Source organism: Megalops cyprinoides, chromosome 11 (assembly GCF_013368585.1).
Source record: "Megalops cyprinoides isolate fMegCyp1 chromosome 11, fMegCyp1.pri, whole genome shotgun sequence".
Classification (NCBI taxonomy): Eukaryota; Metazoa; Chordata; class Actinopteri; order Elopiformes; family Megalopidae; genus Megalops; species Megalops cyprinoides.
This window is the reverse complement of record NC_050593.1, coordinates 7617487-7689575: the sequence shown is the minus strand read 5'-3', so window position 1 is coordinate 7689575 and position 72089 is coordinate 7617487. Positions and strand designations below refer to the sequence as shown.

At 41.8% G+C, this 72089-nt stretch overlaps 3 protein-coding genes and 3 non-coding genes across 6 annotated transcripts in view; 4 read left to right on the top strand and 2 right to left on the bottom strand.

The window, feature by feature from the left end:
- Window positions 1–12686: 12686 nt before the first annotated feature.
- si:dkey-1h24.2 (uncharacterized protein LOC100137117 homolog) lies at window positions 12687–44150 on the bottom strand. The gene is made up of 5 exons (XM_036541021.1): window positions 43612–44150; window positions 27168–27416; window positions 21943–22204; window positions 16542–16669; window positions 12687–13544 (listed from the first exon to the last, which is right to left on the bottom strand). Exons 1-5 carry the CDS (start codon window positions 43781–43783, stop codon window positions 13012–13014), a joined length of 1344 nt encoding a protein of 447 aa, XP_036396914.1. The 5' UTR covers window positions 43784–44150; the 3' UTR covers window positions 12687–13011.
- Window positions 44151–50836: 6686 nt separating this feature from the next.
- LOC118786324 lies at window positions 50837–51002 on the top strand. The gene has a single exon (XR_005005324.1). It is a non-coding gene; the product is annotated as a U1 spliceosomal RNA (small nuclear RNA).
- A 414-nt stretch (window positions 51003–51416) lies between these two features.
- Window positions 51417–51535, top strand: LOC118786330. Its single transcript, XR_005005330.1, has one exon. It is a non-coding gene; the product is annotated as a 5S ribosomal RNA (ribosomal RNA).
- Window positions 51536–53094: 1559 nt separating this feature from the next.
- Window positions 53095–53213, top strand: LOC118786342. The gene has a single exon (XR_005005336.1). It is a non-coding gene; the product is annotated as a 5S ribosomal RNA (ribosomal RNA).
- A 1032-nt stretch (window positions 53214–54245) lies between these two features.
- Window positions 54246–59284, top strand: piga (phosphatidylinositol glycan anchor biosynthesis, class A). Its single transcript, XM_036541108.1, has 6 exons — window positions 54246–54386; window positions 54888–55675; window positions 55871–56003; window positions 56641–56773; window positions 57850–58056; window positions 58772–59284. The coding sequence occupies exons 2-6, from the start codon at window positions 54964–54966 to the stop codon at window positions 59036–59038; spliced, it is 1452 nt and encodes a 483-aa protein (XP_036397001.1). The 5' UTR covers window positions 54246–54386; window positions 54888–54963; the 3' UTR covers window positions 59039–59284.
- A 5739-nt stretch (window positions 59285–65023) lies between these two features.
- The window catches only part of LOC118785803 (cytochrome b-245 heavy chain), a 7420-nt gene continuing 354 nt past the window's right edge, over window positions 65024–72089 (bottom strand). The window contains exons 3-13 of the mRNA XM_036540740.1: window positions 71672–71782; window positions 71450–71534; window positions 70790–70935; window positions 69868–70049; window positions 69335–69467; window positions 69106–69198; window positions 68292–68545; window positions 67343–67505; window positions 66293–66439; window positions 65753–65877; window positions 65024–65243 (exon numbers count right to left, since the gene is read on the bottom strand). Coding sequence (XP_036396633.1) covers window positions 65126–65243; window positions 65753–65877; window positions 66293–66439; window positions 67343–67505; window positions 68292–68545; window positions 69106–69198; window positions 69335–69467; window positions 69868–70049; window positions 70790–70935; window positions 71450–71534; window positions 71672–71782 — 1557 coding nt within the window. The 3' untranslated portion in view covers window positions 65024–65125. The remainder of the gene's footprint in view (window positions 65244–65752; window positions 65878–66292; window positions 66440–67342; window positions 67506–68291; window positions 68546–69105; window positions 69199–69334; window positions 69468–69867; window positions 70050–70789; window positions 70936–71449; window positions 71535–71671; window positions 71783–72089) is intronic.

Below are 72089 nucleotides of genomic sequence, written 5' to 3'. Positions count from 1 at the left end.
AAGGGGTTTACATTTGACTAATTGACTGTGTAGTCATGTCGTGGAGCATAAAATCAAAATCACAGGAACACTTAAAGTATGACTTATGAGATTTGTGGGGAAAAAAAATGCACACACACACTCACACAGGGGGTCTGTTTGGGAGGCCCTGGAGTAAGTCATCAAAAACAGCTACAAGGGCATCCTCAATGGTGCTATCAGTGGAGTACAAGAACCTGAAATAAGACCATAGGAACAGCTTAACAAACCGCACAATGAAGCATGTCGATGCATCTCTCCCAGTGCTGGGCACAACATTAGACAATGAAACCGTTTGTGTGTTTGTGTTTCTGCAGCCCTGTAAACAGCATCTCTGTGTGTCAACAGTACAGTGCAGGCATGAGGTACTTCATCTGTAGAGTGAGTACAAGGAAAAGCCCTCCCAGAAAATGTGGTTCCAGTTACAAAATGGAAGAAAAGAAAATCGCTTCTTCCCCTCGGTGTCTGCTGCATGGGTTGAATATGTGCAAATATCCATGCAGGTGATGAGTACTCTACAGCCAAAAACAACAAGAGGGTGATAGGCTCTTATAAGTACCCTAATATAGCAACTTACACAGAGATATGTGACACAGATCTGTGCAGGAACCTTGGATCTGATTGCTATTCACAGTGGCAGCAATTAAAGCGATTTTTTTCCACCTCTGACACCACTGTTATCCAGGTATGTGTGGAGAGCAGATAAAAAATAAATCAGGAGACCTCTCAAAAGTGAACGTGTATAATTGTCAGAGACACCTGGGCTGGACTGTGTATTGTTTACACAGTGTGTATGAAGTGATGCGATATTTTGATCACCTCAATTCATTACCCAGAACTGTTTAGTCATTAATCATCGGCTTTTAATGAAGTGTCGTGGAGAGGAAGCCCTTGCAAACTGGCCATGCACCAAACTCACTCTGTGAAAATAAATGATGCAAAATCTTGGCAAGAAAGCTAAACAAGCTACGTGACTATGCACTGAAGTTAATACATAATGTATGGAATCATAGGGACATTGCTTCCAATATGAATCAGGTTTGTTCAATAGCTGAGCGCAGCAGTCTTGGTTAAAAAGTACTGCTTAGGTTGGATAGCTTCATCATGCAAGATGCTTAGCTTTCAAGTAAGCACTGTCAGATGTAGCTAACAACCATGTTCTTAAAGTCCTTCTGATGATTAAAGTGAAGATGCACACCGGTAGGCAGTGAAATAAAAAGATAATAATGAGGTGTTTCACTCTGCTCTGTGGAAATCAGACTCCCCATTTACAGTGTGAAACCTCCACCCTGTGAGATGAATCAATTACAGGGTTCTAAATTTAAAGTGCGCATACACACACAGACAAATGCATCGACACCCACACACAAACATATAATACATATGCACTATTTGTATTCGCAATAATTAATATAATGAAATACATATACATATGTAAAGAAAATAAATATGTTTTAAATGTGTATCTATCTCATGCTCAGATTAAAGGCACATCAAGGATGTTGAACATGCCCATTAGCAGACATCTTAAATCCAACATTTGAAGCTTTGACAAAAATGAACATTCCAACATGATAATAATCCAAGACCTTCATTCAAACTTGCAAAAAAATGATTATGGTTAAATAAACTAGAATCCTACTCTGACACAGCATGATGACATTATGTAGATGTAATATGGAACAGGAGGGGGAGTTGAGTTTTAATTCAGTTTATTTCACAGTTTTTTAGCCATTTCATTTTAAATGCGCTTGTCACCCCAACACATTGAGAAATGATGTTGGTAGTGGAAACAGCAATATGAAAAGCACCATTATTCAAACTGTGGTTACTTGTGACATTCCACCTCCTGAGTACCAGACACTCCAGGAGCTACGCACCCACTGCCCCGCCCACCGTCATTACCCAGGAAAAAACACACGCTGATTGAATATTAATCACTCAAATATTCATGTGGCTTTGTGAGGCTCGCCAGGAAAGCGTGACATTTGTAATTTTGCCTAATGAATGATGCTTGTCTGTCCTAAGGCATCATTAAAACAGAAATGGGCTTTGGATAATCTGCTTACAGTTTGCTCCGTGACAGGAGAGTGCTGTTAAACCTGGCTGTCCTTCGCATTTCCATAAATGCCCTCCAATTAAGCGCGGCAAAGGTCCGCTCTCAGGGGACGGTTGACTCCCGGTGTTAAACTCTCAATTAAATTAAGCCGCTGTAGTTGCGGTCAGTTTAGTGTTTCTCTCCATTTCTGTGACCTTGGTAATAACTTTGAGAACTGCTTCTATAAACAGGCCGGTGAAGACAGCCGGGCTTTAATTGTAGATGACAGGGACAGCACTCGCTTTAGCCCACTTACCTCCGTCTCTTTGCGTCACCACGTTTCCATTTTATCCAGAAGGCTCTCCTGGCAAAATGGATTTGATGCCTTCAGATTAAACATTTACACAAGGGCCACTACAACCCGACATCCTCTTGTCACGGCTAAGGGTGGAGGAGAGGCCCTGTTTCCGCCTCGCCAAAACTTTGACTTAACTTGGCATTTCATCACGGCAAAGTGCTGCTCCCAGCTCCCAACTCATTGGCCAAACACATGCTGTTCTAATATCCTGTTGTTTTTTGGGGGTTTTTTTTTTGTCCCTAATGTGACAATCAATATTAGCACTCACAATGTTGTCTGTTTTTCTGAATTGAATTCAGGTTTATTTTATTTTAGGGTTTACGTTTCTCCTTTATGACTGAGGGATGTCTCATGTCACGTAAATTGAAATTGCTGTGTTGTTGTTTTTTTTTTCCTTATTTGCAAAGAATGCCACCTCTTGACATTGCTGAATAGGCCCTGTCTAGGCTGTCTGTTTGGTGGACTGACATATGCAGTGACTTGCTAACACACACACACACCCTCTCTTGCTTTAACACACACACACACACCCCGTCTCTTGTACACACACACACACACACACACACACCGTTTCTCATATACACACACACGCGCGCACACACACACACACACACATACACACACACACCCACACTATCTCTCATACACACACACAGCTGACTAACAGGCCTTCGGTGGATGGCCTCCCTGCTCTTTGCATTTCTGTTGTGTAAGGGGTCAATCTCCCAAACGCAGTGAATTTATAATGCAACAGCCAGAATCCCAGGCCACATCATGCCTCACTGCAGACCCCATCTCCACGAATGGCTCATGAATCAAAGTGTGTCTGAGTGTGACTTTGCCCCCGACGCAGGTCTTGTATTTATTCCGCCACTTTCAACATTTGTCTGTGAATGACATAAAACAGTGTCTATTTTAAATGCCTATAAATATTCATTTAATGAATGATACGTCTACCTGCCAGTGAGGAATGTATGGTGCATGGCTTTTATCATGGCTTCATTGCAGCTAGGTAGACAAAGACAAAAGAAAAGACACCACTTGAAATGGCAAACAAGAATGATTTATTTTCTATCAGCTTTACAACATGGCACAAGTTAGCCCAGGTCATGGGTGTCTGCAGCAAAACACACAAACACTGTTTTTCATTGTGGTATTACTTACATGTAAACTGTAAACAGCAAAAGCTTTACACGTGAGCTGATCCCAGAACAGCTCCCTGTCCCCCTCTTCCCTATGCCTGCACACAAAACTTCATGTCTACATGACGCCCATACAGTGGCGTGAACAGTAAAATTAGCGCAGCTCACATGCGACACACCGTCACGAGCGGCAGGTTCATATGACAGCAAGGTAACTTCGACCTAAACATCACTTCAAAAGCTTAACAACACAGTTAAGGCCACGCTACTTTTTATCTAAATGTACACAGCATTTAACACGGGTGTGCTTGTAATTACGATGAATCTCTACCATCATCAGTTATATATACCTTGTTGTATATATAAATATATACAATATATCTATGTTTTTTTGGTGACTTGACAAGGCCAGTACTTGTGATTTTGTAGAGGTAACTTTCTAGAGGATAGTTCATTTATTTCTGAATGTTTTCAGCACTGACATCGTCTAAACATTTCACACCCTGTATGTTTAGGAAGCTTTAGGAAAAGAGTCACGCGATAACCTCATCCAGGTGGGTAATGCTTGTGGGACTGACTTAAAAGTCTGGCTGTTCTGAACATACAGATGCACACCATGGAGGCAGTGACTATCTCTGGCGTTACAGGCGGATATTACACGTACATAGGAGAAGAGGATGCATTTCCGTTGTACAAGAGATACTGTGTGGGCCAGCCTCACTTAGTCACGGCTGCCTGGCAGTGCGTGTCTCATTTTAACAGGGAGTCACACAGACCTGCAAACTGTCTGCAGTCTCTCTCATGGTCTCTTTTTCTCTTCTACACGCCACACACTCATTCACACACACACACACACACACACACACACACACACCATCTCACCAAACTGATTGCAGTCTGTCTGTCTCGTCTCTTAGTCTTTCTCACTTACTGTGTATCTGAACACCACACGCACACACACACACACACACACACACACACACACACACACACACACACACACACACACACACACATACACATACACACACACACACACACACAGAAAGATGTGTGGAGGCTTGTACCCCCGCAGGGGCTCCCACAGCTCGCACAGGGACCATGCAGGTAAACAAGCCCCACCTGGAACACCAACAGCCTAGCAGCCCAATGATCCAATGTTAGATGCAAATATCAGCATCACGCAATCCAATTGTTGCTTCCTGTTAAAAGTTGCCGTAGGGGAACTATGTGCACTAACCTGTTTGACAGTTTTATTGGACAGTGAATTAAGACTCCTTATATGAATAACATCAAGAGAAACCCCATATACACCATACATAAAACCTCATTTACGTGTTTCATCTTGGTGAGGTCAACAAATAATAACCAACACTAGCAGTAATAACAAGAATCATAAATACACTGGTACACAAAATTAGACACAAAGGCCATGCGTGTTTTTTTTTTCTTTACCACAAGGTTGAAGGAAAAAAATGATAAAACACTAAATCCAGACATCCAAACACGGGCAGACACCACGGCAAGTGCGTTTTCACAGAGCACAGCAGCAGAAGCACGGCCACTTGAAGTGAGTCCGTGCTGGCCCTAAGACACGGGCTGCTTTAAGCAACACTCACTCCGCCCAACCCTCACCACCCCCCTTCCCCCACCCCCACCCCAACCCCCAAGCTGTCACTTTGACACTGACTGCTGTCCCCCCTCCCTCTCCTGACTCAAACTTCAGGGTCGTTGGAGAGCCCATTGAAGCAGACAGGCTTAAATTAAGGCAGCGGTGGCCGGTGGGCTATGAAGATCTGAGTAAATGCGGGTTTTTTTTCCTTCCCCATCCCTATCTCATCTTCCTTTCATCTCCTTTAGGCTTCAGTGCCTGCTCTCCAGCATTCCAAAGGCCCCACAATGCAATGCTGCCCCATGCTGTAGCTATGTGACACATAGGCCAGCTCTCCACTAGCCTTCTTCTGACAGGTACACATTCCTCCCCTCAAACAGAAAAACACATAGTCTATGAGGACTGCTCCTCCTATTGACATTCTGACTTTAGTAAAGACAAGTAAAGAACAACATCCTGTACAACGGTCAACACAAATGTACAACATTAAAATACAAACTAAGGGAGGGGCTTGTATAGCCATAGAGGTAGATATGCACTATACTATATATACTGTAATATATTGAGATATACACAGTATATGTACAGTATATATACAATATTCTTTATATGTACAGATGAATATATGTAGATTTATACTGTACTACATGTACACACATGGGTTTATGCAGATATACATTATGCTACATACATACCCATTGATATAGGTCATGTGACACGTAAAGGGGTGAGGTGGGAACACAGCAGCTCCTGCACTTTTTTGGCAGGCTTTAGGACGTGGTTGTTTCTTATGGTTGCCCTATTTGCCAATAGCCACAAAGTCATCGGTGTTTGGGCTGGTTTGACTGAACATGTTTGCTCTTTTTTTTTTTTTTAAGTTATGCAGTACTGGTGTAGGGAAAATATAACCAATGGTTATATGGTAAATTCAATGGTCTATTTGTCGTGTTCTTGTCCAATCACTGCCATGGCCACCCCTGTCTTCTATATACTCCTACAGTATATTTTATGTGTATGTCCATGTATATACAGGATACTACAAATGTACTCATGAATGTATGTGGATATACATTACACTATATGTGCATATCCGTATATATACAGGATAATACATATGTACACATGAATATATGGAGATATACAGTATACTATATGCATATATCCGTAGATATATAGTATATATAGTATATATATTGATACCTTGGGATATAGGACAGTAGCAGTTAAGGCTATAGAGATTCAAGCAGATCATGCTTTACAGTAAACTTTTACAGCAAATTGATGAGGGATATTTAACTTAATGCACCTGTTAATCACAGAAAATGATCAATGACAGGCTTGTGAGTTAGTCATTTACAAAGTATGTATTCAACTTCACCCTGTTTAATCCCATAAGGCTCCACAGGAGTAAAGGAGTTATGAGGACTAGAGTGTTTCTGCTTCATGTGCGTGTCTGTGTTAAAGTGTGTGTTAAAGCTGGATAATGGAAGTGTGTCCTAGAAACTTCTCTCTGAGCAATCAGCTGGTCCCAATTTTTCAGTCTCTCTATACCTCAGGAAAACAAAAGACTCTAAAATAGTCTTTTTTCTGCTGTCCACCGAAATTATTTGTCATTCATTATATTTTTCACATTTTTTGCTTAAGACAAAAAACTAAACTTTTGTGCAAAACAATAGGATCATTTATATGAACTTACAATTAATTTAACTGTTCAGCGTCTGTAAAATTCAATGTTATATTCTTCAGTTCACGCTGTAACAGCTAGAAATAGCATCTCAGGGCTTTTGAATGTGTTAAGATTATGCACTGGCTCGGTCCTCACCAAAGTGGCGTTCTTGCTTTATGAAATGCAGGTAGCTGTGTTGTAGAGGCTCCGAGAGAATTGAAGACATAATTAGTCTGAGACAGGACAGCCAAGATTAGCGCTGGGAGAGGATCGCATCCTTGGCACTGACTAACAGAAATGTGACAATGATGAATATGTAGTCAAGCTCTGCCGATTCCACAGTTCGATGCAGAGGGATGATTTATGATTTAGCAATACAACGGAAAGTAATATGTCCTCTTTGCTCCGCATCGCACTCGGGGGCTGATCAATTTATCGAAGGATGATGACGCTGGGAATAATAACCAACTCTAAAAATGCTTGAAGCCAGGTGCCTGAACCTCCTCACTTCAAAGTGACTAGCCGGTGGTCTCACGCATGTGTCATCAGATAGAGTTAATGATAAGATGTATTTGTGGTTATAAATACGGTTTATTCTGTTGCAAGCTGACCTAAACCATGTTGCAGTGCTATCTGACTGCTACCACCATGGAACAGGGGATGCAAAAAAATCTGTATTTTTAAGTGTTGACAAAATACAAAAACTGAAAATAAAAGACTCGACGGACAAAACTTGATACCTAATCCTACTAGCCTTGTAATTGTAATGAAATGACACCCAGTGAAGCATCTGTGTGTTTACCCTTAAGATGTCTCCAGTGGTAAAACTCTACTCCCTTGTCTCATGAAGGTGCTCAAGCTCATGCTGGGAAGGTATCGGCTGTGAATTTGTGCTGATGTCAGTGGTAACATCTATTTGGAATTTTAAATGAGCGCTGCCACTAATTTCATGGCTTCTGACTCCTTGCTTATGCTTTCAGCTGCCAGCCAATAATTTCAAGCAGAGCCATCCATCTGCTTTTCCCCCTCATGACATATGTGACCACGAAAAAGTTATGGGCACATGCACACAATTCAGTATTATCAAATTAGTTCAGTGTGATGTGACAAAATTAATGGAGGATAGCCAGGATGGCTACTATTAGCTTAGCAACTACACAGAAACAATGCTGTGGCAGGACATTCTTTTACATATATTAGCTAGTGCTATGACTGCACATATCTTTGCTAAAACTCAAAATGTATTTGGTTTTTACCCCATATATGAATCATATACACATACACACTGACAGTCTAAAGTCCCTGTCAACACAGATCACAGCATGCATAATTACAAACATAATCAGACAGAATGGAACTGTTGGCTATGAGCCTGTTTTTATATCATGTTCAGCATGTCTGAATTCTGCCTGACATCACAGTGCATGATGGGAAAATAAGGGGTGGGCATGTTGAGATAATGACTCCTACAGTGTTACAGTACCCTGTGGCACACATGGACCTTATAAGGATTTGTTAATAGATGAACTCATTACCAGAATGTGTGTGCAAAATGTACACTGGACTGAAAGCAATTCACCACAGCTAACAGTGTGCACATGCTATGCTTGTCACCTTTGTTCCATATTGTATATAATTTTCTTGACCTAAACTCAAGCAGCTTGGTTACAAAATAAATTAATAAACTACAAAATAAATAAATACTAATATTTCATTATTATTAAAGTCCTGAACCATAATGCGGCAGAAAATTGTCTTGCATGAAGCATGAAGCCGAGGTACAACACCAGGGAATGCACAGAAGTTAATGAGACCGACTGTAGATCCCCGGTAAATTAATAACAATGTTCCTTATTAACAGAGGAAAACAAGGTGTGACAAAACGAACACATTTTTATAGATTGCAGTGGATGAGGTGGCACATTCACATGGGCTACCGCATACAGGTTAAAGGGGTTTCCAATAAGCTGAACATGTTCGGCACAAATGAAATTTCCAATTAATGAGCAAACTTGCCTGGGGAAGGACGGATTCAGGCAGCGGGTTGAGCAGGCTCTGCCGTGGCTCGTTTTTGTTTTGATTCAGAATGCAAATCAAAGTGCACATCAGTAATGGAATGAGACAGATCTTTTTTTTTTTGGCCTTGCAGCCATTCACCCAACCAACATCCCCGTGTCTGCTGTGTGTTGAATCTGTATCGTTGCCACAGCGGCAGGAATTTTGATATTGTATCAGTGGGGGTATGGGGTGTCCCTTGTGTAGGCTATGCTGCAGAGAGCCATCTGTCTGCACATCGCCTAGGGCTGGTACTACCGCTCTGGAAAGGGTTGAGTAACGACTACAAAAACGTCCGCTGATACACAGCAGGGAAATAAATCATTCGAGGCGGTCTTTTACTCCAGTTCCGGAGCTGTGTTAAGGCATTTCGGTGAAGGTGTTCTGACAGTGGGCTCCAGTGCTGCCCGTTTCATATGTTAGGATTACCCACTCAGAAGCAGAGAGGCCGGTGGCTGCATGGCTGCTTGCACAGGTGCGGGGACACGAGGGAGCACAAGCCAAATTGACCGTTGTACCGGTGGCTCTCAGCAAAGCGTCTGCTTCCAGTGCAGGCTGACCCTTATGGCCTTAGCTCAAACCTGGCCTTGTCATCTGCAGTCATGGCCAGGATCCCACAGCGGCACAGTGAACTGGCTTTGCTTCATCTATAGGTTTGTCTATGGCAGCCAGGGTTTCCTCGTCTCACCGCTCTCAGCCACCCTGCGTTAGGTGCCTGTGAGGTGCCCATTGGCAGCGTGCGAATGTACTGTATCTGCGGATTACATCTGTCTTGCTTCAGCGCTCCTGCACAAGTGCAGAGACAAGCCTTGTAAATACAACTGGTCAGAAAAAAATAGGGCCGCATAAAGGAGAAAAAAACCATGAAAAAACATTTCACGCTGTATTGTCAGGGTTTAGGCTGGGGGTGGGCAGGCTAATCTTATATCTGTTGTCAAGGGCACAAAGTAACCCTTCTAAAAAAGTGGAAATGGTGTATTCCCCGTGCATCTGCAGCACCTAAACCAGCATAGTGAGATTTTTTAGAGCTGCTAACAGCTCCGTTACGGTAAAAGACTTCCCCACATAGAGAGGGAGACACAGTGATGTCTGTGAAATTGTTAAGCCGTTTAAGTTCAGTAGAGTTGACTTGGGCGGGACTGGGCTGTCTGTTTCAGATGAATTGATACTTGCATTCCACTGTTTCTCCAACCAAACATATTGATCTCCACCTTCCTCCATTTAACACTCTAATTGGACGCCATCAAAGCTGTCAGTATATTGACCTTTTGCTGCAATACCACTGTGTATATAAATGCCAGTTCAGAATGAAATGACTCACGTTGAGAGCTTCCTGCAATCTTTCAAGATGTAGTGGAACTCAGGTGGCTCTTCGAGGAGAAGAGGGAAAAGAATGCACTCCATCATGAATGCATACTGGGGGAGGGGTCTAAGGAAGCTCCACCCCCTGCTCTCACAGCTACCATCCTCATAAGTGCCCTTTCTAAACAAAGTTGCTTGCCTTTTATGAACTTTTTTTTCTTATTAACTCTTTTATTGAGAAAGCAAAGACAGGGATATTCTACATTAAGACAGATATTCGACTCATATAGTCCCGCTGTGCTCTGTACTTCCTTGTTTAGGATGTTCTGTTTGGTAACGGGAGGTGCCACTACTGCCTGTGTTGCTACATCAGCAATGAATGTTCTGTTCTACGCCCCTTCGATGATGTGCATAATGAACAAAGAAATCACCACACAATATGTCAACAACAGCAGAGACAGAACTTTAAGCATGAAGCAGAGGGTGAATATCTTATCAGTATATTGTCTGTGGTGAAGCAAAAGTTAGGTATCAGATTTGTTTGTTGAAGATATTCATGTGAGACTAGGATGTACTGTTGGTGGGCTTTGGTTTTGGAGTGTGAAAAGATATAAGTGACATGATATCCTATAGGTATATTTTGGTAGTATGAAAATATATTCACATATGATGAAAATGTTCTGTTGTTTTGCTTTGGTAGAGAGCATATAAAGTTATTTGTTTGTACTGTAGGCTTGTTTTGGTGGAGAGTTTGAAAAGATATGCATGTTTGATGATATGGTTGGTAAATCTGTCATTATTAGAGAGAGTGAACAGATATTTATGTAAAAATGTTCCTGCTGAATGGTTATGATCTTTTCAAGTTCTTTGCACCTCCCTCTGTGAAGACCAAGAGAGAAGACAATATAATTTGTTTTTAAAGAAAAAATAAATAAATAAATAAATAAATAAGTTTTTTGGCACCTATCATAAAATGTGTTCTAAAAGTTAATGGTAATGCTTGCCATATATCAATTAATACTTGTGAATATATTACACATTTCTATTCAGATCCCACACACACTAAATTGCCAGGTACATATCTGGTGTGCTTCTATTACATACAAATACACTGGATGTCAAGCAGATCAAGCAATTTTATGCCTTTCTTAAAAGCTAATATGAATCATGATGACACTGTAACTGGTTAAATCATTTCACCATTTTAAATAACAAATCCTAGGCAACGCTTGTGTGTCTCCATGCAGTTAACTCACCCCCTTATCTAAGGAACTGGAGGGTATGGGCTTGTGGTTTCTTTCTCTTTGAATTTCACCGCAGCCACATTGAATGCTGTCATTCACATATACAAAGCCATTCTGTTACAACAGAAGACCAGAGGCAAGAAAACGACTCTATGCTTACAGAAAAAAATGAACAAGAGGTCATACACCTGTGAATAAAGATGAATACTTCATGGAAATTTAGCCATTTGTCATGAATATTCAAAGATTATGCATACTTTAAATGGCTTTGCAACCTTTGGGATAGTGAAGAAAGCACTTAGCTGCTCTTCTTTGTAAATTCTTTTGAGTAGGCTGCTCATATTAAGGCAGTTCTTTCAGAGATGGGATCTTTATGCCCTCATTGAAATGGATGCTGGAAACGTATGGTGCATTGCAATGGATTTATCTGGATTCACCAAATTTATTTCATCAGACGGTCAGAGACAGTGGATCTGCGCTTCGCTGAACCAATTTAAGGAAACGATGGACTGCTCATCAAATGAGAACAGCAAATCTCTGACTCCAAGCTGTCAGCACTGCGTTAGCCCGGAGCCAATGGCAGGGCAATCAGACAAAGGCCAGCGAGGGCGGAGCAAGCACAACAGAAAGGACGACGGTGACTAAAGATGAGTATTCGGTACCATTTGTAGCCAGAAGGAACACAGAGGAGCGTGGCACACAAGGCCACCCACCAAGCCTGCAAGGCCCTGCTCACTGAACTCGTGAAACTGTGGAGTTTACTGAACACTTTTAGTGTCCAGAAATTATGCATTAAGCACATCAGCACTGCAGCAGCAACAACTGGACCCATGTGCAAACATGCTGGTTATTATTTTTTACAACTACAAGTCCCACAATGCACCAGGAGGAGCATTGAGGATATGTGCATCCTCCTGATGCTGCATGTGTAAATTGTAGGTATCCTAAGTCCCAAGGTGTCAAGAGTGGAGCGACAAGGGTAATTTGGCAGACCCATAAACCCACCCCTATTCCCAGCGGAGCAAAGTCAATTTGATCCACTAATGTGGGCTCCTGGTCACTGTTGGCAAACAATGCAGCTGTCAGCACATGACCACTGAACTACTCAGGAGCCCAAGAAGGCATTCTCACAACATGCCCAAGAGATAACCCATGGCAAATTAGCATTAGTAAAAAATTCACAGGTGAGGCTGGCATCTGAAAGGCAGCATTTCCTTACCTTAAAGACACGCAGGTTACTGTTAGGCCTCATACAACCTGCCAGTCTTTCCACAGCTTTATCACAGGACTTTAGAGCTTGGCAGGGTGGACTTGTGGCAAAAGATGAGCAAACTAAACAAGGCCCCAAAAAGACACAAACCGCCACAGGCAGTAACTATGTGTAAACTCAGAATCCACTGACCGATACATAAGCACAAAGCAACAAAGCCACACACAGGGACTCGCAGTACAGTGCACACAGTGGACCGGAATGAGCAATATCGAGAAGAACAAAGAAAAAGAACAAATTAGCGTCGCCGCTACCACCCGACCTCTCCCACCATTTTCGCCGTGCGTGGAGAGTGGGGTGTTTAAGTCAGGAGGTCCCCATGGTGCTGACGGTGGTGTAGCTGAACTTGGAGAGTGAGGCCCCCGTGGTGGCGGTGGTGACCTCGTCGGCGGGCTCGCGGCGCCGGCGCCGGCAGGGCCGCAGACATCCGGCGAAGGTGGCCAGCAGGGCCTTGCGGAAGCGCTTGTTCATGAAGCAGTAGATGACGGGGTTGACACAGGCCGAGGTGTAGCACAGCAGGTGGATGAAGGAGATGGGCGCCCCCGAGAGGGCGCGCTGGGCCGACTGCAGGTCGAAGGCCTTCCAAGTGTTGACGGAGTAGAGCGGCATCCAGCAGACGAAGAACATGGCCACGATGACGATCAGCATGCGGATCACGCGCTTCTTGGCCATCAGCTTGGCCTCCGAGGTGTTGCTGCGTGGGCGGTCAGCCCGGGCGGCGCCCGATGGCGTCAGCGTCGACATCTCCACAGCGTCAGGCCTCCGCGGCACCTGGACATAGCAGCCGTCGCCGTCGTCAGTAGTGGATGGCTGGGTGGTGGTCATGCCGTTCTTCAGACCTGCAGCAGGCGACAGGATATTTGTGTCCATGCAAATCAGGTCTGGCGGCACTGGCTTCACGGACCTTATAGTAGGTGCAGCATCTGTGCTGTCAATCACTGACTCAAATAAGCTCATCAAAGGACTTGGCTGACTGAAGCAAAGCTGATTGGTGATTGGTTCCTATCATCTCAGTGGGTCATTGACAGTAGCTCCACCCATTTTGGGGTTATCAAAGTCTCGTTCTCTATCAATACTCTCCATTATATGTACATGTAGGCATGTTCTAGTGTATCTGTTCTTTGAGGATGTGTGTTCCTCATACATTATACTTGCTTATCAGATGCTCTTAACCAGAACAACTTGCATATCTTAGATTATCTTACATTTTTAACACATTATCCATTTATACATGTGATTGTTTGGTAAGGCAATTCAGGTTGAGTACTTTGCCCAGGGTCAAAACAGCAGTGGCCTACCTGGGAACTGAACCTGCAACCCTATTGGTTACCTCTACAGCATACTGCTGCCCTGCTCCTTACCACCCCACCACATTGCTGCTCCTTACCACTACACCACGCTTCTGGTCCTTATCACCACACCAAACTACTGCCAATATAACACTGCATAGTATTGTAATCACATATGCGCTGCACGGTCAGATTGAGGTTGTCTAGCTGAGGGTCATGTTCTCATGGACTGTACATTTGGTTCTCGAGTTCTCCAAATCCATCTGCAGAGTTCTCTCAACTGATCACGGATATTGAATGGGATAATCATTTTCAATGAAACAAAATAGCCTGAGACTCCTGATGCACAAGCACCAATGCATGACTCACCTAATGATGAAACAGTCATTCACGGAAGTAATATTTCAGGAGGAATTAATATCTATTATTGGACAGAATAGTGATCTCCAGTGTTTTCAGAACATCTTTTATTGACCTCAATTAGTCCCTGTTATTGTAAGGAGGTAAAAATAAGGTCTAAATGAAATCCCATTTTCCGGCTCTCTCTAGAAGGGAACATATTCCACTGGAACGCATTTTTCTGAAGTGGAGTATTTGCCGTCTCTAAATATGTGCGGTCTGCTTGTACCAAAACATACAAATAGATGGCTATATTCGTGCCCAGTATAGCTGTCCACTGGAACATGAGCCGATACAGATTATTTGACGTATTCGTTCAAATTCCGGGGGGAAATATGTTTTCATGCTGTGCTTGGTAAGGAGCATCTAAAATTGTAACTGACTGAACGTGTAAGCTTGCAACAATTATGGGAAAAGCAAGGAAATACTTTCCAAAACTGAACTTCAAATAATATTAAAATGTGCATGAACATTTTTTACATGTCTGTTTTTTACATCTTTTGGCCATACACAAAACAACCAGAATATATTAACAGTTATTCTGAGTGACAGAAAGCATAATTACAATTATAATCCACAGATAACTGGCAAAAAGAGAAGGCCTTCACAGGGATAGTTCAGTGTATGTCAATGGTTACTACTGACACCGATTAAGCATAAAGTGAAATTATAAGAAAAAAAAACACCCAATGTTTCAGTATCTTTAAAACTACCAGTGACCTGATGATAGCATTTATAACTGTCTAATAGACAATGACTGCACTTTCCAATAGGAAAGCCAGAAGAAGTATTCAGAAAAAGTATTTCACATGTTGAAAGTAAAGGTCTATATTTCAAACCCTCTGTGGTCATTGAAACTTTGGACTTGAAATTTATAGTCCTATTAAAATTATGAGACAAATACAGTCAAACAACACAGCCAAAGAGCTTTACAAATGTTCACGAAAGCTATCTGGCCATAACTGAGTGACAATACACTGCATGAGGTCACAGTCTCCTAGTTATCTTAGCTAGTGTCATGGGCTTTGTTAAATGTGTCTTTCCAGGGAGCAAATGAAGTTCTCTCGGTAGTTTATAGTGAATCAGACTTGGCTGTATATCTTCTGGCCTTTCTTCGCATTTTTTGACATTAAATGTTATTTGTCAATTCAAAAGGTCAATAAACAATAACAGAAGCGACACTGGACGGATTATCCAAGCCAGACGCGCTCCCATTAGCTTGGGTAATCAGGGGTCAACTGTATTAGCATGTGTTCGCTTGGCAAGCGGTCTTGCTGAGGGAGAATTACCTTGCTTATATATTCAGCACTGCTGAATATTTATCGAGGCAATTCGGCTTAAGTGCTTTACAAAAGGGCCCATGCAGAAGAAACAGACCAACGATGTACCAGTTCTTTATCCACTCCGCCAGACTGCCTCTCCAAACGGGCTGCTTGGTTATCTATACGACGCAAAGCCGCCAGCGTGAAAGCATCGCTTTTGTTATTAAACATGAACCTATTTACTACAAGGCTAAGAATCCTAATCAGGCCAAACGCAACAGGTCCTCTAGATTCATCAGTTTGGCATCCTTTATGTTACCATAGGAACTTAATGAGTGGAAGTACCAAGCCCACAAAAGAGAAATAGTCCTTAAAAGGTACAATTATAAATTCTCTGTATGTCCAATCACCAATGTTCACTGGGGGTTTTAGCCAGCTGCCATTCCAGAAATGACATCCATATTAACTAGACTGCCTGCCATTGGCTCAGCACTATTCCCTGATTCCCTCAGATGCTATCAATGGAAACCTGACAGGTTCTTTGCTGAATATATCTGTGATTCTAGTCTAAGTCTAATATATCTAATGACATTAATCTAGATACATGCTCAGAGACAATGGGGACAAGAACACAAGAAGATATTCTTATGTAGCTAATTATGACACTAGCAATCTACCTAGCAAAATTTGCATTTGCACCTGGAGACTGGGTTGTATGTGTGGTGATTGTTCAGGTACACAGCTGGCTGACATGCACCCCAACATGTCAGTGTCAGTCAAGGTGAGTTGCCCGGTTTGTTGTCAAGCAACTTCCACAAAAGGCCTGTAGGAATTCATTTCATTATTACTTTTGATATATTCTGCTCCTTTACCACAGAAATCTTACCACTAGCTTCTTTCTTCTGGTCAAGCTCAAACTGTATTCCTCGGTAGAGTTCTCTGGAGATGAGGCCATAGGCAATGATCATCACAACCCCAGGGATGAAGAACAGGACAGAGAGCAGCAAGATGTACCTGAGGGAGAGAAAAGGAGGGGGGAGGGAGGGGGGAAAGTGTGAGAGAGAGTGAGAGAAGGAGATCTTTATTTAGAAATAAGATTCCTGTATTTTATAAACACATAGCACAGGTCATCCATAGACCGCAACCATAAAAGTTTTAAAATGTACACAAAGACCACATCTGAGCAAAAGAGCAGGAGGGAAAGGGAAGGAGAGATATTGAGTTGTTGTTGTTATCATTTTGTGTATTTTTATTCTTGTTGCTCTTATCAATCAGAGTAATACAATGGTGATCTGTATTTTCTTTTAAATTATCATTATTCTTTACTGTTGTGTTCTTGTTATCTATTATCATTACTCTGGTTCATTTTGTATGTTACTCATTTTCTTTGTCATAAACTATACAAATGCTTTAGCAACACAGACATTCTCTGTAATGCCAATACAGCTCATTTGAATTTGAATTTGAGCTTGAGAGTGACAGAAAGGAGGGAGGGAAAGAGAGATAGAGGAAGAGAGAGAGAGATTTTGAATAACTGCAGAGAACACAGCCTGGTTATACAGACTGGCAGACATGACTGCTTAGAGAGAACCAGTTATGCTCACAATGCCAGTTGCAAGCACTCAAGACAGAACGGCATTTCCCAACTATGTGCACACTCAAACAAGGCAAAAATCCTTTCATGAAATAAAGAACATTTGCCCATACTTTATAAACCTGCCAGAAGTGAAAAAACTGCAGTGCTGATGGAGTGACGTGGCAATGGCCTATGTTCACTTTTCATATGCACACAAACACCATATACGTCTATACTATGTATAACAGAATATATGGTTTGTCGTTCCTTGTTGTTTTGTACTGTTTATCTTATGAAGTATGCTTTGACATGCAAATGCAACCTTTGTCATTCCAATAATGCAAAGGTGTTTGTGTGAGAGGGGTCGAAGGATGGTTTTCATAAAGCAAAGAGAGGATTTGCAGTTGCTGTGACCCATAAAAGCAGATGAGTATCCACCACAATTGGAGAGATCGCCATCTTCTCACTCTTAAGAAGGGCAATTCAGAGATAATCCAGGTAGCCCAGCCGTTCTAATTCTGGCCACAACCAGGAGTTCCACTGACAACATACTGCTTCTTTGAGCTGGTTTTGATGTGCCTTTCCATGACAGATTTTGACAATGCAGATAAGCCAGTGAGTTTGTGCGACTGATTTTCTTCCCAACTGATGTTCTGAAGATAAACTTCAGATCCCACGTTGTGGACTGTATACTCTTCTCTCTGTGAAACACGCCTCCTTCTGACAAGGCTCAGGTTGGAAGACTAGGTGGACTGCGGGTTACTGCATCAATAGCTGGTGGAATTATTGACCGTCCAGGAGACAGTCAGACAGAGGAAGCACCCGTCTGGTCTTCCTGCTTTAATGGATGTGGGGGTGTGTTTCTCAGCTACCATCTGCCCCAGGTTCCCCCGCATCCTTTTCATCTCTCAATACTCTCACCGATAAAGGCTGGGGAGCTGCGGCACACACTTTTCATCAGGGGCTTGTTTGATGAGTGCCGCGTCCATCGGCGGCGCAATGAATCAGACAGACTTCCATCACACATGGGCGCCAAGAGGAGTGACGCATGGTGACACGGGAGAGAAGAGAGAGGGGGCATGACCCCTAATTCCATAAACACTCCCTTCAGTGCCTCAGCAAACAAAGAACAGAGAGAATGACAGAGAGAGACGTAGAGAGAAAGAATTGCGCAGAAAGACAGCAAGAGAGAGAATGACAGAGGGAGCCAGAAAGAGATAGAGTGACAGAGAGACAGAAAGAAGAATGACAGAGAGAGAGAAAGAGAGAGAATGACAGAGAGAGAAAGAGAAAATGAAAGAAAGAAAGAGAATGACAGAAAGAAAGAGAAAATAGAGAGAATGATTGATACAGAGACAAAATGAAGCCCTAATTCATTAATGGTATACATTTTTTCACCATTCCATTTGTTATTATTTATTAAAGCATATGCCCTGACAGGCATACATTTGTCATGCCAATAAAGCCATTCAGCTGAACAATGGATAGAGAATAAGAGAAACTATGAGACAGAGAGAGACAGAGAAAGAGAGAGAGAGAGAGAGAGAGACAGAGGGAGAGAGACAGAGGGAGAGAGACAAAGAGATCAATGCAGAGCAAAAGAGAAAGAAAGAGCAGGAGAGAGTTGGATATCTTTGGCTGAGTTGTATAAAGTGAGAGTAGCTGCTTCAGCTGAAACGTATCTCCTCTTTAAAACAACAAATAAACAGCTCACGCGGTCTCCCAAAATGTACTCTTGAAGGGCGCCATTCATTAGGTAATGTCTGCACCCAGCCAGGAGAACGCCCTGCCAGCTGGACAGTACAATTAAAGCCGGAAGAAACACAGGGAGCCATTCCCCTCGATGCACCTGTTAATTACCCGCATGCTCGGTGCACTCTGTCCCCTCTCTCCGTCTCTCGGGGCTGCTCCATCCAGCCCTTAAACAGACAATGTTTATGAAAGTGGGCCTTCATCCGGGGGTACGACAGAGGTGTTTGCTCAAGCAATAAAACGTGCCTGTAGGGGAGTCTGCCCAAGGCCCACGCCGGTCCATTCTCCACCTGGTGCTGTGACCACACTACTGCAAGTGTTAGGACTCAAGAAAAAAAAAACACCGCGCCTCACCCACATAAGCAGGCACCAGAAATACCCAAATCAGAGCAGAGGTTGTAATCTACACGTAAATGGTGTTCTCTGTCCCTGCCTAACGAGCCTAAACACTGGTCAGCACCAGGATTTCTGTTAATTAAGAGAAGGCCCTTGTCAATAACCATTGCTGTGTTCATTGATTTGCTGACTGACATATTGGCGGTGTTGTTCTAAGGGCAGTCAGAGATGTGCTGACCTTTGTGGACAGAGGCATTGCAGCTGTGCCCCTCTGACTGGCTACAAGCATTAGCAATGCACATCCAGATCTATGGCCTCTGGAGATTGCTTATTCTAATGCCACCGTTCTGCACCAGTCACCTGTTAGTAGTGCTCCTTCTTTGTTTCAGAAATGCAGCAGCTGAGTCATGTGGATGCAATAGCTGCTGGAATTAACGAATATGAGTAGGCCCATTAAACATTTGATTCCAGGGAGAGCTCCATACTTATGCAATATACTGTATTATATACTCTGTTCTGCTGGGAACTGACATGCAATTTCAGTTCAAGGATCCATTCATTCACCTGACATGAAACATACAGCAGAGCTCTGGTATATACCAGTATTTTTTGTACTGGTGCATATGCTTGTTAATACATGTGGGCAGCTCACCAGCAAATAACGTCAACACCTTGTGTCATCCTATTAAAATGTGACAAGTTAAAGCAGTGGCATGTTATGCAATGGTACAACTTGCCACTTGCTGCTCTGAAAACATATAGTGCTTCAAGTGAACAGGGTGATGCACAGTCCTTAGGAATCTCTGTGATCACAGTATGTTATTGAGTATCTGAGCAGGTGCTCTCTTCTGGGGCAACTTACATAGGTTGTTGATTTATAAAGATAGACGTTTGCTGGAAACATTAAAGTACAAAGGCACAACAGCAGTGCCCCATGTAGGATTAAAAGTACAACCTTTTGGTTTAAGTGCATTCCTGTTGCCACACGGCTGCCTATCTAGCTAGTTAGCCCATCACTTTTTTATGTACAAATACACACTTAAAATACAAATACAGTTCACTTTATAGATTTGTACTATTTGTGTTGATTTATTTCTTGTTAGTTGTATTGGGGTTAGCTAGATCCTGTGCTTTTCCTTACCTGCTGAAATTATTGTGGGCGAACATTATGGATTTCCACAGCAGCACCACATGTGAATATTTAATGATGATTTTCAAAAACAGTCCATACCTTCATTTGCAGCACAAACAGCAGCACAAAGAAAACAACCTTGCATCATCACTCCTAGACTAGCTCATTACCAGTGGCTTCTGATGACCTTTCATTGCATGTCCACATGTAGACACTACCAACAACATCGACACAATGGGTACTTTTCCCATCCATGTCTGTCCCACTCTTACATCAAAGTTTTTGATATCAGCAGGTGTTACTTCCCATCTGTTAGCACTGGCAGGGCATTTGGCTCATCGTGAAACATTCATTTCTCAAAAACATTTCTGCCCCATTCATGGTCAAACATTCCCTTCCAGGTGCCGTTCTCGGCCATTTCAAAATTCCAATGGTTCATGACAAAGCCTCTGTCTTTTCTCACTGATCGATTGTGACAAAGACAACACCATTTTGCCATGGTAGGAGCTCAGTGGTTTATTTCCAATTTAACCTCTAGAGTTAAGAGGAAATATTACACTGTAAGGAATAACACTATTTCAGTCTAGCAATTCCTTGACACTTAAAGGATAGAGAGAGGCAATTTAAACGAAATTAAGCAGAAAACCTCTTCAGGTCATTATCTTACTTGTGTTTTAGTTCAAAGTTATATGGTCAGATTTTCTCAGGGAACATTTTAAAAAATGATGGAGAAAGTGTTATTCGTTATAGCTTTTAATGCAAACAGGAGGCAAACATCACCAGAAGGCAGTGGTGGGCTTTTGCTGAATGGCTGACTTACTCTGTAACCACAGGGCTTCAGGAGCGGTTTAAACCTTGAATTTATGCAACTAGACCACTCAACTCTGTCAGTACTGTAACATGGAGATTAGTGCCAAATAGAATTGACTATTCAGTTGAATACTTTGAATGTGTATTTCAAACGCTGCATTTTATCATCTGAAATTCAAGGTCAAAACCCTTATATTCAAGTTTAAAAGACACTAAGTTAAAATGAAATTCTGTTTGAAGATTCTACGTGCTACTTGGTGCATGTAATTCAAGCATAAATCAGCACTGTTTCAAGGCAGTGTACACTCACTGCAATCAAGACGAACCCCTTGGCCTCTATTTCCGGTAGGAACTGAAGTAAGCACAAACCCTTAATGAAAATACAGCGCTAGTATATGTGTAAATAATATTATCACTGGTACTTAATTCAGAGTTAAAGCTAGTTAAACTAGTTTGATTCCTCTTTTCGTATGGAAACATTGAATGGCTGGCTACCACTGCATACATGGTAATCGTTATATAAACCTTATATTAACATTGGGTGGAAGTACCCATTCCCTTAATCAAAGCTTAAATTTGAATTAAACACAAGCATCAGAATTGCCAGAAGTTCATCTCCAGACAGTTATAGGAAATCACACATTAACAGCACTGAGCTTTAGTAAGTCAGCACGCTCTCACCATGACTGCTCCACCCAGCTCACCGGCCAGTCCAGGCGACACATGTGCCTCGTGGCGCGGTTGGGCTTGTTGAAGGCCACCAGGACGCTGAAGATGGGGTAGGGGGTCATAAGCAGGAGCGACATGATCCAGATGGCCGTGATCACTCGGTAGGCATGGGAGCGGGTCTGCCACGCCCGGGACTTGAGGGGGTTGCAGATGGCGCTGTACCTCTCGATCGCTATGGCGACCAGGCTGAACGTTGATATGCTTACTGAGATTCCTGTGTGGGGGAGGAAAAAAAAAGAGAGAAAAAACGGAGGGTGAGAGGCAAGAGGGGTGACAGTGAGATGAGGCCGTGGATGGTGCTCACTCTGCGCTGGGGTCCAGGAGCAGGGCTGGGGCAAATTCTTCAATAATTATTCTTTTGCTTCATTTTGCGTCTTCCTTGGCCATGGGGGACTCAAATATGCATTTGAGACTAAAATTAATCCCATTTCTCTTCCATAATTGAGACTCACCCAGCAGGACAATTCATTGAACACTGCTAACTGAAGTGGGTTACATTTACATTTAAATTTACTCATTTGGCAGATACTCTCGTCCACAGCAACCCCCAAAATGAGGTATGTAAGTGCACATAACAACTACATGAACAACTGTGGAGATTCGGGAAACATCAGACCACAAATGAACAGCGGTATGAATGCTTCACACAGTAACCACTGACATACTAAAAAGAAAGACTACATATAGTGCTGCAGTAATCAATAATGTACAAATGATTGCTATATGCCAAAAGTTCCACACAGAAACGTGACAGAGGACCTACAGTAAGTGCTACAGTGTAATCATTTAGGGGAGCCATGATGCAGTCTGAGTCTTCAAGCAGATGCCACCAACTCTGTTGTCTGAACCACCGTGGGAGGCTCAATCCAAAACATGGGGGCAGGAACAGGGTAGGGGGATGCAACGCTGCAGGCTTTCATAATATGTTAAGGGTACATTATGCATTAATCATACATAACATCATTATGAGCAAGGTGTTAGCATGTTATACAGCATATACTACCAAAACTCCTCTATTATAGTGGACATGCATTGACATACTGCATGTTTTTGCATACATACTTTCAATTTTTAAATAATATGCTACCCGGTACTATCAACTATCATAAAGCAGTGCTTTTTTATGCTTTATATATTAGCAGCAGCATGGTCATGAGGTGGTTATGTATTCTTTATGAAGACCATATAATGTATGATTTAATACAAAGTTTGACTAAGGGTTCTTTTGGCTTGTTTTTTGTGTAGTGATATACAGCTGACATGTGCTTTTTGTGTTCGACCAAACAATATTGACTGAGGGTTTCCAACCTGATTCCCCTATTCATCCATAGCTCATAAACCAATGAAATGACTCCTCGATACTCACTCCTAACCTTAATCCTAACCCTAACCTCCTCCCCATCCTCACCTAAGTAAATATCTGCAGCTGAAGGTCGTGGTGTAGAGCGTCTGCACCACAAGGACCCCGGAGGTGGCTGAAGTAAACTCCTGTCTGAAGTGATCAACAATCGATCCACCAAGTATGGCCAATCCATTCTTCTTCAGAATGGGGGGGATTATACACTTTTTTTCCTTTTTCTTACCTCCCCATCTATTATGACCTTGAAAGCCCATCCTCTGGCGTCTGGGCTCTGGGTTTTGTTTACGAGCGTGGGGAAGCTCAGAGAATAAGAATGAGGGTGGTTCTCTCCCTCTGGAGGGCTCTAGAACAGAGAGTAATCATCATCCATGGGGAAAGTTATAATAGCAGGCCTTTCTTTTCTTTTCTTATTTCTTTACTTTCCTCATTCCATTCTCTGTCTTCTTCAATCATTTCCCCACAGCAAAAAAAAATGTAGAAAGTGCGTCTGACATGGAGGTGCCCTGCTATCCTTCCGTCAGATGGCCTTGGAGTTTCACTTGCTGAAGGTAAGTAATCAGGATATTGTGCACATGCACACAGCCAATCAAAGGCAAATACATTTCGGCAGGGGGTGGGGGGCTGTAATTAACTAATAATACGGTGCATCAAAAGAACACCATCCTTCGTGCTACTGCCATTCCAGAAATTACCCCTAAACCCAACCTTTTTATTAATTGCTTTTGTAATTAAGTTGTCTATGTAACAACACACGCTCGAAATGCATTGACCAAAAATTCCACTACACATGTATAAGATTACATTGTCCATTACATGTTACATTACTTTACACTTCCACAGGGGTAAAGACCACATTGAGGAAAACTTGAAGGTTTCAACAGACTATCCAAAACTATCCATTTACTTGCAGTGTTAAGATCACAAGCAACCTCACTGTGCATAAATTAAGCTTTAGATAAAAATAAATCAATGTGATTTTTCAGTCTGAATCATCCTAAGTCTGATCTGCCTCATCTGTCCTCAAGTCAACTAAGAAGGATGACTGCATGAGAACAGTGTTAAAAAATGTTGTCTGAGGTAAGAAAAGATCAGATAAATTTTTCACAATGCTTCTTCATTAAAAATGTGTTAAAGTGTTGAAACTCATTTGAAATGGAATTCATTATGAACTCTAACTATGGACAAATGAAGGAAATGAGAAAAAAGATGAACATTCAAACATACACAATAATAACTCTATTACAGCTTAATCACAGCACTGTTCTCTCTTCCGTTTGAATATGCTCTATGAAGTTATGAGCTAATAACCTCACTGCTGTGATAGACTATAAACTTGCCATCGGCACCTAGTTCCAGCGGAGGTGATTAGATGGAATCTAATCATAAAATGAAACTTTGAAGAGAGGAATCAGCTCTGATCAAGGACTAAATTGCACCTTTTGTCATTTGAATCATGCATAGCCCAAAGCACCTGCATAGTGCTTCACAACCCAAAAATACATGTTTTTGATGGTGAGGAAAAATTGGTGAGCAGAATATTGAGGCAGTTCATTACAGCAGATTGACGCTATTTCAACTGAAATCCTGTGTAGTGTGAAATTCGCAATTTCGGCCTCCGCATGCTCCGAAATCGATACGCGGAGTCAGTGCCGCGTTTCCATTTCAGAGCAGCTGGTGATTGACAGCACGTGGTAGCCCTGTCTGTCGCAAGGTTGCGGTTGGGTCCTTTGGGAGAAGAGGTGCCAAAAGACTGAGTATCGCAGGGGGGAGCGGGGATAGGGGCATGAAACAGAGGACAGACGAAAGCCACAATCCCCTTGAGAACCAGGATTTAGAATCTTACCAATACAGAACCGCAACACCCCAACACTCCCATAATATAGAGCTCAAGTTCCATCCCTATAAATAACATTCTGTGACTGTATACCCTCAGGCTCTGAAAAGATACAAGCGATGCCATAAAATTAACCAACAACTGAAAAAAACTGCTTATCTGGTTCCTCAAAGCTGCCATTTCTGGTGAAATAGATATGGGAAATTGCACACACTGTTGATTTTATCAACGCAGACTTGATAGCATCAGTGAGTGGTAAATTATTTACAATGGCCTGGCACAGATAAACATGTGGTTGTGACTGTGCTGCTGTAGATATCTCCCCATATCACTAATATGTTTAGTAATTTTCTTCAAATCTTACATTTTCCCAGAATGCAACAGGCACAGTTTAATCACCATGACATTTCAAAATCTAATGTCTCCCCAAGATTCTAAATCAAGAACTACATTTGGAAAAACAACATTTTGCTCAGGGGTTGGTTTTGTAAGATTAAACTGAACTGTTCATTAATATAATAGGTCTTACTCATTGAGTTAAATGTGCCTTTATGGTATGGGCTATAATATCAGTGTGGTGTATCACATAAAATAAATTTTGGCACCCTTGAGAATTTTTTCAACCATGCGTAAATAGGAGAAAGAAATAACCACTCAGTGCCAAGAGTGGAGTCCCACAAACTTGCAAATTTCACATTTATTTGTGGAAATGTTTCAATTCAGGAACCCTCCAACGAAGGTTATAGACCCCTGCCTTGTGAAACTTGCCAGCTCTTCCCCTGCATGAGAGTTCATTCTTTATGAAATAATGACATGCTGTATCTGACTGCACCAGCCTGCTTCACCCGGAATGCCCTTGACTGATGAGACCTTGTCTGTCCCCTCAAGTCCCACGCAGATGACTGTAACAGTTGTGTTACGGCTCAGTAGGGATTGCTGGCTGACCGCGGCATTGCCCTGGGTTACGTAACACATAGCATGGGGAGACGGAGGCTAAGGCTTGACGAGCCAAAAAAAAAAACATTGTGGAGTTATCACACATTATCCAGGACTTACTGATTTTAACTAACCAATCACACTGTTCTGCTGTGGAGAGCAATGTCTTCTGATTTGTTCAAACAAGGAAGTGACAGACATGGCTCCACCCAATAGGGGTTCATGAGGCCTCTCTCCCCCTTCACAAGAGAAAAGATCCTCATGTGATTCAGTTCAAGTGCTAATGATGGAGCCCAGTTGATGATTCATAAAATTTTTACAGAGACATCCTATCAAAATGGATGCTGAAACAAGCTTCAGGAATCCATCTCCAATAATGAAGGCATCCATTTCTCCTCATAAAGTAAGATGGAAAGTAAAATGAAAACATTCTGTAACATTTTGTCCCACGCTGGGAGCATGGCTCCCAAACCTGAATTGCTATGGATGCAATTCCTGATTAAAAAAAAAGAGTTTTAACAGGTTTATGAATCCACGTTAGCTACAAAACAGATTGCAGACTGATATAACTGTACTAAGCTACCAAGCCATCATTTGTGGAAAAAATGGATATGTTGTACTGCCCTTGTGATGTTATCACAGACCTTATGTATCTACGACGATGTGTGATGGATTGATATGTTGTTGGTACTGTTGTTCCTGCTTTTTATTAGATCCACTTTCGTACTCTTACTTTCTAAGTTGTTCCAGATAAAAGTGTTTGCAATATATTTAAAGTAAAAACACAATCAATGTAGCTCCTTGGATTTTTGTGTCAAATATATAAATGCAAATATATAAATGCAAATATATAACTTTGCGATACAGAAGACCTGTGTGGTCATGATAATAAAGTATATGTTAATAATTTGGTGCAATGCACAAAAAGCAGTGGCTATCAGTGAGGACAGGTCCTCAGATTCAGACTTTGAACCTTAAGTCAGTATATAGGTCACTGATTGGTGATGCTGTTGTTTGGTGCCAGGGTGCTCTCAGGTGAACTCTCACCCATGAAGTAGGCCACGATCTTGCACATGGCGGCCCCAAAGATGAAGTCACCCAGCAGGTTGGGGATGAGGGTGAAGGGCATGCAGAAGATGGCCATCATCAGGTCGCTGACAGCCAGCGACAGAAGGAAGGAGTTGGTGACGGTGCGCATGCGCTTGTTCACCGTCAGCACCACGATGATCAGCAGGTTCCCAAAGACGCTGAGCAGGAAGATGAGGGAGTAGAGCAGGATCCTCACTGAGTCCATCTCTGAGAGAGAGAGGGAGAGAGAGGGAAAGAGAAAGGGAGAGGAGGGAGGAAGAGAGAGAGGGAGGGGGATGGAATAGGGGAGAGGAGTGAGAGTTAGCGAGAGACAAGAGGAGAACGAGGGAGGGGAGAGGAGAGAGAGTGAGAGAGAAAAAGGGAGAGGGGAGAGACAGTAAGAAAGGGTCAGAGAAAGAGGGAGAGAGGAAAGAGGAGGGAGAGTGAGAGAGGGGGAGAGAGACATGAAAAGAGAAAGAGGGAGGGGGGAGGTGGAGTGAGAGAAAGGGACACGAAGTGTGAAAGAAAAAGAGAGAAAAAGGGAAGTGTGAGAGAGAAAGGGACAAGGAGAGCGAATGACAGAGAGACAAAGAGAGTGATGGGGAGTGACAGAGAGAGTGGGAGATGTAAGTATTTATTTATAGTTTTATAGGTTTAACAGTTTACTATAGGTATTTATATTTGGCTTCAGCAATATTATACACTTGTGTGGTCATGCTTATGAAGTTTATTTAAATTTTATTTTGAATTTGAGAGAGATTAACAATTTTTTACTTGACATAGAGTAGGACCAAAGGAATAGCATATTGCACAACAAAGTGGAAAAAGTCATCGTCACATATTAAAACCAAATCATTTTCCTAAGGAGAATATTGTTTCATCAATGTACTGCATTTCTTCAAAATGCAGCAGGTCTGTCATACATTTATTCATACTTAATGGTGTGAATAATTGTGACCCTCATGTTTTGTAAAACAAAACTCACTGCTTATGAATGATGTTACTTTGCTCAGTGCAGTGCTATTAAGATTAAAGTATATAAAAAATAAAGTAAGAATAAAATATGTAGGGTACTCCACAATGAGACAGAGATATAGAGAAAAGAAAAATGAGACTAAGGGTAGAGAATAAGCTTTAAAAATGCAACTTTTTCTGTTCTGTGTATTACCTATTTTCTTATTGTGTCCATGGCATATGTATAAAAATGACAATCTTTTCAAAACGTTTACTGTCGTCAGTACTTTAAGTGCCCCACCGTGGCACTGCTGTTGTACTCTTGGGCAAGGTACTTAACCCACAATTGCTTCAGTAAATATTCAGCTGTATAAATGGATAACATGTAAAACTGTAACCTAAGTTGCTCTGCATAAAAGCATCTGCTAAATGATAATATTATGTAATGTAATCCCTTAAATCTTCTTGCATCACATTCCTTAATACAACATTATGGTATGCTGATAAGAAATTTCACATAAATTTCACATAAATGTTGTGTTCTGCTGGAGCAGCTGAGAGCAAATCTTTGCATTCCAGCTCGGTGAAGAACGCTAAACTTGATGGTGAACGTTGGTCAATGTTAACAGGGCAGAAGGTAGAAGGCACGCACAGCAGCCAGTAACTGTTGCTCTGAGGAGGGCGGAGGAAGTCACACTTCTGGGTGTTTAGGAAGAGACTCCTGTCATATTGAGATGACCTGCAGATATGCGGCCCCGACCTGTTCTGTGATTCATCCATTTTTCTTTTCTTCAACTTCATGATGTGCACGACAAAATGGCCAGAGCTACCAGTGCCCGTCCCACCACTTCGAAGGCCTTCAGGAGCCTAATCGGCCCCCCCATTAATGGCCCTTCTGTGAAAGGCGCTGTGGGTACGCCCTCTGTTTTCTTATGACCACTACCATTGCTCGCTCCTGCTGTACAAAGCTCATCAATAACCAGGTGATTTGTCTGACTGCTGGGGCTAAACTCTTCTTTCATAACCCAAGAGTGCAGACTATGATCGAGTAACCGAAACCGTCCCACCAGTCAATATGTCAAGCTAACTGATGAGGGTATGTTGCAAACTTCTCTACTTTTGTTGCTTATAACTTGGTGGTTACCTTTGCACAGATGAGAATCATTTATCTTAGAAAAGCAGTGCTCTTCCATTCTCACAATGTCATACTCTTAGGCAGTAACAAATGTGTCTACACAAGTAAAACAGGAGGGTGACATAACACTATTCATGCAAGAATGAAAAGTGACCAGGAGACAAGCCTCTGAATCCACCCAACATTTGTACTTCAAAAAAAAAATCAAGCATTCCATTTTTCATTAGGCTACTGTCATTGACAAAGCAGTAACTTTTGCATGTAACTGCACGCCAAAGGTTAGGACAATTGTTGATGGAATCTAGGTGTGAATCTCCTGAAAGGTGTAGGCTGTGGCATATCAACTGTTGTTACTCATGTCTTCTTAATAAGAGGGTCCAACATTCCACGAGGGGCTTGATGAATCTCCATTAGGGATACGAGCTTGACAGAGTGCCCCTGAAGAGTGCCCTTTAGGAGCCTAACCAATGGAAGCGAGGTTTCATTTTCTTTATTTTTTTTTACAATTATGTTTATTGGGTTTTGGTTATAATAACAACAAAAGACATACATATACAACTAGTTCACCAGAAAAATACATCTTTACACTGACAAAACCCCACATACCCATGCCCCATCTTCACACCTCTTAGCTTTAACATATATCAACACACACATATAAGGCACACTCACAATCACATATATACACGTACACATGGTTCTCCTTCCTGTGGTTCCCCCGCCTGGTCCCTGCTTCTGTTCTAACCTTTAATTATAAGGCTTCATATATATCATGCCATATTCTACTAAATTCTATTCTACTTGTTCCCTTTTATTTCTGTCCTCAGACGTTGTCTTTTCTATAGTTAAATACTTCATCATTCCCTTCCATGCCTGCATGGATGGGGTCTATACGTCTTTCCAATGCCTTAAAATAAGTTTTTTTTTTTTATACACCAGGGAGGAGTACAGAACCTGCCACCCAATAGGGTACCTCAAATTGTCTATCCTCTGCAAAATGCATCGCATGAATTAATCTCAGTTTTACAAATATTAGTCATCCACTTCTGAATTTCAAGACAAACGTTTTTTTTTACTTTTTCACATTTCCAGAAAGTATGTATGAGGGTGTCTTCAAGAGAAACACATTTTACAGTTACACACAAAACGGAAGAGGAGGGGTCCAATTTATGTGTTTTAACTTTATTTTAATATATTCTTAAGCTTATATTGTATGAGTCGCAGATTTTCATTATATATTTTTTATACAACTACAGGGTAGAGGGCAACTAACAAGATCCAAATTCAAAACAGCGCAATGAGTGCCAGAGTGAAGGCGGTAACAAAAAACAATTTTTAACGGACTTAACATACTTGTGCTCCTATTAAATAGTTATATTTACCTTACCTATCAATTTGTTTTTTCTCCAGTATTCATAAATGACTTTTCAATAGATGTTGGTTCCACATCATAGTTTAACATAAAATTCTGTAATAACCAGCCTTTCAGTTGAAAACATCTAAATATTTCAACCAGGTTGAAATATTTCATAGTCTCTTAAACCAAATTTGTTTTTAAGCTTTTTTTTAATGACAAAACATTATTATAGGATACTATATCTGAAATGTTGCTAATTCTACTATTGATCCATGTGTTCCAATTTAGTTTTGAGTTTTGGATGGTGATGGATGGATTGTTCCAAAGATAGGTATTCTTGGGTACACTAATGTGAACCCTATAAGATATAAGATATTTTTGATTTTTTTTCCATGCTCCTAAAGTGCTATTAATGACAAAACTAGAGTTTCTGATCTTACGTTTGTAAACATAGATAAAAACAAGTTGTCCGGCCTAAGCTGGTAGTCCACTATACTTATCCATGGTTCCTCATCTGTTCTATTAATGATAAGGTTGATATAGAAGGCTTGTGATGCATAATAGTACAGCTCAACATCTGGAAAATTAAGACCATCTTCTCTTCTGGTGTTCTGAAGAAGTTTCCTACTAAGTTGGTGAGACTTATTTGATCAAATAAACAAAGTAAACAGCCTATTTAACATCCTTAAAGAAATTCTTTGGGGGTATCACCGGTATTGTCTGGAAGGTAAACAGAAGTTTAGGCAACCATATCATTTTGATCAGATTTATCCTACCATTTATGGGCAAGTCTGCCCATTTGTCTAGGCTTACCTTAAGTTCATTAATCAAGGAAACAATTATCTTCATATAGTTTTGTTTTGTCAGAACATATGTAGCAGCCAAGGTATTTAATCCTTTCTTTTTGCCATTTAAACCTGTCATAACTCTCTGGAATGTTGAATGAGTCTCTAGCTGGCATTGGTAATTGGCAAGGTTTCATTTTCAACACTGCCACTCACAAAGGTGATAGTACACCAAATAACAACAAATAATCTTGAGCATTCCAAGGGTAGACCCTCGTGAGGAATTGTATTTGTGATACTGGGGTAAACATCACAAAAAAATTGCCTGCACAGGGTACAAGAACAGGTTTGTTGCAGCAAGTTTGCCACAGCAAATGTAGTGCGATTACCAGCGTGATAAATATGAAAAAAACTGACACCATTGGCCCTTTCACAAGTGAAGCCAGTGTCAAATCTGAAAAATGCTGACAAATTGGCAGCACGTACAGCAGTGAGAAAGCGATGTAAAGTTTCTTTGCTTTGGCTGCTCAGTCCTCCTGGTAAGAAACACTAACATGCCTGCCTTAGCTGTTTTCAGGAGAGACCACTGTGATATCCCTCATGGAGGCATTTGTGGCATTTGTGTTGTTTTTAGAAACAATGTTTTCTTCCATTTATAGCTAGCTGTGCAATAATCTTATCGCAATTTTAGCTGTGCAATAATCAGATATGTTTTGTGCAATAATCAGATACGTGTGAAACAGAGACTTTTCACGGTAACAGCTAGGGAGTACATTCCCACCATAATAGAACTTCAGGTGTGTAGACTCTTCTACATACTCTACTGACTGTTCCTGCCAATGCACAGACACTTTATTATTATTATTTATTTATGTTCCATACACTCATCATATTTTATATATTCACACATTTTTATATATTCTTGTTTTTAAATTCTTGTTATATGTTGTCATAGCACTGACACAGGGGAGCAACTGTAATTTCGTTGTCCTGAACAATGACAATACAGCTCTCATATCATCTTATCGTGTCAGGGCTCCGCCCCCTTAAGCCGCTGTGTTTTTGTTTTCCCTGTCCTTGTGCTTTTGTTTTCCTTGTGTTCCCCCTGCCCTGCTCCCCGCCTGGTCCCCGCCCACCTGATTCCCTCATTGCCTGCACCTGCCTGCCTGCTCACCTGCTTCCCATCTCCTCGTTACCCCAGCCCTATATCTTCCCTGCGTGTCTCTGTCTTGTTGCTAGTTCGTTTCAGTGTGTTTCACCTGTCTCGTCCCCGCGCTTTATTTCCCGAGAGTTGTTACTACATTGCCGATCCTGCCTGTTTCCTGACCACGATTCCTGCCTGCCGTTTTGGATCTGATCGCTGCCTCTCACCTGCCTGATTCCTGACCCTGTTCTCCCTAACTCCCGATTTTGGATTTGCCCCCGGATTGCTTCTCTGTGTTTCGAACCCTGCCTGTCCCTGGATTTACGAACTGCCTGTCCCTTTCTATTATCGCCTGGAACCGGAACATCCTGCGGACCACGTTTGTGTCCCGATCTCCGGCGCTAACATATCGTAGCTACCAAGGCTATCTGATGTATCAGTTTGGTGCTTAGCTTCTCACACATGTGCAGCCATGGTTTCCTGTAGGCTGTTATTTCCATTTATCCTGCAGAAATCAGCGGAAGAGAGGGTACTCTGGTAAAAATATATACCACAGAGCCCTTTCAGAACCACGTAACTTGATATTACCAAAAACTGGCACATACAGTGTGTTGTGGAGCCACACACTGATTTGAAGCCATAGCATTTTTCTATTGAGATGAAATTCTTTTGATTGGTTCATGTGAGTTCATGATTGGCAGCACTTGGTAGCTCAACTTATAGTTTCCATGATGCCTCACACTCCCTTTGCTGTTCAACTGTAAATGGAAAGGGTCAGACTTCTCAAATATTACTTTGTCAAACATTGTAGGCGTGGTTTGAGGGCAATCAGACTGGAGGTCTCTGTCCTTTTCACACTCTCACTGTCACTGCTTCCCCTGAAAGGTCTTTCACTGCCAACGCCCCTTGACGGGTTTAACTGCATCACCCTTGCCCAAGTGTACCAGCTCCCTCCGTGTGTGAGAGGGCGTGGCTGTTTCCCCCTCTTGTTTCCCGACAGCCATGCGCCACAGTGATTATTGATAACGTGATGTTTTGCAGACATGGCATTCTCAGTATTGATTTATGCTGCTCTTGGGAAGCCCAAAGGATGTCCCAGCCTTCTACATGAGAAGCCTCCTGCCAGCCCCCCATTAGATAATCTTCCTTTGAAATGCACAGGGCAGCAATTCACTACAGGGAAGGAGAGCCTTGGCAGGTCTGTTACCATTAACTGCCAGTCAAGCTCCCTCCTCAGCACTAAAAAATTTAATCTGAGATGATTCCATTTGCACATGCCCCAGGCTGATTTGAGAGACGCTTTAAGAAAGATGACAGCATTTGCACAAATGAACAAGACATGATGCTGTCTGAGTAAAACCGCCTTGATCTATGTGCTTGTTTCAAATGATTCGCTACATTCAATTAAAAAACGCAGTTACAAGGAACAGCGGCGTGTGACAACTGCGATGATCCTACGCCTGCCTGTCACAGGTGAGGCAGCGCTATCGCCGGAGATTGATGAACCACGCTTACGCTTGATGGTCTTGTCACCTCGTGAAAGCGCACGAGACAAAACGCGGCTAATTTGCTGTCAAAGTCTATTTACACAAAGTATTTACTGAGCCAGAGACTCCCCTCCTGTTTAATGGTTTTTTTTTTTCACTCCTTGCCAACAGGCACCGAGTCCAGCACTCGGTGCGGATGGTGGGTGGACCCTTCAGCTATCCATCATTTGGTCTCTAGTCAATCCCCCCCCGAAAGAGCAGAAAAACGGCCTGGGACCAGGAGTCCTGCCCGCACAGAATTGAGCACTAATGTAGGACGTAGCAGCAGAGCTCCACAAAGGGGGGATATAATTTATGAAAGGATTAACGAATGAACTAGAATGTAGCAAGAGCTGCATGTCATAAAAATGCCCAATGCCGAAGGCCCGCTCTTCATGGCTGCTCCATGGCTCCCTCACCGATTCCCCCCCCCCCCCCCCCCCCCCAATTTTGAATCTACGCCATTGTCCTGTGGTTAAACTGTGCCCACGTGGTTGAAATCCCTTTCAAATACATTTCTTGCTCCATGCTGTTGTCTATGTTCAAAGATCGTATGTGGGTTCACACAGAATGGTAGGTGGGCCATTTGGCAACCATTGGCTTTAAGGCTAAACCCTATGACCCAGGTTTGAAACTGACTGTGTCATTTGCTGACAATGACCAAGATCCCACAATGGGAGAATAAACTGGCTACATTCCGCAGGGGGCAGGAATGGGTAGGACGGCCAGGTTGTCCTCATCTCAATGTCGTCAGGCACCTTGTAGTTCATCAGGTGCCTGTGAGTTGCTCGGATGATGTCAGTGGAATAGTGTGTATCCTCCAACTGAAGCCTACCTCACTGCAGTGTACTCTGGGTCTTGTAATATGAAAAACAGCCACTGCCTGTGTGTGCTCATCAGAAGAAGCCACTCGTCCTGCTTCAGCACTCATGTGCATGTGCAGAGATCACCACGGTGAGACAATTGCTGATTGCAAAAAAAAAAAAAAAACAGGGCTGCATAAAGGGGAAAAAGCATACAAAATAGTGTAATGAGTGCAATTTTTTCCTTGGCCTTAGACACTCCTCAGAATAAGAATAATAATTCACAGGGAACTATGTTTTTCATGTAATGGCAGTTTTTGCCATTTTGTTAGCACTTCGTCATATCTTTCAACGGTCCACTTGGCTGCTAGGGAAAATGTGTTGTGTGCGCCTCTCTCACTCGCTCTCTCTTTTCTGTGATGGTCCATCACTCTCTGTTTTCCTCTGGGCTGCAGAGTCAGGGTTCACAGAGCCAGCCTGTAGAGGGATTAAAGGATCTCCACATGTCCTGCTCAGAGCTCGGTCAGTCACCTGGCCTGGGGTTTAATTGGTCGGCGGTCTCTCTGTGCGCCCACTACCTGCTTCGGGAGTTCTACTGTTGCTGGCAGCAACAGGGCTTGAAGGATTAGAAGCATTAGTGCTTTTTTGGGGGTGCACAGCAGAGCTCAACACAGGGGAAGCTCCCTGCTGCCCCAGATGGTGTGGAGGGGTGAACGATACCCACTTGTCTCCAATCAAAGCTCTCTGACCCGGCTTATCACAGACTTACACAGATAATGCTAACGTTTTTTTTTTCAATGTATATTTCATCTTTTATTGATCTCAAAGCACTTCAAAATAAAGACGTATTCACCTCGTCCACCATCATTGGGGCAGGATGCACCTGGGTGATGTATGTACAGGAGCCACTGCTGTGGCTGAACACACTGCTGCCATGCTATAGTGAACATCAGGGATAAACAACTCAGTTCTGTACAGCCCAGGATTAAATCTGTTCAATTTGTGCTTTTGGCCAGGCAAGCAAGGTACTCCCCATTCACACAGACCTACAAATTCGCAGCAACTGGTCAACAGAATCTTGACCATCTCTTTTACCCATTTAGGAAGGCTTGCAATGTTGCATGTCCCCATTAATGAGTTTAATGACAGACACAATGTATCAGCAAGAGGCAGGGAACACAGACAGGTGAAAAATTTCCTCCATCTGGAATTCCGCTTGACATAATGAGAAATGGTACAATAACTACACTCTCCTTCAAGCAAATTACTTTCCAAGCTATGCCGTCTCTAAGGAAACAAATGAAGCATCGTTCTTTTTTTTTTTTTAATTTTGCTCGTTACAATGGCTGTTTGTGCAATTTAGACAAGCTGAAAAGTACAGCAACATCGAAGAGGTACCATCTAAACCCCTCAAATAATTTCTGCTGCCTTTTCAGTGTGGACGAAAGGGCACGTTCATACTCTTGAGAAACAGCTGATAAATTCCTGCTACCTGATAGAAAGCTAGCATGCCTCATTTTTAAGTATTCAGTAAATAAAAAACAAATGAGCAGGCAGTGTATGGATGGCCAATAGAAGTGGAAATGTTATCTGTTTTCAGCCTGTGTAATCTATTTGTTCACCAATCTAAGGGGAAATCATGCTTTTTTGGCTGTTACAAAATTGTTAAATGTTTTCAGATATTGTGGTACTTAACACCCGTCCTCACCATGGACACATACACACACACATACACACGCACACACACGTGCACACACACACACACACACACACACACACACACACACACACATATACAATTAAATGGAATCCACTGCATATGCATAATATGAATACATCTTGTATTAAAAGGTAGAGAGGTTAGTAGGATACTTTGTGCTTCAAAGTTTGGGGGCCATTTGAAATTAGTTTTACTATCAGCTCCAACTGATTTGTAGTTGTTACTGGTATTTTGTATACAAAAAAAATGACAATTAGTGTTGAACTAATTTCTTTACAAGCAATTTATTGAGATTTTCCCTGTAAACAGAGACATTTTGAAAATGTGAAAATTGAAAATGTCACAATATGTTAACATAGTCCACACAGACTGAATCTTTGCTTAATATTGTGCAACACAGAATGCTCTTCCATCCGCTATTACAGCCATGTATGTACATGCCATAGGCTTGAGTTATTTAGTTACTTAGTGTAAAGCTTTAGCTTTATCTCTAGCCATTGTCTTCTGTGCATTTGTCTCTATCACAGGTCTCACCAAAACACTCGCTCGCTCTGCAAACCTGAATCAGTCCTGGAGCAGTGTGCTGATCTATCCATGTGCACTAGTCAACACCCCCCCTTTAGGTAGGTTGATAAATATTTGTCGAAGGTTAAAGCAAACAGATGTGGAAGCACTGGGCATATTTGAACAAAGTGTTATAAACAAAGAGCAGTTCCCAGTACCCTCCCCCCCCCCCCCCCCCCAAAGTCTACTCAATTATCATATGTCCACAGAAACGGGTGAGTACACAGATTCCAGGCCACGTTATTTCAGATCCATCCAGTCTGTTCGGCACATATTTTTACCATAGTAACCGTGCCAAACAATGACACCTCCTACCTTTCAGAGATGCAGAAAAAGCTCCTCCGTGCCTCTCCCTTTGCAAGGCCGGATTACTGTAGCGCCTTGCTGTCTGGTCATCAAACCAGCATTTTGTCTGTTCTGCTATTAATGCAGAATCCTGCTGCAAGGATTTCGACTGAAATCACGGCAAGAAGAGAATTGATCACGCGTCATCTGTTCTCCCATTTAAAAATCCCAATTAACACCTCAGTGCTCCTAAGAGTTCTGCTTCTCGCCCACAAAACACTGAGCAGCCTATCTCTATCATACCTGAGCAAGCTCATTATTCCACATAATCCTGCCAGACACTGGCAGGCTCATACAGCAGGCTTAGTTCCCCTCTTTGAAAGTTTGAACGACAAAACAGGAACCTGCGGCAAGGTCTTGGGGACTGTAATTGGACAAACAGGGACAGCTGGGACAGCAAGGAGACCAGGGACTGATCACTACAGGGGAGGAGTAGTGCTGAGTCTGATGGGGTGGATGCTTCCTTCAGGGATCATCGACACATCTGGATCAGACACCAAACATAGACAGACATTCCAACGCATACATCTGAAAAAACATCTGCTTCCTGACAGGGATATGCTGGAAGACAATAGCATTTTGTGAACTCCTTGTTCTCCTTTACTAAAGGACCAAGGATGTTCTCAGTGAGTGTTTTGACTGCTGGTTTGAGCTTATGGTGTAAGGCTGGTAAGCACTCGAGGGAGAAGATGCAATGGCCAGACAGGGATCTACATCCTGTGCACTATTGAAATATCATCCCATCACCATCCCTCTTTCACACCAAGAGTGACGCAGCCGACCATCATGTTGCCGTGGTGATCGCTGGGACCCGTGTTGGTCGACGTCACCATGTCAGGTGTTCTCGTCTTCTTTCCACACTTGGGGAGCGGCAGGAACAATCCCTAAAAGCCAGGGACACTGTGGCAAGGTGACCAGGGGACAGTCACACGTTCAAACCAGGACAAACCTAACACACATCCAAGGGAACCCAAGAGGGGCGGTTATGGGTCAGGTGTTTTGCCAAGCTTTTTTCACAATGTTAAATTTGGGACCTGGGCCCAGATTTTCATCTTAAAAACTTTCATCTCAAGATCACTTCCTTGAGCTGGAGTAAAACACTTTGATAAATTCCACCTGCCGGGTGAAGGAAAAAAAGAATGTCTGCAAAATGAAACACTGCAGTCGAAACTTTTTTTGCCCTGAGAGAACCGAATGGCAGATCGGCGTCGTAGCCTCTAAATCTGAGTCGACGTGATGGAGGGTCTCCGTTATCTGAGAAGCCGAGTGAAACTCTGCGAGTGGGCCGCAGAGTCCGCCTCCAGGGGTGTGCGTGCTCGCCCCCTCCTACATTAATCACCGCATAAATAAATAAAAAGGGTGTATGTGGCGGTGTTTGCTTAGGACGTGAGCGGGTTGGAGAAGAATGCGTCGGGCCGCGAGGCTGCTGACGGTATTCCCTGATTCACAGGGGAGGGATGAGAAAAAGCACTGAGCAACACCGATAATTAAATTCTGTGGGCAGACACGGCTCCACGGACAAAGAAATGCGACAAGAGGAAATGCGTGCCTGAAAAACCGATAAATCGCAAAACAATGAGATCAATCAAGAAACATGGTCGTAAATCACCAAACATACAGCTGCAAAGAATGCTATCACCAGATGCTGTTTTTGTGGGGCATTTTTTTTAATGATATAATGACACTGCATTTCGCAGTGACTTATTTCAGTTCATAGTACCGTACATTGTCTCATTATCACACCTGGCAAATAGATTCATAGTGGGAGACTTGTAGTGATTATACTGTATCACATTAGGATGTCCATCTGCAACTTTTAATTTGGTTGGGCATACCCCATACCCAGACAGGATTGAGAGCTGGTAGAGGAGTTAGCTGAATTCTAGATTAAACAGTGCTTTTTACTCTCCTGCAAAGTGCTTCGCATCTCTGAAATGCTTCCAGTGAGAATCTGTCAAGTGAATTGAATGTGCGCAGCCTCGCTTGGCTCAGTGTTATCCTGCCCCTTCCCCTTGGATGTGCAGATTAAAGTTTCGCTTCAAGGGGCTTTGTCAGTCTCCCTGATTGGGATGCACAGGGCCTTCTCAGAGTCCGTCCAGAAATCGAGCATCATCTGAATGCTCACTGCCCTTGGAGCTTCAGCTTTATTCTTCATTTTCCTCGTTTCACATTCAAAAAGCACTCCCCTATTACCTCCACAAATTGAAGCAACATCGTTTGTCTCTCTCTTTCTGGGCTCGTAGGGAAGTGGCATAGCTGGTATTAGCATGTGTCCTTTTTGCCATTTTGAAAGGTGACCACACTGAGTTATTCATCCAGGTCGCAGACACAAACTCTTGTCTTAAAACGGGTTTAGGAATGGAATATTTCACCCTCGCTCATCTACCCACGCTCCAGGCTGGGGTAGATGATTGAGGCAGCTGAACAGCCCCTCCAGGCAGTTTGGTCATGGCCCATTCTCCAAGTGGCACTGCTGTTCTTTACATTGCATTACATTACATTATTGGCATTTAGCAGACGGTCTTATCCAGAACAACTTAGATCAGTTACAGTTTTTCTTTTTTACAATGTTCTCCATTTATACAGCTGGATATTCACTGAGGCAATCGTGGGTTAAGTATCTTCCCCAAGGGTACAGCAGCAGTGCCCTAGTGGGGAATCATGCTGGCAACCTTTTGGTTATGAGTCCTGCTCCTTAACCACTATGCTATGCTCCTTAACCACTATGCCACTGTGGCACTGTCCTATCCTCTTCGTCTGTGGGACTGGTCAAAGTCACTCTGCGAGGTCTACTCCCACCATAATGAGAGAGCCCCAGCAGAAGCTGGGCTAGCCTTTTTGCAGGGGAGTTGGGCTAGACCTAATGAGGTGTATGCTTGCACAGCCTCATCTAACATAAATCTGGTATGCTGTTATTTTTTTCTATAGCTTGTTTCTGGAAGCTGAGAAAAAAAATATCCAGAAAAGCAGAATTTGCCAGGATCTTGTGTTGTGTATAACTGTCAGAATGGTTGTGCTGGTATTGGTCCCTTTGGTGGTTTTGAGTCTCATAAGGGTGGAGAAGGAGAGGAAGGGCTATCCTGAGTCTGTCGGCTTGCACTGCCCTGCAATGCACATTATATTTAGCCTGGCCTTTGGGTCCAGAGGACAGAATGGACAGGCCAGCACATAAAAAGAGACAGGGAACCAGGCGTGTGTTTTTTCTCCATGTCAAAAACACACTCCAAACGCCTGGGATTATGCAAGGGAATGATAATACACGTCACTGTGAAGGCGGGGAACCAAGCGAGAGAGAGACTATCAGCACACAACAAAAGCCATAGCAAGACCACAAATTTATAGAGATGGCAATCAGTGGAGTGGTGCCCATTCTCTCAGCAGTCATATGTTCCTCTGTGACAATTGCTGGTGAAAGTACACCCAGGCAAAATCGACTGAATCTTGACTCTTAATAAATTATCTTAATCTGATCCATTTCAGAATGCTGTAATATTTAGTTCGCCTGTCTGCTAATGAGTAGTTCTGACCAACCTGATCGATATCTGGTAACAGCACTGAATTCTGCAGGAGTTAATATTGCATCTTGGAATTTCACAGGAAAATATTTGACTGAGTGCATTGATATATAGTATGCATGGACATACGTATGTGTGGCTTTTGCTTGTTTCTGATTGCATGTTTCATTCCACGGTTGTGGTTTTTCACAGAATGAAAGGGATTCAGAAACTGTTTATCATGGCATTTCTGTTCCGAGTCATTCCTCTGTGATCCCTTTTCAAAGGCCATGCATTGACAACAACCATCAGCCATGCTGTTTTCATAGTGGAGAATTTTGGTTTCTGTCAGACAGAAGTTCTCCATATTAGTCAGGCAAACCACACTGCAAACATCCCCAGACATCTGCTTCATAAAAATTATATATAAAATCAGTATCACAAAGCCACTCTCTGATTAGACTGCAATCAGTAGCGTACTTCTGGGAGGGAACGACTTGAGAGTTAAGATGCATTAACTCCTTCATTGTATGCAATGAAATTTTAATTTGCACTGAGGAAAGTGTACCCAACACCATCCAGAGTCTGATTACAGAGAAAAGCAAACATTTACAGCCAATGTGTATTGTAATATAATGCTGATGGGCTCGGGTGGTCTGAATGTAGACTATAATCATTGCGCAAAGAGCAGTTAGCTGGCTGGTTTTCGCCGTACGCTGTAGCACCGTTGCCAGTCTGAAACGTTCTGGAACAAAATTTGCGATGAATTATTTACTGGCTTCTCTGCATCTCTGCATTTATCATTTTACACAGCACTCGCCAAAGAGGCAGCTAGGGATTGCAAAACGCAAAGGACTCCCAACACACAAACACACACACACAGCGCGCGCGCAAATTTGAGGTGGATTTTTTTTTGTTTTTTTACGTAGTAAATGCACTATATATTAAAACTGTTTGATACCTGTGACTCCACACTTGGGAGACATAATGGGATTGCTTATTTGGTGCCAGAAGAACAGAAACATTCACTTGGTGCGAAGCTTCTACAGTGGTTACCCAACTCCCCAGTGTAGCCAGACTGTATCGGATCGATAATGTTAATATGGACACATGGGGTTTGTGTTGCCCCATTTAAACATAAAGAGGCGTAAAAAAAAGAACTAATCCCCGTCTGATGAGTGCGGCTCTATGGTACCGGCCACAGAGAATTCCACAGACTGCTTCCGACAACGCAACAGCACAGAGAGCGTGCTCTAGGTGCCGAAGTGTGCGCGATGCGAGGTCGCTGAGGTGGGGTTGGGGCAGGACAGTAGAAGAGAACCCGCAATTCTGTGCCGAATGCACACTGAATGGTACAAGTTTAATTCATATGTACTTGAAGTTCTAATCCTTTGCTTGCTTCCTGCACAGTCTCTTGAGAGAACTGCAATTTTTCCACATCGCTGCTGTTGTTGTTGTCAATAATAATAATAATAATAATAATAATAATAATAATAATAATAATAATAATAATAATAGCACACGGTTGTGTTCGGGCCATTTAAAACATGAATGCTGGAACTTTTATCCATATAAGGAATTCCTCCATCACGGCTGTAAATGCACAGGCGCCTCCTATACGGGTAGTTCTTATACGGAGTCCTCTGTCCTTTTCTGTGTATCTTCCAGACGAACTGTGTTGTGTCAATCGCAATGAATGTATAGGTACACTGAATTGTTCCAATGGGTAGACTGACCGTGGATCTCCAACAATCATAAATCAAGTGTACTTGGCGGGGAACGCGAATGAAATGCTCTTAGATATGGAAATACATAGAATATCGCTGTGTGTTTTAGTTGTGCTTTAATAAAAGCTGAGGGAGAACAGTACGGCATGTATATCACGTGGTCAATCCATGTGAAGCTACAAAAGCCTTGATTGCAAGAGACACACTAAACGATTCGCGAGGTCTGCTTGCGATATATTGTTGATCAGCACATTTTTATGACGATAACCATCTGTGGATGTTATTTTAAACTACTGCGCTGTTAGTGTAGTTAAAGAAATGATGGCAAATTTATTTCAGGGGTTTCTGTAAAAAGAATGCTGAAGTGTACAACTTCATTATTTATTTAATATGTCATCATCTAAGAGTTTATGTATTCCACTAAGGCAATATGTAAACTGTCACTTTTCATTTGTTTTGGGGCTTGGGGGAAATTAATTGTGTGATAAAGTGTGCTTATACCAAGCACGTCAAAACAAAATTCAAGGCTGCTCGAGCGCGTCCTCGTGCTCTGGAGCGAAAACATGATGATCAACTGCTCCTAAAATTGGTTACATTGTACTTCAAATATTTCAGGAGTTTATGATCCGTTTCCTATGTGAGAATGTAATCTGCAAACAATGAAAATGTAGTAAAATATAAACATTTCACAGGCGCGTCTACTGTTAGAAAAGTCGGAGATGCTGAATCTTGCGGCGCGCAACAGCAAAGCGCTGCGGTGAGAGAATGTGGCTTTAAAACAAAAACCTGCGGTCTTGTAGAGTCTTCGATTTACCATCCAACACACACACATATACAGTTTAAAACTGATTACAAGACGTGAGCCTTACCCTTTTGTCGTGCCGGTTGGAGTTTCGGAATTATGGATGCGTTTCCACAGGTGGTGATGTTGATAACTTCCATGGTCGTATTTGCAGTGCTGTTCATTAATGATGAGTTGCTTTGCGCTTTCACACAATCCAGAAACGCAGACGATGTGTTTTCCCATTTTTGTACATCCATCGCGCAAAGATAGTCCTAATTAACTATTTTTCCCCTGCAAATTTCAGATATCGCCCTATCACACATTTGTGCAGAGGGAGAACTGTGAAATGTAAAAAGTTTCTATTTCAGCAATGGGATGTTGTTCAGTTTGTGTGCCAGTTGAAACAAGCACAGCGAAGTCCCTAGAATGCAGTTATGCGATCCAGTCGATATTGCTTTCCGGTCTGATCTTTCAAGTGAAATGATTCAGCGATGAGTGGGCTTCCTTAGTGAGATAGCGAGGAGATCCCGCTCTTGACGGTGATTAGAGGGGACTGTGTCGACAGCTCGAAGCTGTTTTGACGAGATGCTCTGGATGACTCGAGGACTTCTCGCATCCCGTCAGCAGGCGAGAGCGTGCGACTGCGGAACGCACAGCGACAGTGGGTAATAAGGGGGCTGTATGTGTGGGGGGGGAGGGGGTGGAGGGGGTGGAGGGTCCGTTTACGGTCATGGAGAGGGGTAAAGGGGAGGTGGGTAAGGCTCGTTTTAATTATGATCAGAGGAGCTGCGAGTTGAAGGAAAGGGTTACACCGCCGTCTAGTGGTAAATGGAGACTACACAGGTGGGGTTCAGAGCACTCGTAGAAGAATTAATTCGCGTGCCAAGTGCTTATGTGCTCTCAGAATTCAGCGACCGGGAAATAGTAAGCTCCAAAAGGACCACACAAAAACTCAATCTTGGAACATAAGATGACGATGATGGTGATTATCATCATCATCATCATTGTTGTTGTTGTTGTTATTAATAGTAGTAGTAGTAGTAGGCGTAGTAGCGTCAGTAGTAGTATGGATTTCAACCGGATGAAATGATTATCACGATATAGCATTGATTAACATATTACTTGAAGTCACTTTATTTTTAGGAAAATTTTATTTACCAATTAAATAAGTCATAATATAAGTAGCCTATAATATAACATTTTATAAGTAGGCCTACGTTAAACAATCCTGAAGACGTTACCTATCTTTTAAGTAGAGATTGGTTATAGGGAATGCATGCATGTTTGAAATTAGCCTTCCTTGTCTTGATCGTCTGCCATTTGCACTTGAGAATCTTTTTTTCCACTTTAAGAAATTATCTTCTATGAATACTTTTTTCATTTACAACAGTAATATGCCCAGGATAAAACATCCTTTCCTAAGTTTCGCATGGTTTACGCACAACCGTTCGGCGCCATGCCGTCTTTTAGCAAGCAGAATGCGATGATCCGCAAGCAGTTCTCAGCGTTGCGTCAGTGGGTAGCCGGTGACGTCCTTTATGGGATCCTTGCAAGAAAGCCCGTTTCAGTTTACGCATTTCCTTAAATTTGGATTAATAATATAGTAATAGTTGTTCAAATAAATGGTCCAAGACTTTTTTACGGATCACTCATCCCCCCCCCCCCCGGCAGTGAGTGGAGAGTTGAAGGAACAGCACGCGCTGGGGTGAGATAGCTTCCCTTACCAGCCGCGCTTCAGTCCTGAGAACAGGTCTGCCGACAACTGTTGTCTAATCTGAGATAATTTATTTACAATCAAGGAGCAGGAACCCAATCAGCGCAGTGGGTGTCCCATTAAACACGGGCCCGTGTGACTGACAGGCCTTAAGAAGGAGACACTAAAAAAACTTCCTTCTTTATTTTGCTCTTATTAATTTCCGCCCTTGATTGCTGCCCATACATAGCCTACTTATCAAAGTTTAGCATAAAAGCACACTGTTGTATTGTTTAAACTTTTTAAAAATATTTTTTTCACTGTTATGCTTGTAGCACCATTTGCAAGACACCGGGTCGGTTCCACTATTCACGCGTACGTTGAAGTTATAGGTGAAGTTACGTGTTGAAAAGTATTTGATTCTGCGCCTACAGCACCGAAAACACCGAACACTGTGCTCACTATAGGTGCATCGATTTTGGGAAATAAACCAAGATTAGAAAGTGAACCCGCGCTCTCTCATTATCTGGGTCTAAAAAAAACACAGAAAGAAATACGGTAAACGCATGCGAAGTGTCTAGATGCAGAGGGTGAGGTGCAAATTAGCAAACGTTTCGGTCAAGCGGCCTCCATTAGAGCTCTTCTCTGTTATGTACAGTAACGTGTTATAATGCTGACCGATGCCACTACTTGCAGATGCCACGGAAGGTTGCATAAAACCACATACACGTATTCGCTGGGTGATGGAGCGCACTAATGGTGTGGTAAAAGGCTGGTGGATGTGTTTGGACACACTAGGCGGCACAGTGTTGTACACAGCAGAGAGGGTGAGGAAGACGACGTTGGTCCTCTCCATAATATGACCATGAAACATAGTCTTCGTTCCACCACCAGACGAACGGCAACAAGAAGACTCTATGACCGAATCGCCGTATGACAGAGCAGTCGGATTAGATTCGATTAGAATTGCTGAGCACCTTTGAGTCAGGGATTGCATTCCATGTAACCGTGCACCCGTTACCCCCGGTTTATGTGTAGCGTCAGATACTACATACTGGCGAAGTGCTATGTGTCGGATACAGGGTTGTCCGTGAATCAGAGAACATATCTTCCTTTTCTCTCTTCTCATCAGCTGCACCTGCATTTCAGCCATCGTACATACAAGGGCAAGAACGAAATTCATTTCAAATTGTTTAATGAGGTCCAATGTATTTCTGCATTACACAGAGCAGGTCATTTGCAAAAACTAGTTGTACCCTTAATCCGACTAATTGATGTGTATCATTACTATTGTCAACATTCCCAAGATGGTTTAACGGAAAACATCAACATTGTATTAATATTCTTTTAGATGCAGGGACATTTTGAAAATATTAATGTAATGTGATTTTAGAGTCTGACTAAGTTTCCAAGAGCAGCAAGATCAGTGAGTCAGCGAATGAGAAAAAAAACTTGACTCACTAAACTTTAAGATCAGCTCATTCAGTGGGAGTATTTCTTAACCATTAGCTTTTTTGATGGGGTCTTTCAGTATAACCCCTGAAAACAATTGCCATCAGTGGGTGGTTGGATTCTAGAAAAATGAACCTGTGCTCATGGCTTGCTCATGAGATTCATTGAAACAAAACAACTCATTTATCTGTACGCCACTAACATTCTAGCAAAAGTATAACTATGAGAGGTATATGCGTCATATGAACGTAAGCTTTTATCTATGGCATTGACCCAGGGGTCTGCTGACTACAAAAATGACAATAAAGAATTTACAGTTTAACTTGTGAACGTTACCTTTTCCCCATTCCAGTTATGGCTCCTGTAACACTGGCTGTTTATGCTAGACTTGCCACGAGAAAGGAAAAATAATTTATGATTTATGGATCAATTGTAATGCTGGATTAGTCTAAGGCAGTATGCAATGTTTAAACACTTCAGGATGAAAACAGCTAAAGCTGCAGAAGAACTGTGTCTTGGATAGAGAGAGAAAACACAAATCAACACCCAAATCCTACTATATGGAGAATTAATATTCTGTAGAACTTGCTTTGACTTTTGCTGTGCAGTGAACAATTTAATGAAGGTTTAATGAAGGTTGTGATTTGAATTCACCTTTATGGAAAGATGATTACGTGGAATAAATATCCAAAGATATGCCAGACAATACCAAAATCAAATCAAAGGATTATTACATGGTTATACAATAAGCCAAGGTGAGACAAATGGCAGAAAAAATAGCCCAAAAAAAAAAAAAAATGCTGATCTGAGCAGACGATTTGAGTGCTTACCCCTGTGTTACCTGGCACAAATCTGTCATCAGCAAAAGGACTGAGCAGAGCAGAGATTATGACACCTGAACTTTGTACCTGGATTCAAGAGTTTAGAAATGTAGTGCAGACGCCTCCAAGAACAGGGCAGGAGCATAATGGGTAATGGTATTAAAAAATGAAGATGGCTTGCTTTCATATAGCACATTTCAAGGATCTCAGAGTGCTTCATGAGGGGTAGGGGGGTCTCACTGTAACTAGTATTAATGTGTAGGGTGAGGCACAGCGGCCATTTCTAACCATAACACTCACAATACATCAGCTGAATGGGTTCTGTACTTAAACTCATCAGTTACTGTTTCATGTTTCTGAAGTCTGTACTGTACTTATTCAAACACAGAAGCTCACAAATCATTCTTCAGTGTTGATATTCTCAATTAGTTCATTCATTTTATTGCACAAAATAAGATATACTGGTATAACTCAACACAGTTGCATTATAGATCCTTGTTCAAAGGCATCATTCACTGGTAAGATACGCCTGCCATGATATGTAGTCTCTGGCCTGGTATGTATATAGATAGTCTCTGCATTGTGTGTGTGTGTGTGTGTGTGTGTGTTTATGCATATGAGTTGGACACAGGGAGAGTAAGAGAAAAAGATATAGAGATGCCATGCAACATGTGGTTTTTTTTTATGCTGGTAACGCATGTGAATGTGAAGGTCATTTATGCTAACATACTGTGACCCTGCCTAGTTTTGGAAATGGTCGTGGCATTCGCAGAGTAGTCAGGTGCTATGGACCTTACCCAGACTTGATGGACGAGGCCAGTTCAGCTGAAAGCAGCTTTTGTGCTTGATAAAAGCACTTTATCTGTCACAGTGGATTTTGAGCTTACCCAGACAGAGCTTCAGAATCTCCACTCAAAAGACTAAATACCAATGTCAGATCCATGTAAGACACAAGACTAAGAGCATTTGAAGAAAGGAAGGATTGATCACAGTGCAGTTTAATCTCTGCAGAATCTTTTCAGTTGAACGGGAATGGGAGCAGTTAAGCTACCTCTGTGGATAACAGCACAGCTCAATGGATTGAAGGAGGAAATGGGTCAGTAGACAGGAAGTTAAGCTTTGAGGGCCCATGGCATAAAAGCTGAAAATGAAACACGTTCTCTGGTCTGAAAAGGCCCTGTGACCCCATTATTCTTACATGAGTATCGCTGCCATTGTCACTCAAAGGACATGCAATGGCACTGACTGAATGATAATTGCAATCAGGACACACAATGTAGAGTATAGCATCCAGAATGTATAAACATTTTTTTTTATTTTGAAGAATACATTACAAGCACAATGCAATGAATTTCATAAAGTTCATAGGGAAAACAATTCAAACAAAAAAAATCCGTTAGGCCTGAGAAATAAGTCCATATTGGAAAAAAAAAATTATATTAGAAAATAATAGTTAAAGCACGTTCAATGAGCCATGAATGGAAGAGATAACAAAGATGTCACAGGGCTCTCGCCTTGAGCGAGAATCCTGAGAACACACTTCTGGGAATGTGAATAGCCAAATTACAGGTCTGAGGCAGAATCATTTGTTCTAAAAATCACAGAGGCCTGAAGGTCTGCACAGTTAAATGGTTCACTGTAGAATCGCCCTGCAGATAGGTACATTAGGTAAACTGTAAACAGAGTAGTCGTAATGGAGGGTATATTGCTGGGGGGGTGTTTGAACAGGCCGTGCTGGCTCACCTTGCAGGAGAGAGCTGAGGTTTCCGTGCATCGATCGCTCGTACCCTGGCCCCAGGCCAGCCTTAAATGGACCCCTGTCAGTACACTCACTACCTTTCGGTGTCTCTCCGTGGATTACATAAAACAGCGCCACCCTGTCTCTCCCCGCTGACAGCAGGCACACAGAGACGCAGCGTCGCCTCATACCTCACTCCTGCATGAGTGGACACTGACCCCAGATCAGCCGTCACGCCTAAAAGCAACAGCAGTTTCAACATCTTTGCTCCTGCACTTTGGTAGTGAACTGATCTCAACGCTGGGACGTCAATGTGACACCTGGCCGGGGAGAGTGACGCATCATTATGTTAGCCTTCCATCATGTGTCAATATTAGATCTTCCAAAATAAATATCAATAGCCCACAAGATGATATCAAATATGTGATGTCAGATTTTTAATGTGACAACACTATATTCTGTACAATTGTTGCACCCTGTTTACGTAAAGTTTTTTTATATATATATTCATGCTTCATTCACCTTAGTCAAGTGTCAGATATTGCCATTTGGCCAATTAGACCAGGTCACAGAGAGTAGCTGTAGGTGTCAATGGCAGACCTGTTGCTGTTTGCTGAATAGATAACCATAGTTTATCTTGCAGCAACTACTTAATATGCAATATGTAGATGCAAATTCAGGGGCCTTACAAATGCCCTCCTGTAGGTATTTAAGAGTTTCAAGTAATTTCTTAGCTTTATGTAAATAACATCCTTGCTGTTATTCTTTATGAATACATAAACCGATATGGATCATGTAGATTTACAGACCTTTACAGAAGGGGAAGTCACAGGTACCATTTAATCATCACAGCATTCATCTGAGAACATACCAGGGGCTACCCCAGTAAATTACACCCCGGTAAATTAAGGGACAAAGAAAGTAAAAGAGTCTGGTCAAATGTAAATGCCCATAAAGACCTGGCATGGAGAATTGCAAATTTAAGCCTTCCAACTACAGCATGGATGAGGATGTACCCCAAACCCAGTGTGTGCCAGGCAAAAGTGCGTAGACGATGTAACAATCAGGCATGTCTTTTGGTCCTGTCAATTTGCCCAGGCAATCTGGGCACATTTTACAAACTGGCTGGACAGGTTCCTGGGATCTGTGACAGTATTGGAAATGTTGTCTTCCATGGGTGGGTATCAGAATCCAAACCCCCACCAGGCATGGAAAGATTGTGGGCAATCCTGAACTGTATTAAAGAATCCCTACGGAAAGCGAGAAATGTATTGGTTTTTAAAAAGTTCACTGTATCTACCTCTGCTGTGTGCCAAGTTGCTCTGAGTGCAATCAGGGACTATGTACTAAGGGACAGGAAGAAATAATGAAAAGAACTATCAGTTCAAAAATGGAAGCTCGAGAACAATAACGAGCTGATGTATGCACTCTTACATAGATGAGGTTGTGTTGATGTCTTGTTTATCCTACTTTAATGCATACTGCATGAATTGTTAATCGCCACAATATTAAATGCTTTTTCCCCAATATCATAATTTGAAAATGTGTATGTGTGTGTGTGTGTATCCTTGAACCAGTAACGTGACTTAAGATCAGCAAGGAGAATGTAATTTCTGCTTTATGAATTCAATTAAATTTTTCAAAAATTGAATTTGTTCACCCGGGGCGAGGCATTGCACTTCATATGCGCTGTCCCCTGCGAATTCCCCAAATGTGGGAATCTCAACTGCATGATTTCTGGTAGTGGGGGACCGCATTTGCGCTCTCCCCTGATTTTTGTTCTTCAAAAATAGATGGTTAATGCCTGTCACATACAGTATGTATGTGTCATATATGTAAAAATGTGTAAGGAGTGGCATGTGTAGTCGTGTCTGTTAGTCAGAGCTGTGAGCTAAGAGCATTTAACATGTTATTTTTGACTTGTAAGTGTGCTGTGTGTCAATTTTACATGGAAAGATGCTGTAGCATCGAAGTGAGTATACAGTTAAGAATGAGGTGTACTAGTCACTCTTTTGACTGGATTTAGAAAAAGACCGCTTTCCACTTAACAACGTTATTACACTTACTGAAGGTTGTCTTGCATTAACAAGTCATAAAGGGTGGTAAGTGTATGGTAAAATCCATAAGACGTCATGCTGAAATTCAAGGGGACACGTTTAAGAATGCTGTTTGAAAATCTAATTGTCGCTTACGGCCATACCACCCTGAACACGCCCGATCTCGTCCGATCTCGGAAGCTAAGCAGGGTCGGGCCTGGTTAGTACTTGGATGGGAGACCGCCTGGGAATACCCGGTGCTGTAAGCTTTTTTCCTCCACAGGAGGCGCTATTTGACCACAAACGGAGATTTCAACTGCCACATTAAATTGCATTACTATTATTCTTTCCTTTCAGCGTCTATTTATTTGTCTTTTTTGATAGAATCATGTACAGTCAATTAACGTGATCTAAGGAAGGGCAAACGCCCGCAATCGGCCAAAGTGACTAAATGTTCTTCATCTGGAAGCTCCGAATCTGTCAGACACAGCACCTCAAAAGCTGAGGGAACTCATTACCCATCCCACAATTGTGTACAGCTTTACTCAGGTGCAAGTTTGTTGGTTTAAATTCAACAGTAGTGAATGGAAATTTGTAAATTTAATTGAATCTATTCATAGATTCGATGTCAAAGCTTGTAGAATAAAATTAACAGAATCTCCTGGAAGATCATGTATTTTTTAACTGAGCATATCTGATCTGATTATTTCGGAGGACATGAGTTTACAGAAACAGCCAGGTTAACGTTAACTGAGTTAGGCTGTTATAGAGCAGGTTTATGTGCTGCAGTGGTAGCATGCTTGGTTAGGTTTACACGTGGTATCGTTCCTACATGTTTGAAAGAGCTCGCCCGCAGAGTCCCCAGTCAGTTAAAAAAGCGAAGACTTTCTGTGGTGCCGTGAAACGGATGAGGGCGCTCCAGAACTGAACGTTCACGTGTCTTCCTCCGGAACATGGATGGGAATGCAGCCTCATTCTGTGAGGAATTCAAATGAAAAGCATCAAACGTGTTTTATTTATTTATTTATTTATTTATGTAAACAAGTAACCGAATTGTACACCGTCGATCGGAGTATCCTAGAGAAGCTGTTTTTTTTTCTTTCGTGTAAACGGCATTTATAGCAATTTCTGTCTTCCATGTAATCATGTATTTCTGAAAATACAAATGTACAGTGTAGAGTCATGGGGAAATCGAAGGTTTTTGATAGGCATGTCGCGATTAAATAAAACATAAGCGGTATTTTCAATACAAAAGGTTGAATGAGGTATAGGCTATCCATCAGCCGTGCTCTTGTGGCGCTGAGCAGCCCACCTGCAGGACGTGGCAACCATCAGTGTAAAGTGCATGGCGTACAGTGACGCCTTTTTGATTGTGGTACATTCATTCTTACCTGACAGCGGAGGTACTATTATCAAGAAGGTGAGACCAGTCATGAATTCCGGTTGTGGTGACCCCTGCAAATTCCCACATGCTTATCTGTCATATATGTTCGAAAATGTGCGAGAAGCGACGTGTGTAGTAGTATTCATTAGTTGTTTTTTTTTTTCTTCAATTTCAAGTGTGTTCAATCACTTACTGCTTAGTTTCAAACAGATCACAGGCACGAATATCCGTTTGGAGAAATCTTTGTTATTTACGATAAAGAAGAAGAGCACTTTCCACTTAAGAACGTTATTACTATTTCTGTGATGATTGTCTTGGATTAACGTTTAGGTTTTGAGGACACGGAAGTTATAAACGGCAGTAAATGTATGGTAAAATCCATAAGACGTCAAGCTGAAATTCAAGGGGACACGTTTAAGAATGCTGTTTGAAACTGCAGTTGTCGCTTACGGCCATACCACCCTGAACACGCCCGATCTCGTCCGATCTCGGAAGCTAAGCAGGGTCGGGCCTGGTTAGTACTTGGATGGGAGACCGCCTGGGAATACCCGGTGCTATAAGCTTTTTTCCTCCATAGGAGGCGCCATTTGACCACAAACGGAGATTTCAACTGCCATATTCAATTGCATTACGATTATTATTCTTTCCTTTCAGCGTCTATTTATGTGTCTTTTGATAGAATCATGTAGTCAGTTAACGAGATCTTAGGAAGGGCAGACGCCCGCAATCGGCCAAAGTGACAAAGTGTTCTTCATCTGGAGGCCCTGAATCTGTTAGACACAGCACCACAATTATGTACAGCTTTACTGTGGTGCAAGTCAATCGTAGTGAATGGAAGTCTGTAATTTTATGTGACTAAATTTAATTTATTTATGGATACGTGTTTTTTTTTTTTTACATGTAATCGAATTGCACTCCATTGATCGGAGTATCGGAGTGCCTCTTCTCCGTAACTTCTAAGCAAACAGCCTGCTTCCTGCAAATTCCCTTCCAGCACTCTCCATAACATCATTCAGCAACAGTTATTATTCGGGCTTCTCTTTTCCTTTTGTACTTTGAAAGCTTGTCTTTCCCTTGCTGGTAGATGCAGGTACACATTTTCTCCGTTGCAAGATTAAAGAAAGACTGAAGACAGAAAATAATTATTAACAAATATAGCCAAGTTATCTGGCTGGAAGCTAACAGTGGCTAGATCTAACTAGCGAATAAATATGTTGTTACGATGCTACTGCTTACAGTAGCCATCCATTATCAAATTTCAATTCACCCGGCTTTCCCGACTACAAATTTTGTTTTGCGTGATAATGTTTAGCTCGAAGTTTCGATGATGTTCAAACAGCGTGTAAACTGAGAAGTTGGTAACATTATTATTACCACTCTGTCCCTAACCCTAACCCCCACTCTGCGCCTACCACTGTCGTTGGTAAGAGCTCCCGTGTAGAGAGTGCTCCATGACAACGGGTATGACGTCACATCCGACACAGACACCTCGCGCTTGACGGACCGGTGGGAAAATCACTTCCGTATCCCTTACGTCACTGACTAATCCTTCATACATTCGTCGCAGCGAGCAGCACGGAAACAGTACACGGAAGTAGTAGCGTTACTATGTGGTCTTCAGTTGCAGAAAGCCAGTAATATAGCAAGCGCTGTGTGGTTCCAAATAAAAGGATTACATGATTTTTTGTGATGAAATGTCGCATTGTTCCTTAAAACTGAAATTGAATTGTTGAAAGGTAAGACTGCGAGCCCTGGCAAATAGTTCCTATTAGCTTGCTTAGCTAGACTAGCTAACTAGATAACCATAACAGTTAGCTGACTGTAATTTAACCATCCTAAGTTGCTTTTTCTCATTAATATCTGGTATTGACTCGCTAGTCAGCGTTTCATTCCAAACTGGCTAAATCACAGTTTTTCTGTCGAAAATGTAACATGTAACCGGTTAGCTAAAGTAACTAGATCAGCTAGTAATATGACGACGTGCTGGACTGGTGAGATCTTATCTTATACCTAGGATTATGTGTCACTTTCCTGTCAGTGTGTATCAAAATAATTGAATCAAATATATATAAGTATGTTAAATGCTACATGTATATTTTATTTCGGTTTTTGGCGATATTCTACTCTGAGGCTAAAAAGATAGAAGGACAGTAGTAGGTAGCTGTAGGGACCCGACAGGAAATCTTAATTTGTAGACTACAAAAACTAATGGAATGGTATACACATCTGTCTTGCAGGTAAACATATGGTCTTTCAGGGATATGCTTGGACAAATGTCTGGGTGAATGTGACAACAAGTCTGAGCAGAGAAAAATGGGCCAGAGAAAGAGGGCAGCGATCAGGGGCTCCCTTGCAAATCAAATCATGGATGGAATCACACTTGGACACCAGGACTCTCCCAAGCACAATATATGCATGGTGTCTGATTTCTTTTACCCTAATATGGGAGGTGTTGAAAGCCATATTTACCAGCTGTCACAGTGTTTGATTGAGAGAGGACACAAGGTGATAATTGTCACCCATGCTTACGGAAACAGAAAAGGGGTCCGATACCTCACAAATGGACTCAAGGTGTACTACTTACCCCTGCAGGTGATGTACAACCAATCCACTGCAACCACCTGCTTTCACAGTCTGCCTCTGCTTCGGTGTGTGTTTGTCCGAGAGAGAATCACGGTAGTGCATGCCCACAGTTCCTTTTCGGCTATGGCCCACGACTCCCTGTTCCATGCTAAGACTATGGGGCTGAACACTGTGTTCACAGACCACTCCCTCTTCGGCTTTGCAGACGTGAGCTCGGTGCTGACCAACAAGTTGCTGACTGTGTCACTGTGTGACACCAGCCACATCATCTGCGTGTCCTACACCAGCAAAGAGAACACGGTGCTGAGAGCAGCCCTGGACCCAGAGATAGTGTCTGTTATTCCCAATGCCGTGGATCCCACCGACTTCACTCCAGACCCCTCCCAGAGGGACGACAGCAAGATAACAATTGTGGTCATCAGCCGCCTGGTCTATCGAAAGGGTAGGAGAGATGGATCTCACAGATGGATTGCTGTGTTGTGTTCTGCTGAAACATTCCAGCTTCCACCAAACTATCATCTGCATCGCACTTAATGCAGAAAATGACAGTTATGAACTTTTTTTTTTTTTGCACATTTATCACCCCACATTTAGGTTTCAAGATTCTCAAATTTTTATTTCCTGCTTCATTTTCTAGGAATTGATTTACTTGGAGGTATAATACCAGAACTCTGCCTCAAATATCCCCATCTGCATTTTTTAATTGGTGGAGAGGGACCCAAGCGAATTGTACTGGAGGAGGTCAGAGAGAAGTACCAACTCCATGACAGGTAGGTTTCCAGTGGGACACTATATAGTATGCACATGGCCAATTTCCACTTCATTATGTAGATCAGTTAGATGTGATCAAGTGAATGGCAGATCATAAAATCTATGTTCATTATTTGATGCTTGCTAAAATACAATTTTAGCAAAGTGTTCAGTTTTTATACCTGAGATGAAGGACAGTGCTTTATGTTTTGGTCATTCTCTTTTAGCCCACAGGTTTTAGTGAAAGTTGGACAGTCACAGCATAGTATTATCTTTGCATTTTAAACACTTGTTTTGTGGTGTTTATTTAAGGCACTAAGGGTGGTTGCATGGTTTGCATGAACAAGGGCTAGGGCTTATACCAGTTTAAATCAAGGTTTGTTTAAAAGATTTTCAAGGTCTGTTGCGTGTGTTGCACAAAACCTTAAACTTGGATTAAGTCTAATTTGAGTTTAATTCTGGAATTTATCTAGATTTTTTTGCTCTTCAAAGTGAGATTAAATTTTATCAGATTGTTGCACAATTTTCAATTTTGATTTAAATCATGATTGAGGATGAACTTAGGTTTATGTTGTTACAATGTTTATCAGTATCTGTTCATACTGTGTAAGTATGACATATGCCTCTGTATATTTCAATCCACTTTTTACATTGCAGGGTACGTCTTCTAGGGGCCCTGGAGCACAAAGATGTGAGAAATGTCTTGATTCAGGGCCACATTTTCCTCAACACATCTTTGACAGAGGCCTTCTGCATGGCCATTGTAGAGGGAGCCAGCTGTGGGCTACAGGTAATTAAGCCGTTTTCTTCTTCCATCCAATTTTCTATGTGTAACAGCTTTTCAGATATAGTTACAAAACAGTTACTTGTGCTCTTTGCAGGAATACCCACAATTTTTTTTTAGATATTCGCAATTTTAGAAAAATTTCCCATCGCCTAACATGGACAGAATATTCAGAATGTGACCATTCTAGCATGTGCAGTGACATCACATTAGACCTGCTACAGTGGCTGCAAATAGACTGTCTCTCTAATTATTATTCCATCATTTTTAATTCAAATATTATGAAGAACACTTGACTCAAGAAATATTCTGTGATGTGTAGACTAGGAATACTAATGAAAATGGAGTGTTTCGTCCTGTTCATCTTTGAAAAATAAAGGTGGTCCGATTAGAACTCGTAGAGCTGCGTGCATATCAGATAAACCTTCGATTGACAGATTTGTTTTCCTGTTTTCCCCACAGCATATATACCATATACCACCTTTTATACAAGTCATTTGTAGCCAAATGTGATTCAAAGAAAAGATAGAATGAATACAAACATGAAATAGCAAAGACAATTCCTGAAAGAATCTAGCAGAGAGCCACATGCTAATTACTTATGCTTTCACACCAATGCATGTCTCCTACATATCCTCCTACATGAAATTATGAACAGGCTAAATAAGATGTACAGTATTGAAAGCCTTGTGCCACAAGTATATTTTGCCTTTTCAGGGTGGCTGTAATATAAAGGCACCTTAGGAACAGGCAAGTGGTACAAACTTCCACATTGAACATGAGAATAGCAACAGTGGTGCCGGTGTTCAGTATTATGTATCTCCCACATTTCATGCACTGTATTACAAACTCCTGAAGAAAAACCTCAAGGCGTCTTGATGGAATAACCAGACACATGATATAATGGTGATGTTCAGCTCTGAAAGGTAACTCAGTGGATGACATTTATAACATGAAATACGTAGGGTATGTAGACCTGTACAGCATATCAAAAAAAAAGGTGTGCTTTTGGTAATTTAAGTCAAAGGTTAACAGCTTGTGTGTGTGTGTGTGTGCGCTTGATCTGTGCTTTATCTGTGCAGGTGGTGAGCACCAGGGTGGGAGGAATCCCGGAGGTCCTGCCTAAGGAGCTGATCACCCTGTGTGAGCCCACGGTCAGCTCCTTGTGTGAGGGGCTGGAGATGGTGATTGCCAGGCAGCGCGAGGGCACCATGCCGCCCCCTGCCACCATCCACAGCAGAGTCCGCACCCTCTACACCTGGAGGAACGTGGCTGAGAGGACGGAGAAGGTGAGGGAAATGTTCATTTCTGCGTCTCTCCTTTCCTTCTCTCCCTCTCTGGACGGCTGTCAGTATCGAAATCGGCATAGATTCGGACCACTAAGATTATGGGATTAATTTCACTACATCTGTGGAGGTGTGCAGTTCCAACTCATACGCACCAGTGTCGAAATCTGGATATTAGTATGAGCAAAACAACATCACCTGCAGGCGTGCCACCATACATTAAACTGGAGAAAAACTCAATTAAAGTGACTGACTTAAATTTATGCATCTTGTATAGAAAAGGCACTCCACAAGTAAAACATCATGTGCCTCAATCAACACAAGTGCAGCATGTTTGTATTACGGGCCTCTTGAAATAGATGAGATGTTGCTTTAGTTTTCCCCTTTGTCTGAGGTGTTTGCAGATATTTGTAACAACCACCACACCACCTGATTTCACTTATTAGAGCCCTTCTTTGGTTGAAGAGGTAAGCTAATTAGATAAATCAGGTGCAGGTGGCCCTCAAGGATAAGAGCTTGACACCCTTTCCCAAGGTTTGAAGTGAGAGAATTTGGGCAGTCAGAAACAGGAAATTTTCGGATTTTCTGAATGAAACTTCCAGAAAGGAGAACGTTGTTGTAGATTTACTCTATCTGGATTTTATTTGAAAGAATCCTTTAAGGTGTGAATAAATGTCGCCTTCATATTTTATGATCTTTTTTTGCTTTGGTGTGGCAGGTCTATGACAGAGTGGACAAGGAGACAGTCCTGCCACTTCACAGACGTCTCCACAGACTGCAGGCGCACTGCGGCCCCGTTGCGGGGTGTATCTTTGCCTTCATTGCAGTCCTGGACTTCCTCTTCCTCCTCCTGCTGCAGTGGCTCGTCCCAGATTCAGCCATCGACCTGGCTGTGGACGCCACTGGCCCCCACGCTCGGTGGAAGAGGAGCGGGAACAGAAAGACCTCGGCGGGAACAGAAAGACCTCGGCATGAACCGTCGTAACGGCACAGGGCTGGGTTAGCATGCTGCCCTGAGTATTCAGGTCCACCCCCTCTTGGTTACCTTTAAAATTTTTTATCATGCATATATATGCCAATGCCTGAGGAATATGTCCTTGAAAAATAAGTACAATGGGGTATGATGCGCTCAGGTGGGCATTGTACTGCATCACACGTCAGATCTGCTTTCTGTTCCCAGTTTAAGGGCTAAATGTATTGCAGTCTGTTCCAGTTTCCTGGGCTGATATTCACCGCCAGTCTGTTTTAAAAACAGCTTTGATGTGTAGATATGTTGAATCTACTTACTTTTGAGTGGTTTTCCTCATGACTGTATTTTTATTTTTTTACCAAAATGAAGAAATAACAAAGAAAGGAGAAACTTGTTTGCTGCTAAATTCAAGTACAAGTACTTCACACTCCATGTACATAAAATGAATAAATGCATTAGGTCAATGTGTCAGTGGGGAAAGGAATGATGAGAAAGCAAATTGCGGGGAAAGTTTTTGATTGGATGACCCAAGCATTCAAAATATGTAAATACATGAGAAGAATATGCCTTGTATTTACCAAACATTCTCAGTATGTCCTTCTGAACAGATTAAACTGTAGGGATCATTTCAAAGTACCTTTTCCAGAAATTCTAAAATTGATTTCACACTGGATTACATACACATTTTAATGATGTCCTTAAAGGGCTTTGAGCACATGATTAATATCCCCAGCTGAAATATGCTCTCTTATCCAGGAATAAAAAATATATTAACTATATTTTCACGCTTTTTTTCCATTTGTGATTTACATATCTTTATTCATTGCATTTGCCTCGAGTTATGTAACGTGACACATGGGGTGATTCGCACTCCAGCATATCATTGGTTGAAAAATACAACTGCGAAAGGGAACACCAAACTAGAAAAATGCAGACAGGTGTACTGTGTTTTGTGTTGTCTGTTTATGACTGTTCAAGACTATGCACGTGGTTAATTACTGTCACAGGCTAGTACTTTGGGAAGAAGATTCTCCCAATAAGTAATTGCACGTCAATATGCAAAGTCCCACAAAACGCACACCGTGTGAATGGTTGTATGTTTAGTAATCTCTTACGGTACCCTTATTTTTTCAGTTCTTTTGGTTAAGGTTAATTAAGTTAAATTGTGTGTTTGCATCTATATGAATTCTTTCCTGTTTTTGTTGTTATTCATCATTACCATTCTTAGTTCAGAGGTTTGTTCCATTTCCTCTACTCGAGCAGCAGTGTGGCATAGTGGTAAGGGGCAGGGTAGAATTCCCTGTTGGGGAATCGCTGTTGTACCCTTGGACGAGGTACTGAACCCACACTTGCCTCAGTAAATAACCAGCTTTATGAAGGGATTAATTGTAAGTCGCTCTGCATAAGAGCCTCTGCTAAATGGCAGTTTTGTAATGTGATGTGAGAGAGGCCTAAGGCTTATTAGGGGCTGATCCAGAGCTCCTTACAGGAGAGTGAGAGAAGTCTGGAAGTAAGTGCTGTAATAACTGTCTTGGGCCAAATTAGCAGCATAGCTGTGTTCCAGTTAGTACATGTTTTTATTTTGTATTTTTGTTTGTCAGTTTTGCTCATTGTGGGTCCTAGTGTAGTTTCCACTGTACATATCTGCACTCAGAATTGACATTGTTCTGTAAATAAAATTTCCATACCTCTGCTACACTGGTGCCCATCCCTATTTGTTGTGCCTCTGGCTGTTGAAGGCACGCTACAAATTGCACTCTAAGACATATACTCTGTTGTGTAGCTTTGACATGGGAATGTGATTACACATGGAGCAATTCACACATGAACATGTCTCTGGTTGCTGCATCGTGGCTCAGACCTTGTGCACTTACGACTACCTGTACTGTGGTTTACATTGTAAAAACGTGTACTGTGTGGAATTGCCTGGATTTAGGTATCTGGTCACAATTGTGGCAATTCGCAAAAAAGCATATTGTTTTACCAAAGAGCTCTCTGTGCAGGGGAATGACACCTGCATGAAAACTGCACAGGAAGTGATTTGTACTGTGTGCTCATGAAGACCAAGAATTTGTGTCATCATGAGGTAAGACATGCACTGTCTGGGAATCCCACCTCCTCCCCTCTACCTCTTTTGCTTTTCTCCTACCTGCAGGTCTCTCTCATGGACGAGGTTCGGGGGTCTTCTCCTTGGCTTTGACCCCTTTCTTAGCTATATCCAGGGTTCTGCTATATCCCAGGGGGGCGGGAGATGGCGTGGCATCTCAGCTCTCAACATCGTTCTACTGCCATGCTAATGTGTTTGCCTCCCTGGAGAACTGGACAACAAGCCAAGTCAAAGATCCCAGAAAAGATCCTGCTTCCCACTATTAATGCAGTACGCTTTCACTAATAAATACCCTTATATTCAGGTGTTCACATCAAGAGGGCTGGTTGTACTGACGTCCATATACCAGCAGATGTCAGTGTGGTGTGGTAGATTCGAGTGGCTCAACACAATCTATCTGCTTTGAAACAGTTGATTCAAATGGTTCATTCTGTTGAAAAGGTTTGGTTTCCCTATCACTACTCTCAGTCACTCTGCATAAAAGGGCCCGGTAAGTGTAACATACATCAGAAAATATTAAAAGGTAAGAACTATAAAGGCTATATGAACTGTAAAATATGAACTATTGCAGAGGGCAGCCTGGACACGTAAAAACATTCAAATGCCTCATGCTGAAGTTTAAAGAAAGCCCTATTTGAAACAAAGCCAACTAACAATTTACAATAGAAAAAAATTCTTGGGATATAAAGAGTCCTGTGTAGAACCCTTGACATTCTTTGTAAAATCCATTCACCCTTCAAAGAAGCCTTGAAGACCTCTTTCTTCTAAAAAAAAAAAAGCGTTCTTGAATGAATATGATTTGAGGTAGAACCTTATCTCATATATCATGAACATTTCAATGAAAATTTTATTTGCAGGTATTTCATCTGAACTGGTATCTGGCTAACTAAAGATGATGAACTTAGCATGCAGCTAGCCCTAGATAGATAAGAAAAGCTGGCCAAGAAAAGCCGAACCTAGCTAGTTAGCCAGACTTTGAGGAGCATAACCAGTATGAAAATCAATTAAGCCAAATGTACTGCAATCTGCCTGTTTGTTTAAAGTTTAAAAAGTTTAAAAGTTGTTATATTGAAAAATAAATTTATCAAAGTATTAGCATTTTTGTTGTGATTGTTTAACTTGCTGGCACCATTAAAAAAAATGAAAGAAGCTCGCTTTTGCATGCCATTAGTTAAGACAACAAGTAATATTTGCAAACTCTGGTGTTTTCATAATATATGCAGCCATCCAAATGGAAGTTTGAAAAGTAAGGAAAAAAAGTGAAGAGGCCACTGTTTGTGTACACCTCTGATTTTGTCTTCTTTGCCGCCAACTATGAATTATAGTTTATTCTGGTTAAGATGGAATCAGTGAAATTCAGTGTAATTAGCATGATGTAGTTTTACAACACTTGCAGAGATTCCCCTACCTATCTAAAAATTACACGTCCTACAGAGATGTTCCCAACTGTCTTTAGTCAGAAACTTGTCATGCTTGCCGTTCAGATGCCATATTTCTGTGTCTATTTTACGTTGCCTAATAACTTATTGCTGTATAAGATTCCTTTTTCTATTACACATGTCACCAGTGCACACCAGCACTGTGTGAACTAGACAAATAGACCCTATCTCATTATATAGTCAGATTCCAGCATGTACCTTTCACGTTAACAATAAGATGATCAGGGACTGGTGTTTAATGGGCTTTCTGGCCCTTCACATTGTGATTAGAAAGTGGAGTGCTGGGGTGCCGAAGTAAGATTTGGGTGGCAGGTTACTGACATACCTTTGTTAGCTAGTGTACAAGCCTTATACAAGCCTGTACCCTATTTTCCAGATTATGTAATGTCTTGCTAGCGGTCAGATACACTGAATGTCCCTCTTATTAAAACCCAGTGTCTGTTTAGTGGAATATAGGGTGTTAATAAATGAAAAGGGCAACAGTGTTGGACTAGTAGCAGTCATTTCCAGCAGTCTCCCTCTGGGTCCTCATACAGAAGAAATGCCACAATAGCAATAGTTTAACACATAATATGTGCAGGGCTTTGTTCAGATACTTTATTTTTGTTCATATACATTTTAACTGCATGAATATGATAGTAGGTAAGTCGGTCACTTTTTTAAAAAAAAATGCAGACACAAATTTGAAATGGTGAATTGATGGAAAAAACATTTCTGAGGAAGTCAAACATGATCTTACTACTGCTGAAGATTTGTGTCATTTTTTTTTTTTACGTCAAACTCAATTTAATCAAATTGAGAATAATACCTATAGCTCATATTCATACCTGTGGTCAGAGTATGTTCCTCTTGTCACAGGGAGACTCTGTCTGTGGTGATACTGTGCTCTAATTTAATACTATATTGCATTAGTGATATCATGCAGTGAGAATACATTATTCTGGAAAAATCTACCTCTCAAACAGTGGAAAAACTGAGACTACAACACTCAATAAAGTTAATGCCACATTTTTTAGTCTTTTTAGGTAACTTTGAACATCTAGAATACCTAGTACTAAGATCTTAAAATGTTTGTACAGTTTTTATTTGAATAAAGTTTTTATTTGAATAAATACACATGAATGAACATTATTACAATGAACATAATCAAGCTGGAAACATATTTTATTAAAACCTGACAGATAATATAGTCTAATGTTCATACCTGAGGTATGGATGTTTATTGCTGCAATTTAATTGCTTTAATGCAACAAAAATTATGACAAATCTTACAAGGGATTTGAAAGTTTTACTCACTATGTAGTTACATTTTTTCTGGTTTGAGGCGTGTTCAAATGAAAACATCATAATGTTCCATTCTGCAATATCACAATAAACATTCCCATGTCCTCTGGGTCTTGTTTTGGCCAGCTGAGTATTGGAGAGTAGAAAGTTTGCTGAGACATACTAGCATACATCCTGGTATTTACTTTATGTACAAATTTGTTGACTGCCTTGAGAAGAGACATCTCATTTTCAAGAGCATCCTATAAATACAAGTATACCAAGAGGTAGTGTAAATGCAACGGTTCCCCCCATCAAAATTAATCAGAGCTAAGCAAACACATGTTTATAGCATTCATGAATACTTATCAGAACCCTGAGAAAATCTTTGCGAAAGTTCAATAAAAGATAAACAGTTTTGAAAGAATAAGTACTGTAAAAAGAGGAACAGATGTTTTGAAACCAGGGCGAGTAATTTTTCTGTATTTTGGAAGTTAAATCAAGAGCTAACTCTTGTGGTGAAGTTGTTATTTCCCCATATGTTTGAGCAAGAAACACATTCTACAACCTCAAAGTTTAGCAGTCGGCCAAAATGAAACCATGTCAAGAATTGCTTCCCAGAATAAAGCTCTTTCATCTTGACCAGAGTTAGAAAATTACAGTATGTGTGATCTGGCTAGATGCAAGCAGGGAACTCCCCAGACATTGTAGCAACCGTTCAGGTGTCTTAGCAATGTGGCTACTGTTCATTACACCGTAAAGAAAAGGCTCGCTGTTTTGTCTTCATCTGTCTAAATCTGTCCGAATGTGAACCGCATAATTTAACACTAACTTGTATTTCATTCAATGGTTCCATTCTAAGCTGAGAAAAAGTTTGAGGTACAGTAAAATCAGATAGAAGCTCACTTACATTATACTTATACCATAGCACATGCTCAGATATAGACATTCCATAACAAATCTTTATCTTTGCCATTAAATATACAAAAACAGCATCTGAAAATTGTAAACTATGAATTATTTATTTGTACACAATACTTTACTGTTTATTTCAGCATCATTTAAGGTATCAATACATGGATTGCCATTCATTAATCATCTAATTGATGTTTTTAAAAATGGCAAAAACACCTTAAAAATACCTTTATGTCCATAAGATCAAGCATAAAAATATAATACTGCCCTTGGAAAGTGACTGTAGCCAGTCCTGACTCTACAGTGATGACATCAAGGAGGTTAGGAGGCTTGAAGATGAAGGTGTTTGAGTAAGTGGAGTGGAGTGCCAATGCATGTTCAGAAATTCTCCTTATTGAAGATGAAGTCAACCCCAGACAGGGAGTGGGCCAGGCATTGTTTCTCTAAGGCTTTTGCCAAAGGAGTGGGGCCACACAGGAACACCCCAACTTTGGACCTGTGACACATGGGAATACGCAGTTGAGGAAGAGAAAGAAATAAAACATAAGATTAAGCCACAGGCATTGTTTTGTGGTAAATCATAACACAGGTATGAATAAATTGACCTCAACAGAACTAGTACCTTCTTTGTAATCTATGGCATGTGTTAATAGATATCTGCACAAAATATATTAGCCCAGTCTTAGATGATTTTAACAGAGAGCATTGAATTTGATCTCCAGTTTCACACACTGAATGACTTCCCCACATACTACACACTCCCCACCAATGGATGAGTTGTAGGGGAATTCCTGTGGAAGTAATGTGCAAAATGCACAAGGCTTAGTGACAGAGCTCATGCATCCGTGTGGGAGGCAGAGCAGGGCAGGGCAGTCGTGCTTCATGGAGTTCTGCAAGCACACTGTGAAACTGCACTTTTACAAAATTGGGAAGTTTAAACTGTCTCTTACTTGTTTTTAAATTTCAATCATAGTGGAAATTGGGGGCAGAAAACTTTGTGTTTACCCAGAATGCTTTGCTCCAATGGTATTGAACTCAGTGTCCCAGTTGGGTTTCCCATATCGGGTCTTCTGTTTCAGTCCGGTGATTGGGTCATTCTCTGCCTCATGGTGAACTGTGAAGTGGGCCGCCTTCACAAGGGATAAAAAATGGTCGTGAGCAAAGCAACGATCACCAGCAGAAAGAAAAATGAAGTCCATATTGTGTATCACAGAACGCTTTACCACCCAGGATCCCTAGGTAAATCTGACAAGTCTTACAATGAATGAAGCTATCCCACTAAGAGATATGCAGATCTGGATTCAGTCAAACCACATTGATGTATGTCCTACTCATAGTAGAGTATTTATTGCAGTACTTAACACTATGAGACCACTGGTCTCTGAAATTCATGAAAAATGGGTAGTAAAGGAAAGAGAAAGTAAAACTTGCATTGTTATTCCCTATTTAAAATTAAGGACAAGCCAACATGTAGTAGGTTTGAACCCCAGCCAACTTACTTACGCTCCTCTGTGTTCATATCAACTCTAGTCCACTCTAACTCACCTCTGTATCCTTCCACCTGGTCAGGTAGATGTTGTAACTGAGGAAGTCAGTCATTCCCTTCTCCAGCATCTGTCCCTCCAGACTCTGCAGCAAGTCTGCAAACCACTCAAAGGCCTGGGTCTCAGGGCACAGCCAGTAGAAGTAGATCTGGAACATCAGCAATGAAAATCAGGCCTCTGTATCTGCGGTTCATCTTCAAGTGATGGAATCATTTATTCTGTGATGCAACTTTATTATTCACTGTACAGTCACTGACTACATAATAGTGTGTAGGTCATATAAAAGTAAACCTAGCCTAAATTCATCAATCAAATTGCAGTGTTAGAGGATTGAATAATCTTTTCAATATTTAAATTGCTAAGCTACAAGTAGGATTGCTAACAAGGTAGACTCTTAGTCTTTCCACGCCAGTTCAGAATTCAGAAGCTGTAGTCTGAAATGCCATCAGCTAATGTCAATATTCAAAGGTTAACGTCTTATCAGGTAAAATTTAAACCTTGTATATTATCAGAAAAATGAGTAGTGAACACTAGGCTCGTCTCACCATGACAATCTCTGCACTTGCATAGGAGCACTGAGGTGAGACAAATGCAATCCTCTGAAACGCTTGCATGCAGCCAACAGCTGTTTTTCACACTGCAGATCACACAGCGTGCTACACTGGAGCTACATTGCAGGATAGGAGCTACTCCACTGACATCCAAGCAACTCACAGGAGCCTGACAGCCTGAAACAGGGAAGCCCTGGCCATCCTACCTCGCAGAACTGAAGCCAATTTGCTCCACCACTGTGGGGTCCCAGTCAACATTAGTGGATGACATAGTTGGGGTCAAACTTAGGCTGCAGCGCTCACTTTGAGGTCAAAGTAAGCATCTTAACTAGAGTTACTCAGGAGCCCTATGTATGTACTTTGTTTCAGATCTAAACCATGAAGACCCTGGAGTACGTTGAAGGAGGTAAAAGGGTGTTGGGTTGTATTTTTGTAGGTATAATCTCTTGATTTATTGACTTTAGTTGGTGATAAGGTGCAGCGCATTGGGAAATACAAACCTTCTTGGTGAACACGCTGGCATTCTCATGGACATACTTGTACCACACCGACTTGAGAATGGAAGCAAAGGGTGTGACCCCAATGCCAGCACCCACAAGCATGACCACCTCGTACCGGAAGACATCCTCACTGGCTGTGCCAAACGGCCCATCCACCGCCATCCTGCGTTCAAGAGAGCCAGGCCACTTTTGATGTCACTACTCATTGTAGATTTCAGTATGAGTCTCTCTACTAATGTTTAATGAATTCTTTATAAGGGCTTATATTGTCCTTATATATAATTATGAGGGTATGTAATTATAAGGGTTTATCAGTTCATCTGGAGTTCTTCTCTGAAACATTAAATCCCAGGGAATGGTGTTGGTCAAACAGTTTTTTTTTGTGTCTTTTGAAAGCAATTTACTTGGTATGTGCTGGGACCATCTAACCAATCACTTTCCCTGGATTTTGTTTATGATACATTTTAAATTGTTTCAGGGTACAAAGAGTAGTTTAATTCTCCCGCAGATAAGGACATATTAAATGATAAGAGCAGGATGAACTAGTGATAATTCTTGATAGGAATAGCTTAGGTGCATTTTAACGCAGTCACCCACAGCTTGGTAGCTGCTATAGACAATATGATACAGTACTATGTGGCCACAGAAGTGTCCCTTTCAGTATGGCTCCCAGAGACTGAAATCTGCTTAGATCCTCTATTTCCCTGCTTCCTCTTCACATAATTATTTCCTAACAGAAGCACATGTAACTGTCAACACCACATCCCCTTTGTAAAATCAAGATTTTCCAGCATATCGCAATATCAGAAAAAAGGAAATGGCACATTCATGTATATATACATGTACAAATTACTTAATTATTTTCATTGGACATAAATGTTTCTGAATTCTGATCAATACTTGGCCTTATAATGGCCTTTTAACACAAAGCAGTGCAGTTTGAACCTACTTTGGTAGTTTCCAGGCGTCCTGAAACCCTGGCTTGTCTCCGCCGCAGGCTTCGTATAGTCCCTGCGTCCAGTCACCAACGATGCGGATGTGGACGCTGAAGTGGTCCTCCTCTGGGGAAGAGGTCAGGGTGAAGGGGTGCCACTCTAGCTGGGACACAGAGGGGCACTGCAGGAACACGTACTGTCCCACTTCCATCTGGAAGCCCTTCTTCTTCATCTGCAGCTCCAGGGTCTTGGAGGGGTGCATCACCACCTGTGGGGAGGGTGGGCGGAGGGGTGGTGAGGAGATTTGGGGGTGAAGAGATGCATGGCAAAAACCTACTCCTGTGCTGCACAGAAATTGTGTACACAGAAAACGTAAACTTAATTACATCTGGATACATATTGAAACAGTTTCGTAATTATGGTATCTCTGGTTAAACTCTACATGATTTTAAGGAGGAAATTGGATGCATTTGGCAATTACACTAAACCACAGTGAGACAAAGTTTGGACATTAATAAAGTAAATAAAATTTTACACAGATTCCAGAACTGGACAGACATCTAGCAAATTAAATTTGGCATTTCTAATGAAGTTGTGTAAAGTAGTGTGTGTTACACAATGCCTTATTCAGACTAATGAAATGGTGTGTCCAGTTCAGGGCTCAACTTGGTGAGCACATGGAAGCCCTTAAAAGTAAAGAGAAGGGCAACAAGAACGGTTTCAAGGAGAGGCACTGCAGAGATCAGCCCTAATACTATTTAAAGCATAATATCTGTATATGTTTGGCAGGACCCATCAGAGCAGGCCTTGCATTTCAGCAGCACTTACCTTTGTGATGACAACCTTCTGTTGCGACCTGTAGAATCGAACTAGTCTCTCACACAAATACAGGAACATTGGTCCCACCACCCACTTCCATGTCTGAAAATAAAAGCAACAGCAGCCAAACAAATTATGAGAGAAAATCAATATGAAAAGCAATAGGATCTACAAGCAATATTTACATAGACAGTGAAAATGGTGGTTATTGTTTTTGTATTAATCAGTGATTTCTTACCATTGGTGGGTTCCCAGCAAAATTTGGTACAGGACAAAAGGTGCCATTCTGTCCCCATGTCTCAAAGTATTTGGCACACTGCTCTGGGTTGTGCTGCTTCAGACTCTCAGCCGTTTGGCCTCGCACAATTCGCCTGGCCAAAAGAGGAAGAACGGAGAAAGTCTGAGTCACTGGTCCTCGAAAGCCACAGCATCTGCAGGGCTACTCTGCCCTGGTCCTAGAAGACCACAGTGCCTGCAGGGCTACTCTACCCTGGTCCTAGAAGACCACAGTGCCTGCAGGGTTACTCTACCCTGGTCTTAGAAGACCACATCGCCTGCAGGGCTACTCTACCCTGGTCCTAAAAGGGCTCACTGTCTGGGCACACATTCACAATCTCAGCCTTATGTTTGGCACTGATGCTCATTCACGCATGGTTAGAGGCATCCTGGTTACACAACTTTTTCTTGCTACTTCATTAGATGCACAAGTTGTTCTGGATAAGGGCATCTTCTAGATGACAATGTAATGTCATATAAAAGTGGAGCACCCACCCAACTCCGTGGATAACCAGGCCAATGAAGAAAATGACGAAGAGGTGGTGGGTGAACCAGAAGACCTCGAAGTAGGACCTGCGGATGACCTCCATGGAGGATGTGATTATGAGGATCAGAGCCAGAGTGATCACCACTCCAGTCAGCCCAGCAATGGTGGTGAACATCACATAGGTTGGGTTCTGTACCAAGGAAAAATTTTTAAAGAGTATATGAGTTTAATGTGCTTTGTTTTTTTTTTTTTTACATTTTTGGGTTAGACTTTACATACATACGTAATTACATAGTTAGACCTTCACACCCTTATAATTACGTATGTATTTCTGTACATAAATCTTGTTGCACATTACTTACTGAAAAACTTTAAACATTCAACTTTGTTACATATGTACACTTTATGTGTGTATTTACATAGCACTTGCACATATTATCGTTATTATAGTAGCTCTACACAGCCCAGGATAAGGGTTAAGAATACAGGTAAAATATGGTAACATATTTCGGTTGCACTGTTCAGTTGATCAGTGATCAGTGATCAACTGTAATTACATGTACACAGACACAAAGTATAAGGTAACAATTTCCCTGAAATGAAGAGGTGAATTGCTACTGTAATTTTACAGGTGCAAGGCCACTATGATGTAAAGTATGACCCACCACTCCTCTGAACTGATATGGATGTGGACCATGTCTACTATGATAATCACATCTGAGCCTACTGTCTGTTGCAAGGCCTGCTATCCACACCACTTTGGGTAATCTTCTCTCTGTGGCAACAATAGTGAGGAAAGTGTTTAAACCTGCAGCTCACTAGTGCTGAGCCTGTCATCCATAATTTCACCTGTAGAATGAACATGGTTACATATTTTTCTCATTGTTGTCTCTTTGACAAATTGGAGAGCCAATAGGAATGAGGACTCACAGTGTCTCTGGTTCTGATGGGGTTCAGAAAAGACCGGTTGTCTCCATTGCCAATCTGGGACAGCACATAGGGCAAGGTGTTGTTGCTGTCTAGCTGGCCGCCCATGAACCACTCAAAGTTGAACAGATGAGCCATAATGTGGACAGCTGACACGAGACAGGATGAAGAAAATGAAAACATGTTGTCCTGCAGTTCTTTATGCATACAACTGCATCACACAGTGGCCGATAATTAATAATAAACAGTCTAAGTGATTTTATGTGTTAATGTAGCTATGCTACATTCTAAAGGATTTTTATCTGCAATGCTCAACCCCTGTGAAAGTGTGCAGCTGCACATATCGTACATGAACAAAGCCTTAACCCACTCCACCTAGTACCTGCTTACTTGGCTAACTAAATACTTTCCAAAGGTTATATAATTCAATACTTGTCAAATTATTGGAGGAATTTAAGATATATTTTCACGATTCAACTGATATATAAATATAGATTAATGACGCTCAGGTGGACTGGATGACAGCCAATTGTTAAACAGTGAGAACAATTCCAGTCAGTAGTAAGGAAATACTAGCCTCCATGGAGAAGTGCCAGGCTCAGAGACACACAGTCCCTTTGGGTGTGCATATATTACAACAGGGTAGAGAAACAAAGGTCTCACCGGTGTGAAAGGCTATCATGTACGCCACCAGTTTATGGAAGGTCAGGTTCCTGTCCAGCTGCCGAGCAGCACTGCGGCTGCAGCGCTACACACACACAAATAGCAAAGTCCACATATGGAAAAAAGCTATTTTTATTTTAAAATATGAAATTATATATGCTGTATGACATGTACTTTAAACACGTTATAAATGCACCTAGCTATGTATGTATTGACACTCACCTGGACGGAGCCTCGCAGGAAGGAGAGCAGGTTTCGGCAGACCGGCAGCAGGATGAGCATGCAGTTGAAATTGAGGCAGGCAGCAGGGGCTCTGGCCCATGACAGGGCGTGCTGGAGCGAGACAGCAACACAAGTCCTTTCAGCCAGTCACAGTGCAGCTCCACTGCAGGTGCTACACCCTTTGCAGCCACGCACACACCTGCTTCCTCTTTCTAACAGGATGGCCATCGCCACCGAAAGGAAAATCTGCCATTCAGTTGTTTTAAATATTTTATACATCGATGGAGTAAACACTTTGAGCTATTTTTAACCAGACCCTAAACTAAGACTGGCAAATTAACTGCAAATAGAAGAACTGAGCTTCATCAATTTGTAACATTTTCCTCAATTTGTAACATTTTCCACAGTACAATGTTCG

Coding starts and splice junctions, on each gene's coding strand:
- si:dkey-1h24.2 (XM_036541021.1), bottom strand. CDS start 43,783: ATGGATGTACAAAAATGGGAAAACACATCGTCTGCGTTTCTGGATTGT. Junction 27,417..43,611: donor CCAACCGGCACGACAAAAGG/GTAAGGCTCACG, acceptor TCTCTCTCTCAG/AGATGGACTCAGTGAGGATC. Junction 13,545..16,541: donor CCAGAAGAAAGAAGCTAGTG/GTAAGATTTCTG, acceptor CGCCTGCTGCAG/GTCTGAAGAACGGCATGACC.
- piga (XM_036541108.1), top strand. CDS start 54,964: ATGGGCCAGAGAAAGAGGGCAGCGATCAGGGGCTCCCTTGCAAATCAA. Junction 55,676..55,870: donor CCGCCTGGTCTATCGAAAGG/GTAGGAGAGATG, acceptor TTCATTTTCTAG/GAATTGATTTACTTGGAGGT. Junction 58,057..58,771: donor TGGCTGAGAGGACGGAGAAG/GTGAGGGAAATG, acceptor TTGGTGTGGCAG/GTCTATGACAGAGTGGACAA.